This window comes from Alosa alosa, chromosome 9 (assembly GCF_017589495.1).
Source record: "Alosa alosa isolate M-15738 ecotype Scorff River chromosome 9, AALO_Geno_1.1, whole genome shotgun sequence".
Lineage (NCBI taxonomy): Eukaryota > Metazoa > Chordata > Actinopteri > Clupeiformes > Clupeidae > Alosa > Alosa alosa.
Window position 1 is genome coordinate 15,159,980 of NC_063197.1, and position 72,089 is coordinate 15,232,068.

At 42.0% G+C, this 72,089-nt stretch overlaps 3 protein-coding genes and 1 long non-coding RNA gene across 7 annotated transcripts; 2 read left to right on the forward strand and 2 right to left on the reverse strand.

Moving 5' to 3' along the window:
* The first annotated feature begins 9,947 nt into the window (after positions 1-9,947).
* Positions 9,948-11,365, forward strand: LOC125300936. The gene is made up of 3 exons (XR_007194639.1): positions 9,948-10,235; positions 10,366-10,452; positions 10,579-11,365. It is a non-coding gene; the product is annotated as an uncharacterized LOC125300936 (long non-coding RNA).
* Positions 11,366-12,267: 902 nt separating this feature from the next.
* tut4 (terminal uridylyl transferase 4) lies at positions 12,268-32,701 on the reverse strand. The gene is given in 31 exon segments (XM_048252066.1): positions 12,268-12,838; positions 13,539-13,709; positions 14,359-15,016; positions 16,501-16,604; positions 17,249-17,397; positions 17,617-17,732; positions 17,965-18,047; positions 18,400-18,447; positions 18,724-18,901; positions 20,309-20,386; positions 21,095-21,208; positions 21,589-21,678; positions 21,902-22,005; positions 22,123-22,180; positions 22,432-22,535; positions 22,682-22,768; positions 23,048-23,198; positions 24,010-24,539; positions 24,542-24,610; positions 25,095-25,269; positions 26,160-26,336; positions 27,074-27,193; positions 27,569-27,695; positions 28,025-28,094; positions 28,385-28,436; positions 28,711-28,799; positions 29,140-29,317; positions 29,555-29,671; positions 30,019-30,155; positions 30,790-31,354; positions 32,562-32,701. Coding segments are annotated over 30 exon segments (4,701 nt in total). The 5' UTR covers positions 31,274-31,354; positions 32,562-32,701; the 3' UTR covers positions 12,268-12,755.
* A 69-nt stretch (positions 32,702-32,770) lies between these two features.
* gpx7 (glutathione peroxidase 7) lies at positions 32,771-37,466 on the forward strand. Of its 2 annotated transcripts, none has more exons than XM_048252305.1 (3): positions 32,771-33,400; positions 35,637-35,898; positions 36,907-37,466. In XM_048252305.1, exons 1-3 carry the CDS (start codon positions 33,269-33,271, stop codon positions 37,068-37,070), a joined length of 558 nt encoding a protein of 185 aa, XP_048108262.1. In that variant the 5' UTR covers positions 32,771-33,268; the 3' UTR covers positions 37,071-37,466. The 2 variants fall into 2 exon arrangements, with proteins under 2 accessions (XP_048108262.1, XP_048108263.1); XM_048252306.1 differs by lacking the exon at positions 32,771-33,400 and adding an exon at positions 34,449-34,690.
* An 18,701-nt stretch (positions 37,467-56,167) lies between these two features.
* Positions 56,168-69,981, reverse strand: LOC125300050 (protein shisa-like-2A). Of its 3 annotated transcripts, none has more exons than XM_048251541.1 (5): positions 69,938-69,981; positions 68,987-69,149; positions 68,173-68,717; positions 66,694-66,830; positions 56,168-57,520 (listed from the first exon to the last, which is right to left on the reverse strand). In XM_048251541.1, the coding sequence occupies exons 3-5, from the start codon at positions 68,352-68,354 to the stop codon at positions 57,333-57,335; spliced, it is 507 nt and encodes a 168-aa protein (XP_048107498.1). In that variant the 5' UTR covers positions 68,355-68,717; positions 68,987-69,149; positions 69,938-69,981; the 3' UTR covers positions 56,168-57,332. The 3 variants fall into 3 exon arrangements, with proteins under 3 accessions (XP_048107498.1, XP_048107497.1, XP_048107499.1); XM_048251540.1 differs by having other exon boundaries at positions 68,983-69,149; XM_048251542.1 differs by lacking the exon at positions 68,987-69,149 and having other exon boundaries at positions 69,938-69,949.
* Positions 69,982-72,089: the final 2,108 nt, after the last annotated feature.

Consider the following 72,089-nt stretch of genomic DNA (forward strand, 5'->3'; position numbering starts at 1 on the left):
CGAGAGAGGGGGGGGGCATTGCACGGGGAGAGTTCAGGGCAGGTGCTTCCGAAAAGGGTTCCCTTGGTTTTTCACTTTTACTCGGACGGCAGGCAGTCAATTCAGTCAGTGTGCTCACTGACAAGACTTTGGGCAGAGCAGCAAGCAGAGAGAGACCCCTGCTGGTGCCGAGGTTCTACTGCAGCTTCTGTTGTTTGAGGAACCTTTTCGCAACTTTTGTTGCCTGCTCAGAAAGGGGCATTTAAAGGATGCATATTAGAGACATTAACACATTATTCCCCAAACAAAGATTCTAAAACTTTGTTAAGATATTCAAATAGTTTTGAACAAATACAGTGCACCATTGATATGCATTAGAGCTAAAATCCAAGAGATTACCAGCACAATAGCTTTACTGAGTCTAGTGGTGGTTAGGCTTTAAGCCTGTGAATGGGAAACAGGTCCTGGGGTGATGAGACAGCCCATTAGGAAAGAATAAGCCTCAAACCACCTTCAGCCTCCTTGTAATCTGAAAACTGACATGGTTCCTTGTAAATTGTTGTTTCAATGCCAGCCCATTCTTTAGCGAGCAGTTCCCCCCCCCACCCAAAACCACCTTTGGATTGTCTTCCAAATATACCAGGAGGAGTTTCACTCACACACAATAGAAGTTGTGTGTGTGTGCTCTCCTTGAAGTGTGTCCATGTCTGTGTGTGTGTGTGCTCTTTATCATGTGTGGCAGGGTGAATTAAATGCATTGCTGTCGGGTGTGGATTCACAATGAAATGTGGCTCAATAGCACTGGGTGGGTACTTTCACAGAAACTGGGCCTTAGCCGGTGACGGAGCAGAGGAGAGCTCAGGGAAGAGAGTTCAGAAGCGTTGCCACCTCCTCAATATCTATAATATGCAATAGCTGGATCATTCACCGCCGACTGAGAGTCTTGGCCAACCTTGGCCTCGTTCCAAACCCGAGCCTCGCCCTGTTTGGCTCACGGCGCCTCTCTGAAGCGCAGCGGTGTCAGAGGTGGTGGCGGCAGTGGTGGCCTGTGGGTGAGAGGGGAATGCGTAGCAGCAGGACGGGACTGTATTTCCTCTTCCTGTCTCGTCAGTGCCAGCAATCCACTTATTGATTCAGCCCACGTATCAGCCTAGTGTACACCCACCTACGTTTACTGGAATACACATTCACACGCACACATTCACACGCACGCGCACGCACGCACACACACACACACACACAGACTCATGAATTCTTTATTTGAATCCACCAATCAAAGTTCTTACAGAAAGGATTCAAATATTTTCAGAGGGTACAGTACATAAAACATCGCCTACGCCACACAGCAAGACTGCCTATCACAGCTGATATGGAGCACAATTTTTTTAGGGGTGAATGTAAATGTATTAATAAAACATAGCTTTTATTTTCCCCCAAACAAACATTGTTTGGTTACACTTTACTTGACAGTATCGACATAAGAGTGACATGACACTGTCATGAATGAGTCATAAACAAGTCAGAAATGTTTATGACATAACACTTCTGTTATTAAGTGACATTCTGTTTTTGTCATAACAAGTTAGGGATTAGGTTTAGGTTTAGGGTTAGAGTTAGGGTTCATGTGTCATGACAGTGTCATATGTTCATGACAGTGTCATGTCACTTATGTCGATACTGTCAAGTAAAGTGTTACCCATTGTTTTTTAGCCTTCTGCTCATGCAAAACCATGAGCTAATACATATGCTATTCTGTTTTCCTTTACATCTGATAATGACACAGTATAACTGTGCTTTCTGCAAAAACTGAACAAAATCTGAACGATTCTGATAAAAAAATCTGGCCTTAGCCGCTGTACTATGGCATCATAGGGAAGAATGACAGGTGGAAATAATGTGAATCATCCTGTGGCTTTAGAACAAAGGCAACAGCTGTGGCACTGGGTGCAGGAGCAGTTTTATCAACAGAGCCAAGGCAGATCAGAACCAGTTCAGGACCAGATCAGATGTAAACCAGATTTAACTATGCTTGCCTATGAATGGTGCATACAGATATGTTGTTTTTTCAAGCAGTTTATCTCACATTTCAAACTTTGCAGTAAGTAACATTTCCAGGAGGTATTCGTGAGTATAGAAATCTCAGCAATTTTGAGGAAAGCACTTTGAAGTCTGAAGTTTGCACCTTGAGCAATTACAGTTTTTCACAATTGCTAAAACACATTTTTTGAAACCATCCACCCTTTTCTCAAAACTGTAAAAACAACTCCCAAATCTCAAACTACATTCACAAAACCTCTGACAACCTCTGCAAAACTGAACAATCGCCTCAAAATAGTTGTACCTGCTCAAAACTAAACACTGTCTTCAGATCACCTCACAAAGCAGTCAAAATGCACTGTTGAACAGTCATTGAACAGATAAGCAATGCAAAATAGTGTTCATACAGTAAAATGCATTTTGCATCTAAAAAACAAAACAAAACAAAACAAAGCAAAAATATATCATAACTCAGTGGATTCAACATCCCAGATAGCAAGAGGCTGGCGGAGCCTTTTGCTCATCGGTTCTCTGGCGGTCCGCTGGTGGGTTGCCGACAAATGCCCCAATATTTTACCAATATTGGTCTAAAATCTTTTTAATTTATTCAGTTATTACTTCATCCATCATTTTCATAATGTCACGTCTTTTCGTAATATTCATGACGAGTTAAATTTAAAGAGATAATGGCCCGACGACGGACCAAAGTGGCATGCCACCAGTGGCCTGCTATCTGCCAATCTGATATCTGGGATTTACTGTAAATCCAGTGAAAATATGGCCTGGCTAACGCCAAACCGCATGTCATTGAGATGGGGTCTGTGAACTACATGTACATTTTCTCGTATTTGAAACGTGGTTTATGAATGCCCAAAGCCGTTTATTGGGCTATTGGAATGTCTATCAAATGTGTTTGTACGTAGCTCATCATTCGGTATGTCGTCATCGTCTTGCTGCCCCCCCTCCGTTCTGTGATTGGTTCCTTTATTGGAATCCAGGCTGCCTAGCAGCGTGAATAAAATTGTGCGCATAAGGCAGCATGGGAAAACCCAGGCTAGTGAAAATAAAGTATTGAGAAAATAAAGTATTGAGAAAGGGGGTTTGTGTTTACTGTTTTGAAAGGGTGAAAGGTTTCAAACCATTTGTTTAGCAAATACATTTCAGTACTGTAGAAGTATTGCAGTCTAGCCTACGATGTACTCTGAATGCCTCACTGATAGTTTCTGTCCATTGTTTATATGAACCTGCACTGTTCAACCATTTGTTTACACCCTGAACTAGCTTATATTGGTTGTCACATCATGTAATAAATGTTGAGTGGTTGTGTTTAACATGACATTTGTGCTTTCTTTATGTTTACCTTTTGCCACTTGTTGTTACCATTATGCATCACAAGTGCATTACAATGCAAAATGTGTTTTCTTGCATAAGAATAGAGTTTTATATGTGAAAACTGTTTATGGTCTTGCCAAAAGGGTGATCGATTCAGGAAATGTGTTCAGGCAACTGAGAATTGCTTAGTGTTGTAGCATTAGATTTGGCAGCACCCAACAACAGTTATGAAGGGCCTAGAGAGAGAGAGACTCAGTTCAGAGCCACTGTGATGCAAAGTAATTGCGCTTCTATGGAAACGAGAGTAGGTGCAATACAGTCTACAGCAACTGGTTGCTTTCGGTGGTCACAGAAACAGAGCACCCGCACCTTAGATTGAAGATATTAATGACATGTGCTGAACTGCAGGGTCAGCAAAACTCCAACTGCAACACCATGCATGCAAGTATAAGAGAAGAAGGGCCAGAAATGGCATTCAGACCCTGTTTACAAATGTAATACTAAATATTTGCAGCTTTTGAATTTAATGTTACAACTGTTCTGTTTTTAACTCATACTTCCTACACATTTGATATCACATTAAACACTGCAGCCAAATGTGTGAAAATGCCTCAAAATAATCTGTTAGATTTAGACACCTAGAAACACAACCAGCTATATTTACTGCCTACATCTGAAGACGCATAATAATGTTTTCATTATTAGGGCAGGAAGTCCATTATTGCCTGAGACTGTAATTAAATAAAATCCTGCTAAAAACGTTTCTAGAAAGTCATAACATTGAAGCATTTACATACCCACAAGCCTCAGTCTAATTGCCTTGTTTAAATCGAATGGGTCGGACAAGTTGCAAGGAAACAAAGAAACATGCAAACACAATTATCACATCAAATGTATGGGCTGTCAGCAGAGAGATGAAGTCTTTGTTCTCTCTGTCTGTCTCTCCCTGTGTTTGGAATGCCTGGCAGAGTCTTTACTCAGCGTTCAAGCCCCTGCTATGTAAGCCAAATGCACACACTGATAGGTTCTACCGGTATTAGAAACACTACACATATCATACCAATAAATATAGTAAGATAAATCTTCGGCCTACACATTATCAGTCTCTTTTTCGGCATTTCATCTTTTTCCCTGTTATTTTATTGCTATCTATATTTATGTATACTGGAAAACGGTGTAAAATTACTGAAAATAAACTATTACTACTACACCTACTAAATGCAATTGCTGCTGAGATGCAATATTGACTCAATATAAGAATAGATGTGAGAGAATAAGAAAAGATGAAGAGAGAGAGAGAGAGAGAGAGAGAGCTGGATCAGGAGGTTAAACAGAGTGACACAGGAGGTGTGGAGGCAGCAGAATGGCTTCATTATTGTGCGTGTAGGCACATGTCGGTGTGCATGCTGGTTGCCATGGCAGCGCTCTGTCATGTCAGCTCTGGCTCACCTTGCATGAATGGAGGCCTGTGGGATATGCATATCAGCCCTGGCTCCGAGGAGGGGTGTGTGCTTGCGTGTGTGTATGTGTGTGTTTGCGGATGGGGGGTGGAGTGTGTGCAAGTGCGTCAGTAGCTAAACAGCCGGTACACACCCACGACAACCGCGGCTGTTTGTGTCTCCTGTGCCAGGATACAGACGATTTGGCTCTCCGAAACGCATCGCACATGCCCTCGGGGACAACAAACAACAACAAACGCGACAACTCCCCTCCTTCTTCCCGCACGTTGACTTCTCACAGGGGATCATGCAAATTCCGCAGCCGTACAAATTTTCTGCCGGGTGCTCATCCTATAGGCCTGATCCTCCCGAGGATGGCTCTTATACACAAGCCAGAACCAACACCGCTTAAACACCCCATCTTCTCCCTCACCCTACACCAACCCCACCTCCAATGGTCCCTTAATAGAGACAGGGATTTTGGGTGGAGGATGGTACAGCAGGTTTCCATGGCAACATTTTTTTACACTTCTTTGATGGAGGGAGCAGTGAGCAGGGGAGGGGAGACTCACCACTCAGCTCTCCATGAGACGGCACATACTGTCTGCTATCGTCTCTCAAGCGCCATTGTTTTAGGACCCACAAGCGTGCGTGGACACAGACACACACACACCTGCTGACAGGTTGATTGAGGGTCAGTTGTTATAAGCAGTTGTTATAAGCAAAACATGCACTTTGACAAATGTACCAAGCTGTCAATTCTTGGTTGTTGTCCAATGACACAAACAACATTGTACTTCTCTGAATAAACACAACCTCTCTGCCAACATATTCGTACATGCAGTGACTAGTACAATACATACACACACTGTAAAGATATTCCTAGGTAGCAGGTGGAACCTCTTTGAGAGTGAGGACACTTTGAGCCCTCGAGGGACATATGTCTCTGCATGCTGTGAAGTGATTGCGTCAGACACAGGATCCGGTTGCTACTGGTGGCGGCTGCGCTTGGCTGTCGTGTTGTGCCTGTACACATTTCCATGGCCCTGCACCTTGGCCAATCCCCCTCTTTCGCTCTCCCACTCAGCCTCATCACACCTTTGCACGTGCTTGGCCTGAAGAGACACATTTTGCAACTCCCACTCACTCTGCTGCTACACCACCCGCCACCCCCCAAGACACACACACACACCTCCCACCACAACCAGCAACAGTAGCAGTACCTGCTAGCTGGCTGTCCTCCTCCACATGCATGTGGACCAACTCAGAATAAGAATATGGTCGTGTTTGATCTCTTAAAGGCACATGCACGAGACCAGCACGGGAAACAGCCAACTGCAGCAAACATCAGCCCTTTGCGATGTTACCTAAATGCGGCAAGCACACTGCATAAACATTGCATGTTTATGAAGAACAGTTATGCATCTTCATGTCCATGAAGGTGTAGAACGCAAGCAGGCAACCCTTCTTAAAAGGATGGTGGATGCTGGAATGGCCTGACAATCAGTGCAACGGGTGACATTATAGCTAGTTTGAATAAATTCTACTGCGTTATCATAGAGAGCTACAATCTTATTTTAGCTCAGAGACTACTGAAAATGGTTTGCAGAGAGAAAATATGACAATCAACAATATATGACTGTGAATATTCAGTGAATCCCTAATATAGATACCTAGCACATATAAACTAATAGTGAACTAATGCCTATCTCATGCTGAAGAGGTCTGTAAAGTATGATTGCTTTTAGGGTGACAGGTAGAGCATTATCTGCATTAAACATCCAACCCGTTCAAGGTCTAACATTTTGGCTAAGTGTGACAGCTTGACAGGTGACCCACATGAGCCTGCCGTGCATCGAGCGAGTGCAGCCACAGAGAGAGAGAGAGAGAGAGAGAGAGAGAGAGAGAGAGAGAGAGAGAGATAGACTGCCGGCTAAGCAAACAGCTGAGTGGAAAAGTGTGGCGGCAAACAGGAAGCCATGGAGTGCATGTGGGGGAGGCTCAGGCCGAGGGCGCACTCAAACTGGCCCACAGGCGTGTGTATTTTTAGCCTGGCTGTGGTCCCCCAATATGCTCTCCTCTCACCCGTCATGCGAAAAAGTGGGTCTATTTGTGGGGATTGTGCATGCTGGGTGGCTGCAGACTTACCTCACACTGAGGAGCTGCTGTGATGTTCTGATAACACCCTCCTTGTACATGCTCACAATGCAGGCTGGAGGAGGGAGCTAGAATGTGCGCTGGCATTTGTAAATTGCAAACAAGTGCTCAGACAAACAGCTGGTATGGCGCTGTCTTTGAGAAAGCTATGTGAGACTGACAATGCTGACAAGATGTACAAATGTGATGTTCAGGAAGATTTGCAATCCTTCTATCTTACTTTACCTTATCTTACTTGTATGATCATACATGTCCATCATTCCGGCAAATTCCAATACACACATTATCTTGCAAACATTTTTCAGTTTCAGATTTGCTGGAAGATTCCTATCTCCAGTTAGGGGTATGCTGTTCATTCTTCCATATAATGTTGTGGCAAAAGGTACCATTTCTGTCATCAAATAAATAAAAAGTTTGGGCTAAATTTCACATGACAACTCACCATAAAAACAGATTTTTCCACCAACAAAAATAAAGCTCTTCATCTTTATAATGGCAATGTGCATATTTCTGTGCAGCAAGTGCATGAACAAAAAAAACTGCCCACAGTGTGCACCAATTAAGAATGTTCAGTGGAAACAAAAGAAACCACAGTAGTCGTTTCAATACGTTAGATCTGCATGTGCGTGTAGCTATAGGCCTGCTGCATGGTGAATTATATGGACCAAGGGACACAGACACTTGAATAGCCACATATTTAGTGGCTCACAGTCTATAAATCACAGAAAAATTAATGAACGTCTGGCTCCACCACCCGTACACTCAGGGCAATCCAAACTTCTCCTTTTTTGTTCTGCGTTGGTGGGATGCACTACAAGTTCCTACCTGAGCCCCTGAGTCCCTCTGAGCCCCCCAGAGCTCTTAAGAGAGTAGCCTACCTCCTCTCCTAGCACTACCAACAACTGGATGTTAAATCTAGCACTTATCACTAGACTATCCCCCTTCTAGAACTGTCACTTGATGCGAGTAGTAGCCTACTTATTGCTGCACTAACATATCCTTGTTGCACTGTACCTTGATTTTTTCCCCTTTTTTTGTAAGTCACTTTGGATATAACAAAACATTAGCTAAATGACTAAATGTTAGTGTAAATAGTCACATCCCATGAAACATCACCAATTGTGGGCAACTGCAGGCTTCAATTTAAATGGTCCACTGGATGGTGCTATTAAGGTTTTGCACCTACATCATAATGTCATGTGACCGTTTGTTTACAACTAGAGTGGTAGGCAAGAATGGTAGACAAGGCACTGCAGAGTGGTAGGCAAGCCTACAACAGTCGGGTTGCATAGGCTACACATGGCTACAAAAAGCTTCAAAATTGAAATTTGAATATCAAATATTGACCGGGATGCCGACCACTTGTGTAGGACAGTTGGTTTTACAATAAGAAGCAAAAAGGCAACGAACGACCGTTTAGCCTACCTATCTCGTGGTTGTGGAGGATGATCGTTAGCAGCTGTGAAGTATTTTACTCTCAAGATGGCCTAATGGTGTAGCCTACTGTCTACGAAGACGAGGCTAAAAATACAACTATCTACAGTCATCCAAAATGAATTGCCAGAGAGAGGCTATGAAGGGAAAAAAGTGCAGCATTTTAAACACATTTTTTTACGGAACAGTTTGTTCTAATTTGTCTCGCGGAAATTCGTGCTTGTGGACATCAATCACCTATCTTCTGTCCTTCTATTTCAAGTTATCATGAGTGTCATTTGATTATCACAAAATAAATCAAAACAGAATAGGCTTATGTGATAGCCTACAGCTCAGTTAGGCTAACTCCCGTATGTCAAAATAAACTGATTTTTGAGCTGAACTTAACACAGCAACCTCAAACACCGCTTGAACCTAGGCTACTGCTTCAGTCATGTAAGAAATAAGCATAAGTTCATGAATTCATAAGTTTATGAATTATCTTTACCCGTTTAATCAAGTCCACATTACTAAAATAACAGCATATTTAAAGGCTGAGCTAGCATAACAGCCTAATATAGCCGATACTGCAATGAACTAGTAAAAAAGTTTCATACAATTAATGAACTTTATCACTTACATTCTGAGTTTTTCTGGGTGGTTATATATCCATGCAGATCGTCTTCGAATGAGTCATCGCTGTTATATGTTATAATATGTTACAGGATTCATGACTTTAACGACATTAATGTTACATGATGCTGACTGACACTGTAGGCTACCGTTTTAACGTCTGCTGAGTCTACATGCCTACCAAAAGCTGGCGCTGTTCAGTTCAAGTTAAATGATTAAATATTGTTTGATTTTGTGTCAACTTTCAGAGGGAAGACATGTTCCTTTCTGGCCAAATTTCACAGCTTCTAAGAAAGTCTATCGTCTTCGTGTAAACCGAGTTTTGAACAGAGAAAAAAAGTTAGGCTACCATAGGCTACATGCAGGTTCTCCCATAACGTTATCGATACAGATCAATGCACCAAATCAGGGCGATTTTAGCGAAATAACGTTCCTGTGACAGGCTATCAAATATTGAACAATGGGATAACGTTTCATCATCACCTTTATTGATGCCTGAAATGTTAACATTGCTGAAATACAGAGATGTAGCCTACTGAGAGGCAGCTGCAGACAACGATGTTCAATGGGTTCAACTTGTCCCTTGCCTACCAGGTGGATGTAAACAAAGCTATAGAACCTAGAATACGTCACATGAAAAACGTTAATTACCAAGTCAACATTTCAGTGAAATGTTTTATGACAGATGCCATAGTAAACTTCAGCCTTACCCTTTGGCCACAGTATATATGCTCAGTAACCTATTGAATTAGCCTATATTTGGATGCTGCCATTTTGAATGTGTCTTTCAAGATATTTATTCCTGAATGTATTTGTCCTATAACTGTGTAGGCCTGTATTAGATGATGATCACATGGTGAACAGTGGGCACTCAGAATGAGCAGTTGTATTATGACTAGTTGCAGTACTTCTGCGCCATCTGCTGGTTAAACTACAGACCTGTAGTTTGACGAAGAGTGACGTGTTTGCTACCAGTGGTTAGTTACTACAGCCGCGCCCCTACAAACACATAACAAGGAAGTTTATAACACTCTTTTCTGAAAAAATGAAACAGAAAGCAACAGATCTGATGTGTATTAACATCACTTTGTTGACCACTTTATTGCTAACCAGTAACGTCAACTACCAAGTCTCCTGGCAACTGAATTAAAAAAATTGGAAGCAATAGGCCTTCAATTGTATTTGGAAAACGTTTGCAACTGCGTACTTTTTATTTACGTTAGTCTACAGGCGTCAAATCTACAGGTTGGTATAGAGCCACTTAATTATACAATCTATTAGATATATTGTTAAACTGAAAATATAATGTAGCCTGATTGACAGATGGTGATAGGACATGTTTGTAGCCTGACTGGGTCTTCTGTTCTTTGAGTAGACATGACGGAGAAAATTAATGGTGCGCCAGACTGCAAGTCCTACCGGGATGCAGTAGTGGCTCACATGCCACCTCAGCCCGCAAGAGGTAGGTAGGCCTACGTGCACGTACTTGACAACTTTTAGGCCAGGGATAGCCCTCATATTTTGGTTACATCATTAGCTAGGCCTAAGCTAAAACTCATTAAGGGTCATTTCTTGCCTTTGATCTCAGCACCACCTGAAAATGTACCACAGTCTAACCTCAAAGTTCGCCTGAGGAATGTGTTGAGGAGACACCCGGATGGCATGCTTCTGGCCCAGCTGAGACGGTCCTGCCCGATTCTGTTCCAACCAGAGGTCCTGGGTTCCTATATCTCCACCACGGAGCTCTTGAACTCGATGGGGGATGTGCTACGGATAGAAGGTTTTGGGGTACAGCGGCGCGTCTATCCTGTTGGCATGTAGGCTGCTCAACCACTAAAAGTGGACGAGAAAGAATAAATGATCGGAGTAGGCCACTTAAGACTACTTGCACCAGCACTTTGTAAATCATTCTGACAAGGAAGAAAAAGACCTGGATGACCTAGACCAAACAACTGGCACAGATGTGTTCGAATAGATGTAAGTTTTGGCAAGGCCTACAATACCTCAGATATCCTGTTAATGATATTATTTTACCAAAGCATTAAAATAAGCCATTGTAAGAATTCAACATTTGGGCTCACTAGCATGTTATGAAGAGTGAGTGTGAAAACATTCCAATTTTTAAGAAATCAATATATATATATATTTTGTCATGATGATTCTAGCTCTTAATGTATACAAAAATGCACTTTCTATGGTGTTTTTCTACCAGCAGTTATCCTTAATTTTGAAAAACAAAATGTATCAGTAATGCACTTAAATATTGAAGGCTATTTGCATTTTGTGTTATCATATATGTAAAATTTTAAATAAGACATTTGATATTGTGTTCTACCAATTGGCAAGGAATAATAAATGAAAAAAAAAAAATGTTGTTTCGGCTGCTGATTTCCTGACGGTACAAAATTTTTGCTCTCCAGACATGAATATAGCGATGGTAAATGTCATTGTGCTATAGGTCATGAACTGAGCATCTTCTTGGTTTTTCAGTACAGCTAAGGGTAAATCTTCTTCCACTGACTAAAGGTCACAAAAACAAGCAAAACTAGATGTAGTGCATGGTGTTGCCACCAAAAATCCCATTTCCCATGTTCTCTATGGCCTACTCCTGCAGCTCCTTTATCCCTTATAGTCATGTAACTCTTTGTGAGCATTAAATTGTTCACCTCCTCTTGGTTACTCTCAGTGTTTCAAACAATTCAAGACAACAATAGTCTGAACTGTTTGAACATCGATTTTGTGTGTGAGAGAGAGAGAGAGAGCAAGTATGCGTGCCCCTGTGTGTGTGTGTAACTGTGAAACACAGTTCAATCTTCATCCTCTTGCAGGTTTAAACATCAACCAAATTCTACAACACATATTTGCTCTCCTTGTCCTTGTCCCCCCATGTCCTTAGGGCAGAACTTGATTTTAGCACCACCACCACCAAGTGTGCACATGATATAGTGTCTGAGACAATGACTTGGTGCGGTATGTTTTCACAATCGATCTCTGTACTCACTCAACAAGTCTAAACTACATAGTTTGGCTTTTATGCATGTTTTTATATAAACAAACCTGAGGCTTTAAAATGCCTAATATCTGATTGGTACTGAATACAAACAAGATGGTTTGCTTGGTGCAGTACGTTTTCACAATCATTATTAAAGGACCTCTGTACTTGCTCAACAAGTCTAAAATACATAGTTTGGTTTTTCTGCATGTTCTTATACAAACAAACCTTGAGGCTATAAAATGCCTAATATCTGACTGGTACTGAATACGAAACACAACAACATGGTTTGCTTTTTCTTTAATTTTTTTGGGGTGTTTTCTCAGTTTATCCTTTTTTTCCTTCTTTTTCTTTACTATTAGGGTTTTATGGCACTACATAATTCTCATCAGGTGGTATGCTTGTTTTTAAAACAAATTTCTATTCAAAGCCATTTTGTCCATATGCAAGCAAAATATGAATACAGCTACCAAAAATAAAGAGAATACATTTGTAGTCCTTACTTTACACATAAAATAAAAACACTTTTAGACCCCCTGCAAAAACGAGGGTGTTAAAATATTTGACATTTGTATCACAAATCAATGTGATGAGACAGAGAAAGAAATAAAATGTAAAAACTGTACAAAAAATGATAAAATCCGTTATTTAAAAAGTCCTGTGACCAAATAATGCAAATTCATACTTGATTTTTTTTTTTTTTTTTTTTTTCTCTCTCTCTTTCTTGGGGCAGTACTTCTCTAATTAAAAAATAAATCAAAATTCAGTCAGCTTCATTTCTTCTGCTGGATGAAATTGAGATTGTGATGCCTCCCATGTTGAAGCAGGTGAACATGTTGATTGGCCACAACAGGACCTGGAAACAAACAGAACAGAACATCAGCTTTAACATTCTAATGGCAAGACAATGCAAACAAGCTATTACAGTATACAACAGTTAGGTCCGGTCAAACTATTTATTCATTTCTGATTGGATCAGAGGCAAAAATGTAATGGTTTCCATCAATGTAAAGGGGCCTTATTTAAACAACTGGCAAAAATATTTTGTGAGCAATCAGTGAGCAAACTAAAGGCTCTCCCACACATACACCACACTATAGCTTTAGTACATACACAAGACCCTTGACTCCATACCTGACTTAGCATTTTGCACACTATTTAAATTAGGCCCCAAGTCTACTCAAGTACCGCACAACAAGGAATAACTGTAAATACCGAACATCTGCTTGAAAATGTGACAATTTGTGTGCTTAACAACTCTCAACTCTATACCTCTAGTTTCAACTAGAAGAGCATGGTGCTAAACTTACTATGCCAAGATTGTGGATTTAGATCACTAGGACGTATATACGGACAAAATATGTAAACAATCTTTACTAATAGTCACATTAAATAAAATGTTCTCCTAAATTAATAAATGTAAGTATAACTTGTTACTCTCTAGCACTTTGTATACAAATGTATAGCACTTTGGTCAACTGCTGTTGCAAATGTGCTCTATAAATAAACTGACATTGACAATGTGACTGTGTGAATAAAAATAGGATGGGACTCACCCTGGGAGAGGAAGGCCTTGCCGGGTGGAAAGCCCCCATTGCCCTGCGACAGGAAGTTCTGGGGCATGCGGTATGGCCAGGAGGGCGAGTGTGTGTAGTGAGGCACATTGCCATGCTCCCACGTGCGCGAGCCTTGGCTCACGTTACCAAACTGACCCGGATAGCCTGCATCTGCAGAGGTGGAGAGACAGCACGTGGGTTACTACAACTCAAAGACGACTAAAACAACCAAACCAAAAAACAAACAAACAAACAAACAATATATAATAAAACTCATGCAGAAGTGTTGTATTGTCTTATTGCTCAAGGTGAAATACTTTTTTAAAATGAGTTAGGGCGTGATCAGACAGGACGCTGTTGTTGCAGTGAGAGGTATCTTTTCCTAATGTTTTGTATTGGCAGGAAACATTTTGAACACTGCTTACGCGCACTTGGCGCCTCACTTTTTGTTTCGCCTGCTGCGCCTTGCACACACAATGTCCCAATTTGAAAAAACCCTCTAATCGCACCCTAGATGTACTAGCACCAAGTTCAAAGTGTCACCATATCCCATGTGACACTTACCTGAACACAAACACACACACACACACACACACACACACACACACACACACACACTCCTTATGATGCAGAGCCTAACATAAGTAGCAGGATACTCAAAGATGCTGAATAGAGAAGAACATGTATTAGCACAAAATGTGTTAGCCCACTTATTTTAAAACTGATAAAAAATAAATTAAAAAATAAACAAATAAATCATTAAAACTAAATCCAACTACACATATACACACACAAACACACGTGCACCCCCAGTGTGTACCTGACTTTCCCAATGTGCCGTTTCCCACCAGTGCCCCCGGGTTGAGATGGTTGTGCCAGGGAAGCCCGTCCCGGCCCGAGCCGCTCATGCCCAGCGGCCTGCCAGCCGGTTGAGCGAAGATGATGCTAGGGTCATTCAGGTTCATCGGGGAGGGATTGCCCGAGGAGCCGCCACTACCACCACCACCAATAACACCAACACCAACACAACCTCCTCCTCCAGCTACCCCACTAGCAGCACCAGGGTTGCCGGGCCGCAGGGGGAACTTGAGACCCGGCGGGGAGGGGCTGGACCCGCTGGAGGAGCCCTGGATCACAGGCCCGTGGATGGGCCAGGAGGTGGAGGTCATGGACACAGCTGGGTGGTGGCCCGCCTGGGCCTGGGCCGCCTGGGCCTGCTGCACCTGCTGAGAGTGCTGCTGCTGCAGGAGCCCCAGGGCCTGCAGGCCCACGTGATAGGACCCTGGGTGGGAATGAGGGAAGCCGGGGGGGAAGAGGGGGAGCTGCACCTGGGGGCCGTGGGGGGACTGTTTAGCTGCGGTGGGGCCCAAAGGGCCTTTGCTCTGTGCGGACTGCGGGGAGCCGGCAGCCTGCGAGGAGGCCTGGCTGAACTGGGGGGTGGGCTGGGGGGAGTATGGAGGTGTCTGGCGTGGGTCAGACTAGGCGGGGAGGAGAAGGGAGGGGAGGAGAGAGAGAGAGACAGTGACAGGGTTAGAGAGTGGAGAGTGAGCAGGTACATAAGCAGGTATAAAAACATTGTTATGAATATAACCTATGAATATAATGGTTGACTGAAGAGCACGAGGCGTTAACCAATAGGAAGTCATCCCTGCATGACATCATCGATCTCTGAGCTATGGTCTGAGCTGTGGTCATGACAGACACAGTCGCTGGCGTCTGCAAGGCAGGAAAGCTCTGCAGGGGAGCAGTGACTGTGGAGCCGCAGTGCCCTTCTGTGTAGCCTTGTATCTCTCCAAGAGCCCTGAGATCCCTGGGCCAAAGAGACATCCTGGAAGTGGAGGATCTCACCACCACAGTGTGCGTGGCCTGGCAAGATTGCCCCAAATGTATGACTTCTCTGCCAGGAGAGCCCTGACATGGTTTGGTTTCTTTGGTAGTCTGGTCCTTCCAGTGGTTCATGGGCCCTGTGGGGTGAGGTAGGCAGCTACGTCCTTCTCAACACAGGGCAGGGAGGAATAAACGCAGCAGCATCGCAGAGCGACGGGAATTCTGAGTAACCCTGCACTGTGCACTGTGGAGTAGGCCACAGAACGCATAGCCAGAGGCGGTTGATAAAGCGAGAGGATTCACAGATGGGTTCTTACTGTTCCCTTTTGACGTAGGGTTTGCCAGCACCACACCTTTTTAGGAGACAGGAACTGTGTACAATTCCATCCCCTTGTAGAAGTCTGATCTGCTTTATCTTGTGTTCTAAAGGATCTTTGGCATAGCATTGCAGTGGCACGGTGCAGCATGCCATGAAACTCCCGGAGGTAGTGCAAGCCCTGGAGCTGTCCTGTGAGGGAGCGGCTTCCTCCCCCTGTCCCCTTCCTGTTCGTTATCTGAGGACGAAGTGTGACATCACTTCGTCGCAAAGGTTGAACAGATTCTCTGGTAGCTCCTCTCCCGAGACCAGACGAGCACACGGGTGAAGAGGGAGAGGATGCCCTGCCTCGAGCAGCAGTACACACGGGAGAGAGATGGTTAGATGCTCAAGGTCGATAAAGAATGAAAAGAGGACTAGCTTATCAAAGTGCGCCATTATATTGTGTAAGGTTAGAGAAAAAATACCTAAAACAAGTGATTGGAGATTGGTTCAGATAGATGACGTCATACAAGGATGACTTCCCATTGGTTAAGGTCGACTGAAAGAGAACTAATCTTAAAAGGGGCTAGGTTTTACATGTCAGAAGATGTTTCTATATCTAGATCTACAGTATCAACTAAACAACTGCAGTACTTAAAAGAACAGCTTCTCTACATACCTAGAGAATTCTAGCAAGGAATCTATTATATAAACAACATAAGGTAACAACTGCTGTTCTCGGTGTGCCTTGTGGTTATAGCTACATGTCACCAAATCAGTATTAAGCCCTGTTGAGTCCCTGATAACAGACATGGCAAGTGAGAAATAAAAGCTTACACATTCTGAAGGCTGCCTTGTACGGCCCACTCTCTCCTGGGCCATGCCACTCTGAGGGATGGGGATAGACTGGGAGCTCACCATAGAGCGAACCATATGAGGGACTAGGGAAAGAAGAGACAAGCGTCAACATGACAAAAATAAACAATAAGATTACACTGCCCTCTGCTGGTTTCATGGCTCTACAACAACAATGAAAAGGCATTACCAGACACTTTCTAATGAGCACTCAAAGAATCCTCCATAGAAATGTATGGGGTTAGTTTGTAACATCAACATTGCAGTTGTCTGCAATATCCCGCCCCTTCCTGTACTGTAAGTAATTAACCGCATATTTATCCTCTTTAGCCTTATTTTAGCGATTGGGGGTTATTTATATCGTTCAATTCAGATTCAAACACAGATTTGCCTGATGTACTTTTTATGTCCTATGACCTGCCTTATGTATGTCTCCCCATTCACTTGAATAGTCCTCTATGCTTAACACAATGGAGATTTGTTTTCTTCTGAGGGACTAACATTTGTTGACTTCCACATTTTAGAGCTTAACCTGCCACCTCTATTTTCTGAAGCTTGTAAAACACACTTCAACCAGGAACCTAACTAGTAAGTAACTTTAGGGGTCAATTCAAGGTTATCATTTCCAGCAGTGTTAAGTAGGTTAGCAAAGTTAACACCATGATTGGTGAGCGTGATTGGTGGGTTCACAGTATGTCTGAGAGAGCCGTGTGATTGGTCGAGCGGTCACCTGGTCCAGCCGAGGCCCTTTGGCGGAGGTGTCGGTTCTCGGGGCAGTCGCGCCGCACGTGGCCCATGTCGCCGCACAGGAAGCAGCGCCGCTCACGAGGCTCTTCCTCCTTCACATCCTCGTCCTTCTCGTTCTCCTTCTTCTTCATTCTGACGAGAGGAAGAGGAACAAGCACACAGGCACACACACACATACACACACACACACACAAAAACATTAATAGAATTAATTAAGGGATCCTCATCTGCAAACTAGCTAAATCAGCAATTAAAAACAAAACTCAAAACACTCAACGGAACAAGGGTAACTGAAACCCAAATGTTTCGATGCTGGGTTAAGACAGGTTACAGTCGGCAGCGATGACTGACCTGCGTCTTTTCGGACAGTCCTTCATGTAGTGTCCAATCTTGCCACAGATGCGGCAGCAGCGGTCATTGGGAGCCAGCTCTCCATCCGTTAGCACCTTAGAGTCAAAGAAGTAATCCTGAGGAGAGAGGGAGGGATGGTTAGATTCTAGCCTCACATGTTCATGACTTATTATGGTCTGGTTCATGCATACAGCTCAGACAGTCAATGGATGAAATACAACTTCAAGCATACGAGGGAACACAAACTCTTTTGAAAGTTGGGATTTTGTGTAAACATGCATAAAACAATGTCTGTGAGTATATCTGATTGAGAGTTTGCGTGCGTGTGTGTGTGTGACAAGTGCCTACCGGTTCAAGGCCAGGCTGGGGGTAGAAGGGGGTGCCAAAAAGCTTTCTGCCATTTATGAAGGCCTTCATGATGAAGTTGGTCACTGAGGAAGAAGATGGTGACGGAAAAAGCAATTAAAAATTAGGCAAGCCACAAATGGATGGATCACGTTACAGATCCATAAGGACTGACACCACACGTTTCAAAAACAGCTTCTACCCTTCAGCAATAAGACTATTGAACACAACTAAACTGAAAAGATTTTTTTTAAACATCATTATTTATTTATTTAATTATTTATTTATAATTTTTGTTTTATTATTTCTTCACTGGATTGAGCTAAATCCTGTAACAACAATACCACCAACATTGTTGTGTGTCAATTAAGATATCTATCTATCACATTTCAGACAAAATGTAGTATTAGATGCCAGTGTTTTCCATTTGATACTTACTTTTGCGAGAGACCCCTGCACCAAGGTTATGATTCAAGTCAAAGGGATCTGTGGGGATTAGAGATTTCACATTGTCACTACTTGACCATTTCCAAAAGGTAGGTCTCTCTCATACTCAGTCTAAAATACTAAGCAACATAGGGGTCAGTTAAAGGCAATCACTTTTACTGTGCTTAGTTTACTTACGCATCTCCTACTGATAATTACTGCTGGCTGAATGTGCAAAACAAAAACCACATCCATCCTCTCCTTCCCCTTTAATTTCTTATCTGTCTATGATGCAAACACTAGTGAAAGTGTGAAATCTCGGGTTAGGTCACCCACCTTCGATGGCGATGCATTTGGAGGTCCACTGCTTCTCGAAGGTGGTGAGGCGGCTGTGCTGGCGGATGCTAATGACGTGCTCCTTGAAGTCAAACTCCTCGGTGTAGAAGCGCAGCAGGCCGAGCCACAGCTCACCCACCGACTCACGGTTCTGCTGCAGCTCTGGCATGCGCCGCCGCTGCACGGGGCCGCAGGAAAGTAAACAACAACATCAATTAACGACGCAATGAGAATGCCCGATAGTTACCATTACTTCTATCACAACTCAAGATCTTCGGTTGATTTTATTTCTTGGTGCCATTCATAACATTCAAATCTCTCAAATATAATAATTTTCAGAGGTGTTCAGCGGGATAGCATGTGGAAGAGTGGGTATGTGGGGGTGGGGGAGGGATTTTTCACATCATCGTACTAGTGTAGTCACGATACCAAAATTAATGTTTCGATACCGATACCAAGTCAAGAATTGCGATCTTCTTCGATACTTATCAAAAAATGTATTTGATTTGGGGGCCCCACCACCTTGACATCATCATCAGTAATATTGAATATACTGCAGTGTGATCATTCACACCAGTGGCCATCCCAGATTCTGCTTGACTCTCTCCACACAAACACACATGGAAAATGATGGCTTATGTCATATTTCATATATTCTGTATATAGAATTCATATATTCTGTATTACTAGTAAATATATTTAGCAATTTGAAAACTATTCTAAAAATATAACTATTTTTAAACTATTACACTTAGGCATATCTTTAATATGGTGTGTAAGTCTAATTGAGTGCACATTGGTGATGTGTAGGTGTAATTGAGTGCCTGTCACTTTAAGAGATACGTGAGAGTAATTGACCTTGTCTCACGGTTTTAGTCTAGTGAATAAAAGTTGCACATAGCGCATAAGGATATGTGGATGTAATTAATTATGTTTTGTATGTCATTAGATAAAATTAGATTTCTGGGATCATAGAAGAGATAAGTGTCTTGCAATGTTCATTAATGATTTTAAGCGAGCACTATTGTCAAACGTTATCTGAGCGGGATAGTTAGCAAGGATCTCTCTTCAGATGTAAAAGTTTGCCATGGTTGCTTAGCCTATTTCTAAATTACATTGAACCCAAATAGTAGACCTAAATGACCAAAATCCCACAGCTTAGGTAGGTTAGCAACACAAACTTGAGAGATGGAAGTGAGCAAATCAACTTGATATTAGCCTATTATTATGTGTTACCATAGCATCACTTGAACTAGCAGCCATCTCTCGCTGTTTATAGCACGACAGCTGCGCTTAAGTGTGTGTGAGGAGAAAAGACGCACAGCCACAGGTTAGGGGAGGAGGCGCTAGAAGCATGCCTTGTGCACACGCATGTTACTTCAAAAGAACACGGTCATTCTCAAAAGTATCGATACAAATAAAATTAGGCATCGTGACATTTTTAATTTCAGGGAATTGCGATACTTTTGTAGTATCGGTGCACCGTGCAACACTACATCGTACAGGAGCTTTGTATGAGTAATAAGCCTGTACTGTATGAAAGGTCTAAATAAAAAAAAATGTGTGGGCAGGAAATAGATCATACCAATTCATCAAGGTCATCAAAGAAGTATGCATTCCAACCATCGACCATCCTCTGAGGAATCTCTCTCCCGTCATATATCTGAAAAGGAGTTGAGAGACATGAGGGTTTAAGCTCTTTCTTATGAATGAGGGGACAACAGAAGTGTGCTGTGTTATAACAGAGGTGTGCTGGGTTGGGTTCTGCTGGGTTATAACAGAGGTGTGCTGGGTTGGGTTGGGCTGGGCTGGGTTATGGGCTGTGCTGTGTTATTACAGAGGTGTGCTGTGTTGGGCTGTGCTGTGTTATTACAGAGGTGCGGTGTGTTGGGTTGGGCTGGGCTGGGTTATAACAGGGGTGTGCTGGGTTGGGCTGTGCTGTGTTATTACAGAGGTGTGCTGGGTTGGGCTGGGCTGGGTTATAACAGGGGTGTGCTGGGTTGGGCTGTACTGTGCTGTGTTATTACAGAGGTGTGCTGGGCTGGGCTGTGTTATTACAGAAGTGTGCTGGGCTGGGCTGTGCTGTGTTATTACAGAGGTGTGCTGAGCTGGGCTGTGCTGTGTTATTACAGAGGTGTGCTGGGCTGGGCTGTGCTGTGTTATTACAGAGGTGTGCTGAGCTGGGCTGTGCTGTGTTATTACAGAGGTGTGCTGGGCTGGGCTGTGCTGTGTTATTACAGAGGTGTGCTGGGCTGTGTTATTACAGAAGTGTGCTGCTGGGCTGTGTTATTACAGAAGTGTGCTGAGCTGGGCTGTGCTGTGTTATTACAGAGGTGTGCTGGGCTGGGCTGGGCGGGGTTTAGGATCTTACCTCCTGGAGGACGGGGATGACGGGTGGCTGCCTCTGCTGCAGGAAGTACAGCACCATCAGGATGTACGCGTAGGACGAGAGACTGCCGCGTGACGCGTCACCAATGTCACAACGCTGAAGAACACACAAGACGGACTTGTCATTATTAGGGTCATCCAGGACGTCAAGAAAACTCAAATAACTCAAATACAGGGTATTCTACACATTCATTAGATTTACATTTATTAATGTAGCAGATGCTTTTTAACCAAGGCAACTTACATATGTCAATTATATTACAAGGGCCATTGTCCTTGTAAGTGGCTTGCTCAAGGGCACAACGGTGGATGCCAGGAATTGAACCCACAACTTTTCTAGCTACTGCATGCTAGCCCAGCTCCTTAACAACTACGCTACCACCGCCCATTCATATTTGCTGGAACTACACAAGCTAAGAACAAACAAGGCTAGGCCAGTCCAGGAGTAGTATTCTGAGAATTAATAGAGATGCAAACCTTGGCAAACACTTTCATTGTGTATCCCAGATATTGCACACGAGGGTCAATGGCAGCATAAGTGGCCAACATTCTGGTGTTATGCTGGGCCTGTGGAACAGATGGCAAAGAATGTAACCAAATTCTTTATAGATTTCACTGTACATGAAACTTTTTATCAGTTCACGTTTTCCTAAAAATGTATAAATGACTATTTACTTTTTTAGAAGTGTATATAACGAGGTGTGTATATTTTTAACATTGTTTATATCTGAAACCCATACAACAGAAAGAAAGAATATCATAACACACCCACAACGGTATTATATCTTACCAGGGTATTATAAAGGCTGATGTCTCCTTCCAGGAGACTCTGACGATGTTCAAATTTCACAATAGGCACTTTAGCGGTCGTTATAGGCAGGATGTTCCTCAGACCTAAAAAGGGCACATTCAGAGGGGGAGGGGGCTCTTGTAAAAACAGCTCACTTCCAGATTGTACAGGAGTAAATTATGTATCGCTGAGGAAAGACAGAGGGGCGTCAAGATACTTACCTGTGTGTTTTTTGAGTACCTTTGCAAGCCCCTCAATGATCTCCTTACAGTTCAGTTTCTGGACAGTGAGCAGATATATAAATCTCATAGTTAGATGCACCGATCAGGCATACATGTACATGCATACAGAACAAAACACTGTAGTATAGGAATCAATGTAAAACGTTTTTTGTACAAACTAAATTAGACATAGTGTGTTGTGAGTGTGAGTGTGAGAGTGTGTGTGTGTGTGTGTGTGAGAGAGAGTGAGTGTGAAAGAGAGTGTAAGATAAGAAGCAATAGGCATGAAGACAGATGGCAGCCACATACCTCTGCTGTGTCATGACCTTCCAGTGTCATGCAGATGTCCAGGTCACTGTCACGGAAGCCAAAGCCATTCTTGGAAGAGCCAAAAAGGCAGAGCTGGGCCTTATCTGGAAATGGACACACCTGCTTGTTATACTGATCTAGGACAGTGCTTTATGCACGTTAAAACAACAGGGTGGCAAGGCAGGTTAACAGCACAGTTACTCTAACACTTCAGGTCAGTGCAGTGATAAAGAGTTTCCTTAGCGCCTACCGTTATACTCCTTTCGTATGAACCTCTCCAGACTACCCAAAATCTGCTCTCTCTTCTGCTGTTCCAGTGGAGTAGGGGATAATTCATCTGTGCGTGCACACACACACACACACACACACACACACACACACACACACACACACACACACACACACACACACACACACACACACACACACACACTATGCTGATTAACTCAGTATTACACAGACAACTAAGCCACAATTTGATGAATAACAAAAGTATTTTCAGGAGAAAAAAACATTCTATTAAGGGATATAAGTCCAGTTATAAGATTAATGTATCTAGGATATGGTGCATAGTGTGTGTGTGTGTGTGTGTGTGTGTGTGTGTGTTGTCTCTTACGGTAGCAGAGCCTGCAGAGGCCATCAAGGATCTCGCGGAAGCGCTCGCTCATGGGGGGCAGTGGCATCAGCTCGATTTTCTTAAAGTCCTCAGGACACTCATCCTTCAGATGGCCGTCCCTCTTGCAGATGCTGCAGACCACGGTGGGGGGCTGTACAGAGGAGAGGAAAGGGATAGGAGAAGACCCATCTTTATGAATGATCAAACACATACAAACTACATTTACAAGTTTCCCTAGCCTGAATTCACCTTGGAGGGTCGATTGCGGTAACGTCGTGAATGTGCCATGTTGACAATGAAGAGAGGGATAGTGATTAATCCAGCTCTGTATCTTAACTACAAAGAGGTTTTGTTGCCAACTGAAGAGAGACTGATTTTGTAATGCCCGTTGCCAATGACACTACACTTGAAATTCTATGGGAGTGCGATTCTATAGAATGCTCACTATTATTTGACACAATGGGCAAGTTTACATTTGGTTTGAAAATGTGTCTTGTGCAATCTGATCATAAGTGGACGGCCCAGAGCCTTAAAGATAGATCTCTCTCTAGGGTTCTGGGACGGCCAAGCCACATTGGTTCTGACCGAATGCTGCCCATCTTGCTGTTTTCAACTGTCTAATGAGTCACTTGCTGTAGCAGGCATCAAGGTACCATCCAACCTTTTTCGGATGGTCTACCGAGATAGCAACACTGAAAGCAGACTTCCTTTTATTTATTGCTGACTTCTGTTGTAAACTGACATCATAATTCCATAGAATGTTGGCCGTTGAAGGCAGCATGAAGGATATAGTTTAATGCCTTCAAAATTCTGCAAAATGAAGGCATCTTAGAAGGCAGAAATGTATACAAATATGTGATTTGGACATGATTCAATGCCTTGCTACCACATCATGCTACCACCCCATGCTTTCTTAGAAGGAGCACTTTTCTGATGAAAACAGAACATTAAAACAACATTACCTTTCCTCCAGTGAAAATCATCTTGTCGAACACATACTGCAGGTCCTCTGGGGCAATTTCCTCCTGCTCTTCCTCCTCCTCTTCCTCCTCCACGTCCTCCTCCTCCTCCTCGTCGCTGTCCAGCAGGCCGTTTAGAGGGGAGGGAGAGCCGTGGTCCGAGGGGGGCTCCCGGCCCTCCCGCCTCCTGTTCGCCGCCTTTTTCTCCCTCTTGTGCAAAAGCAAGTCCGCAAGTCCGGCACTCAGGCCTTCCTCATCCTCATCCTCCTCATCAACATCGTCGTCATCTTCATCCCTTCTGCACTTTCTCTCTGTGCTGTCATGCTCCTCCTCTTCGCCTCCAACCTTGTGACCCTCCTGACCAGTGGTCCGATGGCGCCTGGCTTCGGCGCTCTTTCCCCGCTTGCCCTCCCTCTCGCTCTCCTCGGAGGCCTCCCTCTCGGGGTCGGGGCGGCGCCTGGCTCTCTTATGGGTCGCCTCTGGCCCCTTCATGGTTGCGACTCTGGGGCAGGCGAAGAAGGTAGGGGCAGAAGCTCCTGGATGTACTCAAACACCATCTGGCTGTTGAGGCTGCGTGCCACATTCCTCTTCAGGGCAAAAGGGTCTGGGGGAGAGGATAGGGTTAAACATTAAACATCCATATGAATCAAGAGTGAAAAATTTACAAAAGGTATCTCTGCAAAAATTCTGAATGATCTTTTTGATTATGAATAAGTATGTATGTGGCAATGGAGAGGAGTCGACCAGCAACCGGAAAGCCCAAATCCTCCTGAACCTGTCAAAGTGTCCTTGATCAAGACACTTCACCTCAAAACTGCTCCCTACTGCTCCTCAAAACTGCTCCCTTGCATGGCAACCTCCACTATCAGTGTGTGAGTGTGTGTGTGACTGGGTGAATGTGAAGCATTACACTGTAAAGCGCTCTGAGCGCTCGGAGGGGTGGAAAAGTGCTATAAATGCAGTCCATTTACCATCTCGTCTATGAAACTATCATTATTTGACTTTTACACCATTGAACAGTCGAAAATGGACAAATGGAGTATTCAATGGACAGTGTGTGTGTGTGGGCACATGGTGAGGGCTCTCACCCTCAATGGCGAGGCGTCGGCGGGGCCAGTTCTTGACATCGCGGGGCAGCAGCTCGCGCAGGCGTATGCTGATGATGTGTTCCTCCAGGGCGAACTCCAGCGTGTAGAAGCGCAGCAGCTCCAGCCACAGCTGACCCAAGGACACGCCCTTCCCAAGGTCAAGGGTCAGACGTGTCTATGAGGAGAGACAGCAGCACACAGTCAAACACTGTACGTACACATACACACATTCACATTTATTTGTGTAGCTGACATGTAGCCGACATGAAATGTCTAACTGTAGGCTCTCTCTAGACTCTAGACCAGGGGTGGGCAAACTTTTTGGCTCAAGGGCCACATTGGGTTTTGAAAATTGGTCGGCGGGCCGCACAACACCCCAACGACACACACATAAAAAAATACATTATTTATACCCTATAATTTAGTATGAAAAGTACTAGTATTCTTTTAAAATATTAATTGCTTAAAAATACTGCTAATTTTATGCTGTTTAACAAATGTATAAATTGTGCACTGTCGCTTTAAGACAGTCGCTTTAATTCACGTTTATTTCTCAATGATCTTCTGCCTGCTCCGCTATGGCTAGTGCTGTACCCCACGGCTGGGCCCTCTCACAGTTTTAAATGGTCAGTAGTGGGAACTACTGTTGCCTTCATGATTTCCTTTTAAAAGTTTCTTATAAGGAGATTTCAATTATCAACAATGACAAGCCAGCTGGAACCTGCGGCTCTCTCCCTCTCGTGAGTGCAGAAGCGTTCCCAATTAAATGGATCGCATAATGCTCACGTTAGATCTGCTGCAAAGGAGATAACTAAGAGTTAACTTAGTTTAACATAATGTTATCTCTATTTAACATGATGTTTTGACATTGATATTGTAAACGTTCTCTAAGGAGAGTGAAAAGCAGTTTGCAGTAAAGCTAACCAACGTCGTCTCTATCGCAGGAAAAAAATAGCGAGCAGTCTGATAACCAAATGAAATGCTCAGCGGGCCGGATCCGGCCCGCGGGCCGCAGTTTGCCCACCCCTGCTCTAGACTCTTAACATGTGTGTGACGCCAACTCACCAGGCCTTCTGTGGCGTCACTCTTCCTGCGCGGCGGGGCCTTCGGCTCGGGTTTGCCCTTGTTCTCGCCGCGGCCCTCCCCACTGCTGGGGGGCCGGAGCTCCCAGCCCACAAAGATGTCCAGCTTCACCCCGGTCAGGTGGTACTCATCCACGCGCTTCACATCAAAGCCCTCGATCTGAACACAAGGCAACAGTAGACACAAGAGAAGACATCAGTGTCACTAAGAACACACGTCCACAGAGAAAAGAAACTGAAGGCTCTATAAACACATGCAAGAAAACATGCATTGACTGTGCTTTACCAGCCCAATGTGAATTCATCTTGCAGTGAGTCTTGTTCAGAAAGAACATGAGAAAACAAGCTACTAAAAGGTTTACTTGGAGTCAAAACTGCAACAAAAGGTATAACAACAAGAAACTTGTTGGCTGACTAAAGAAATTAGATAATGAGATAGGCTAATTTTATCAAAAAGCAGAAGTATAAAGCCATGGCAACAATCAGTGAGGCTATACATACATTCTGAGAGACAAGGATTTTGTAGAGGATTATGTGGTTTAAAAAAAATGTTTAATCTGTGTCTTTCTACATCTAGAAGAGATTTGACTTCTAATAATAATTCATCCTCAAAAGACACACTGTAATTTCAAGTTTGTTTTTATTATTTAATAGAACTTTTAATTAGAGTTGTACACTTCAATATTTATTTCAATTAGACTGCTCTGAATTGCTTTGATTAATTTTTCTTACATAGTGTTTTTAATTATCACATTCCAATCACACTTTTCTCAACCATTCAACATAATTTCATTTTCATCGTTTTTAATTGCTTTTCAGCAGAAGCCTCTCTAAAGCTCTTTCTGAGGCACACTTTAATATGAAAGAGCGTCATGTGTCACCAGCATATGTACCCACCCAGTTGCCAAGATAGACAGGCAGGATGGGCTCCTTGCGCTGCTGCAGGAAGAAGATGACCATGAGGGAGAGAGAGTAGGACGGGATGCCACCCTCCGCCTGGCAGTCAATGTGGCACAGCTGGAGACAAAACACACACATGCACACACGCGCACACACACACACAAACACACACGCACGCACGCACGCACGCACGCACGCACGCACACACGCGCACACACACACACCAAATGTCAGGAACCGAAAACAACAATGTGCCTTGTAGATTACTTCACTACTTGAGGCCAGCTGGGAAGGAAAAGAATGAGGTAAACAGACAAAACCAAACACACAGCTTGTGTTTCACTGGCTCTGACAGGGTGGGTGTAAAAGACATGAGGGCCCACACAGACTCAGAGTTGTGGAGAACTCTCTGTTCTGGTGCACTGCTGAGGTACAACTGAGGATCAGAATAAACAGCCAACGCTGCCTGGACGGCTGAGGGGAGGTGCTTACTTTGGCCCAGTAGCGGAATGCCAGGACCAGGGGCACCAGCCTGGGCTCCAGTCTCGCCAACGCCGCCAGGTGGTTGGTGGTGAGGCACGCAACATCATTACCTGCACTGACTTTACACATAAGCCCACTGCACAGAGAAAGAAAGAAAGCAAAAAAGAAAGAAAGAAAGAGAGAGAAAGAAAGAAAGAAAATGAGGGAGAATTAGAGAGAATTAGATACAACTGTGCCAGCGTTCAGTTCTAAAAAGCATTCTAAAGAGGCTTTCACAGAGTAGTTTGCAGTGAGGAACACAAACACGGCAAGAACGTCACTGAGGAATAATGAGGGATATGGCAACACTTTCACGTTAAATCATGCAAGACTTTCCTGGAATCACTACACACAGGAAATTATGCTGTGCTTTGGCAACGGGTCAGGCGCTCGTCATGAGACAGCAAGCAAGGAAGTTCCACTAACCTGCTGGCGTCCTTGCAGTACACCACGGGAACTTTGGCGTGAAAGTCAGACTCCACTTCAACATACTGGGCTGCAAGCAAACACAGGGAGTTTAAAGTGGCTTAAGCCAGCCAAGTGAAACAAAGGTTAATTAAAAAAATTAAACGAAAACCCCACAAAACCCCTCTCTCATAAGCAGTCCTAACCTCAGTGATACAAGAAACTAATGAAATTTCCAAAGAAAGCTCGTTCATTAGTGTCTCGTCAGCAAAGGAATAATGCTACATAATATCTATTCTATTGCAACAAAAAGGCATGTCCTGACATACCCTCGTTTACTATACAACAAGACAGGACAAAGTAACATGGAGCTTTACTTACAGCTGTTCTTAAGGATCTCCAGCACTTTTATGAGCACTTCTGGTTGAGTCATCTGTGGACCATAGAGGACATTAGTGAGCACTTATTCAACAGGATAGAGCGGGCTGCCATCAGCCGATTATTACACTGATGTCACTGATGTATAATTCTGAGAAGTAGACAGGCTTGTGGAAACCTGGATATGACAACGCAAGTGGCTTGCTGAATGAAAGCTGAAAATCTGTGTGTGTGTGTGTGTGTGTGTGTGTGTGTGTGTGTGTGTGTGTGTGTGTGTGTGTGTGTGTGTGTGGGGGGGTGGGAGTGGGGTGTGGGGGTTAATGACTTACACTGGATGGATAGGTGACATCAATGTTGACATCACTGGTTTTAAAGGCGAAACGTGTCAGACATGAACCATACAGGCGGAGATTGCATTCTACAGGAGGGGGAAAGGGGGAAATAAATAAATAAATCTCACTTCAGCCAGCAGCAAAAATGTATCTGAAACATTTATCTTTCCATACTTTTAAGACTTAAAAACTGCCATATCACAATTACTAAATGACTTAGTGTTAGCCTTTTATGATCCATTTATGATTAATGAAACATACATAAGGTAGTGAATAAATACAATAAATAAAATCTACACACCATCAAATATTCCTCTAAATGATAATGTAATATAATGCAGATGCAGGTTGTATTCTGAGCCCTTCCTTTTCAGGGCAACCAATAAATGACTGGTTGTTAGTTGGAGACCCAAACTATTATTTAACCTGGGAGGTGCTCCTTGATGACCGCCTCCATCCTGGTGACCATGGTCTGTCGTTCCTGAAGGTCCTCCTCGGAGATGCCATACAGCCGGGCGGCCTCCTGCACAGCCGTGTCCACAGCCTTAAGCTGGGCGGGGGAGGGGGGCGGCAAAGCCCGCAGCTCATTCTCCTCCTGTTTCTCCTGCACAACACACACACACACACACACAGGATGTCAGGCCCAAAGTTAGAGCTCACACTGAAGTCAAATCAGAGAATTTAATTAACAATGGAATCCAATAGGCAAAAAACAAACAATTAAATATTTTCAAAACAGCAGGCTACCATAACTTCTGTAACAATGTGCAGGACATCTGTGTAGAACAAAGGGACTCAAACCCTTGAATGTAAATATGGCTATAGCTACAATTGGACTCACCATGATGTTTTTCTTGTGGCGCTTCTCTTTGATGTGTTTGTGGGCGCCCTGGATGTTCTCCACATGAACTGAGCAGAGCTTGCATAGGTACTGGAAGTTGGGGTACTCCGGGGACTGCTGCAGAAGAACACAGGAACATCAGAGAAACCAATGGGACGTGAGGAACCGAGCACACACCCACTAACATGCAAACGGCGATCGTTCACAGCTCCACCCAAGCAGAAACCTGCAGTGGCACCTACAAACAAGTGACTTGTTGAATTAGCCAGAAACTTGGGTCACTCACATTACACTACTGAGAATTACATAATGCCCCCATCCCCCCTTAGAATATCAATGAGAGACAGTGAGCAAACATGACTAGTGATCAGAGATGTTATACTTAGAAAATAAAACATTGATAGTAGTCATGCCATATTTGAAGAACGTCTAGGCTCCATCTTGGTGGCGTGTCCATGCCTAACCTTGACCAGGCGATGGATGTAGTCTCGGCGCAGCCTCTCCTCTGCCTGCTTCAGCCCCAGTTGCTGCTCAGAGGTCAGGCTGCCCTCGCCCACCTCAGCCCGGCTTCCCAGTGCACACAGAGCCAAGATACGATCATCTGCAGGTCACAAAACAGCAGAGCTGCTTAGACGCACATCATCAGACAGACACTAATGGCTCCATTAATCAGAACATACGAAGGCTGATTAAAGGTTTAGCATAACTTTCAACAATGGAAAAGGGTACAGGGTCATTAATGCAGAGTTCATATTTTTAAAAACTACATCACAGATCCATATATTGTGAGCATGTTATGCCAATGCCTTTCTAGTTCACAATGTGGCGTTACGTGCCATAAAAGAAGTAAACATGAACCAGAACACAGTAAACAAAGCGAGATCTGATACAGCCGCAGGTTTACTCTTGCAATAATGTCCATGAGAGAAAAGAATGTAGCAAATGTACCAGATGTAGAAAAATCATGCTACTACAGAGTTTTAACCATTTACTCAGTGGCAAGCTGTGGCAAATTTAAGTTAATCAGCCTCTGTTGTCTACCACAATACATGCAAATAAATCAATTTACACATTCTTATTTGGCAAATACAGCAATGCAATACAATTTGAGTGTGCAAAAGCTGCATGAAACGATGCAGACTGCAAAACTTACTTTAAGTGATGGCTAACAGAAAAAAACAAAATAAGCAAGTATTGGACAACAGAAACAAACAACCAACCAGTTCCATACATACCTGGCAGATCTAATATTATAGAATGTTTGGCCTGCAGTGCCTTTTCCTCGTGTGGGGCAGGATTGGCTGCTCCAGGTCCCTCAGCACCTTTGAGATTTCGGTTCCAGCCCGGGGCCCTGCGGTCATGGGCAGGCTGCCTCGCATCTGTCTGCTGCTGCTGCTGCTGCTGCTGCTGCTGCTGACACCCTCCCTTCCCTTTCCCCCTCTCCCCTGAGCTGGTCCTACCGGTCAGCCTGCGAGGCTTGCCTCTCCCCTGGTCCTGTGGACTACCAGCTGCCATCCTGCCAGTGCTGTGAGTGCCCTGGCTGTCTCTGTGATCATCTCGTGCCCTGGAGATACTGTCCTTAGTGCGGCCGGGGCCTTTGGTGGGATCCCTCAGCAACTGTGTGTCTTTAAGAGTCTTGGATGCTGGAGCTTTCGCCCCTCTGGCCTCCCCACGTGAAGGCTTGACAGACTTTAATGGGCTTTTGGATTCCTCCATCATGCAAGTATCTGTCTGTGTCTGAAGAAATTAACTGTTCTGTATTGTGGAACGCCAGCAGGCTGAGGACAGGAGAGATTGAACCTGGAAAGAGAGAGACTTGGAGCATACAATTTCTTTCTCACCTTCGACAAGGAACAAGGTAGCAATATTTATGGCTTAACTTTGTCTTTAGTGGGGTGAATATTTCATTATATTGAGGGAGCTCAATAACTAGATGCAGAAACACGTGTACATTTTATATTATACTTGGAATAGCTGCTTTGCTAATGCTATCGAAACGCGTCAACGTGACTTGCAATGCATTATTGTACAGTATGGGTTGTTGATCAATATACTATGCAATACACAAGTGCTTTGCATATGGAACAAAATATGTCAATGGAAACTGTAGCATCTGTACACCCTAATCCATGTGTTATCTGTAAAGTAACAGCACACGTGCCCGCAACACCGCCTAATATCGAATGCCATCAGTTATGTTGATGTAACTCCATGCAAGGTAGGCCATTCAGGAATCGCCCTATAGTTATTCGTATTAGCTTATACCATCTGTGAGAGGCAAAACACAATGTGATCTCATCATCTTAAACAAATAGCAGTTATGTACAGGTCCCAAGTTAATGTGATTGTTTTGCAGAGAAATGCTGTTATGGCTAGCTCATAACTTAGGAACGGATTTATCATTGGACATGTAACGTTAGCCATAACGCTAACGTTAGCTAGTTAGCTGTTTACGAAGCTTTAGCTGCCAGGCATGACCTCAGTCACGTATAAAGCACACAAACAAAAGATGCAAATATTGTACGCAAATATTATCATAACTTGTTGAGATGGTTGGTAACACGAAACAATATCTTCAGCAAATTAAAAATCGTTCTTACTATTTTAGTTCAAGCTATGGTGGCAGAATATCGTGCTAATTTTGCTAACGTTAATATCCAGAGAGATCATTTAATGCTGCAAAGAAAATGTATGATGCGACTCATCAAATTATATGCATGGTCTATGTTCCCTATCATGTGGTGTAATTTTCGAGGATTTTTCAACCCGCACACAGCCTGACACAAGCTTGCATAACCAATTGCTCCATTGCTTCACGGGTTTGCTTACAGTTAGTGGACGTAGCACTTAGCTTAGCCTGTCTTGTTTGTTAGTTAGCCTCAATAGCCTGCTATCTGCTTAGCCTAAGATGGCTAGGCACCCAACTTGTTCATTTCCTTATTACCAAACTAAACGTAAAGCAAATTCTAGTTAGTTATACGGGAAGTTAATATAGATTATGTCTTACGTTCATGTAAGCTGTATTTCTGTTCAAACAACAGCTACATGCTGTCCATCTTCCCAGAATGTTTTTTTGTTTTTCATGTCCACGGCCCAGATCAAAACAGCAACTATAGCCGCCATGTTAATTCTCGACGAAAGGCATTGTGGGTATAGACTACTGCTTGTTTATAGCAAGTCTTGTCTGTATTGAGTTATAACTCCAGTTTTAGAATGTGGGCCAATAATGGAGTATATTAAAATGAGACAATTTACTCATGTGTTGTGTAGGCTAACAATTGCACGTGTCCCGTTTGTCTTTTTTCAATGACCCCGTGTTTCAGAAGTTAGTTACAGATTGGCTTGAGCTCTTCATTCTGAGCAATCTGTGATATCTACTGTTTTTTCCGTGGCAGGTCACTGAAAGCAAAACACAGCATAGTCTTCCCTAGTGATACGAAGTTAACATTGGCGTCTTAGAACACTATGGAACACAACTGTCTTGGTGGTGGCTGGCTGCTCAGTAAAGTTTAGACAAGAAAGACAAATAGTAGGTCTCCTCCTGGCCAGAGGCCTGCTATTTTTTTTCTTCTGCTCACTGCAACGCATTTCATTGGTTCTTTGAACGTCCCGTTCGAACGTAATGAAGTCCCACGTCCGACTCCCACAACGTCGTACTGCTGTGCTCAAAAACGAGAAATAGTCGTTTTTGACTTGCCTGCCTAGCATTCCAAAATGTTTCTAGCGGCCCTTGTATTTTTACCTATATTGTCTCAACTTATCGATGCCAAGCAGAAAGATTTTTACACATTCAAAGTCGTTAATATTAGAGGACGATTAGTGTCTTTGGAAAAGTACAGAGGTTCGGTAAGTTTTCAAACTTTGGAGCGGCTGTCAGTGAGTGAGATTGTTGAGGACGTGTTTTGCATGATTGCATCCTTATTTCCATTGAGCATGTCTGACGTTGTGTGCTTCTGCTACACTTCTCTTTCTATGTTTGAATAAAGCACTAACACAATACAAAATTCCGCGGAGTTTTGCATTCTTTCCTTCCACTTAGTGTCTACGTGGCACCACATTTAACTAGCTTAGCATGACATACAGCAATAAACGGCATGCTAGCTCTATGAGGGATACTAGCTCTATGGGGGATATAGCTTAAACTGTCTCTTTAGTTTGATAACAAAAGTAAATAGACCATCGCTTTGCCATCACTAACTTGAGTCTCTTAAGCTATTTCTATGAGTCGTTATAGGCCACCATCTGTCTCTTTGCAAAAACTATGCATAGGAAATAACTGCAAGCTAGTATTATTCATAAATGTCTGATGGTTAATTAAGAATTAATTCAAGAGCCAACGTCTTCCGTCTGCATTTGTTCTAGAATGAAGGCTAGATTTTTCTAATCAGCCCATCTGTAATGTAGCCAGAAGTTCATCCAAATAACACTAGAGGTCCTCACGAGACTCTTATAAATAGCCAATTGACAGATTGGTGTTTCTGATTGTCTGAAACATTTTCAATGTAGGCTTTGTTGCATGTTTCAGATACAAAATCGTGCACGATCCACTAATATTGGCCCTACAATAATATATAGCCTACCATTTTTTTTTTAGACTTTCTTAGACAGCAGTGCTGCAGTTGGGATCTACTCTTTGTGACTTTAAGACTATTTAAATATAAAAAAGGCGGTGGCGATAGTAGGCTGCTGTATAGAATAAATAACACAAAACGGCCTGTCAGTAATTTTTTTTAGTTTTTATAACTTCAGAAATGTTATATACCTAAAAAACCTTGACTGGTAAAGTCTTCACCCATACCCTGTCCACATCCTGACTACCCACTGGCCTACAATAACCCTATAGTCTATGCTACTACATTTATTTCATTTGTCTAACCTTGCTTGCACCACTTAAAGTAAGTGATGTAGGAAAAAATTATTGAGGAAAAGGTAAGTAAATAAATACGCTGGCATTTTTTTCTAAAGTAGCCTAGAGTGAGAGAGAGATAGTAGATAAGAAAGCACCTCTATAATCATTCTCTGAAGTATAGGCCTACATTGTTCACTACAATCACTCATGACTGAATCACTTACCTGAAGGACATAAAATGAAGAGTGATGTTGTCCTCTGATGGAATGGAAGTAAACAACATTATGGTATGGGTAATAATGTCTACTACATTATGGCTACATTATACAAGGTTATAAAAAATCATATTCATGTGTAAATCGCTGGATATCATGACTTGTAGCCCCATACTAGAGTATAATGACCTTTAAAAGCACACCATGTATGCCCTATTAGTCTATAGTCTACAGACTGCTGATTTTCATAAAAGCAACAGCAAAAAGGTTGACACTGAGCTAACAGCCAAATCAGGAAACCTGGAAAAATACTGTAGATTCATGTCTCTGACTTAAACATGACAACACTTTTTTATTATCTAGTCAGAACATAATCTTCAGGACAAATGTAATATTGCATCGTAAGATTTTGCTCATTCTTATAAACAATGGCATTTGCTCATTCTTCCCATAAACATTGGAATTATGTTAGACTAACATTTAGAAAACCATGTGAACATTGTTTTTCTGTATCTGAACTCTTAAACTGACGTCTATGTCTTTTTGAAATGACAATTGATACAAAACAATAGGTTCTAATACTTGTAGGTGCCCTGTGACCACATCCCTGGTGTTTAAACGTTTAAATTAGAACAACTGGGGGTTATGTTGTGGCTGCTTTGTTGTCATGTAAATAAATACTTAAAAATTAAAGGGTCACCGAACTAAATATGTTCAGAATGAATTGAAATGACATTAGATAAAATTCCAGGGTTAAGTAAAATGTCATTAAATAAAATGTTTCATACCGCTCTAACTGAAGGAGGAGGTTAAACTGGTTAAACTGAGAGTGTTCAGCCACTTGTGTGAAAGCTTTGATGTGAACAGTCTGTTTTTTCAGAATGCTTTGTTTGCCTGTTGTTAAGCTGTTTGATCTTCTTGTATATGCTGACCAGTTTTCACTCACATTTGTCCATGATAACCTTCTAGTCACCTTTGTGTGTGTGTATGATGCCTGAGCTTCCCTCATCCCCTGCAGGTGTCTCTGGTGGTGAATGTGGCCAGTGACTGTGGCTTCACTGAGGCGCACTACACAGACCTGCAGCAGCTGCAGCGTGACTTCGGGCCGTACCACTTCAATGTGCTTGCATTCCCCTGCAATCAGTTTGGACAGCAGGAACCGGGCAGCGACAAGGAGATTGACAGCTTTGTGAGGCGGGTCTACGGTGTGTCTTTTCCACTCTTCAGCAAGATTGGTGTGGTGGGGGCAGGGGCCAACAACGCCTTCAAGTACCTCGCTGGTGAGCTGGAATGCTGAATGAATCATGTTTTGATTATATGGTGTGTGTGTGTGCATGTGCGCATATGTGTATGTGTCTGTGTGTGTGTGTGTGTGTGTGTGTGTGTGTGTGTGTGTGTAGCGATAGACAGGATAGAGAAGAACTACATGGTAAGTGCAAGGTAAGCATGTTGGGTTGTTAGTGGTGTTAGGAGAGAAGGTAATCTTAGAAGGGCTGTGTCTTCAAGAGATTTTTGATGATAGAGGAATGCCCCTGGTAGCACATTCTATCATTGGGGCATCACAAATGAGAATAGTTTGGATTGCAATAAGGTGCGCATGGCAGTCCGTGGCAGCATTCTTTGGAGGAGTGTGGCGGTCAGTTATCTTTATGTCTTTATGAGAGCATTCAAGTAAGTAGGTGGGAACCGGAGATCACTTTGTAGGTCAGCATTGGTGATTTGAATTTGATGTGGGCGACTATAGGTAGCCAATGGAGCTTGATGAGCAGCGGGGTAATATGTGCCCTTTTGAGTTGATTGAAGACCAGACACATGGCCGCGTTCTGGATCATCTGTAAAGGTTGCACTGTACAGGCCGGGTGGCCAGTTAGAAGGGGGTTACTGTAGTCAAGGCATGAGAAAGCCATGGCCTGTAAGGAGATGGGTTGCATATTTAGTTAAGAGCTGTCTGATTTTTCTTATATTGAAAAGTGCAAAGCGGCAAGACTGGGCAACGTGGTAAGAGAAGGTCTTCTGGGCATCAGTCATGACATGTACATTTCTCACAGCATTTGGAGCAAGAGATAAGGAGTCCATTTTGATGTTGGATGGGATAGGAATAACTCGTAGTTTGTAATTATAATAATAGTAATAATAGATACCAATATTAGTAATAGAATTAGTAAATAAAATGTAACACAGTCAAAACAATAACCATAAATGAATAGTAAATAAATTAAATGAATTAGTTAGATATCTAGACTAAAAAAAGAAGGCAGTTGATTTGTTTTCTTTTTCTCCTTTTGTAGAAGTGTCTGGGAAGGAACCTAACTGGAACTTCTGGAAGTATCTCATTGATGTTGATGGAAAAGTTGTTGATGGTTGGGGTCCCAAGACGCCTGTTCAAGAAATCCGACCAAAAGTAGCCGAGATGGTCCGTAAACTTATCCTAAAGAAGAAAACTGAACTTTAGTGAGCGTGTCCACTGTAGTCTTTTTTCAATGAGCCACTGTTACAAATGCCAAGACATCAAGCACTGAACAGAAAGAGGAGCCATGCTTTTTTGACATGACAATCTTTCATCATTAGACCCTGAGGCCAGAACATTTTTGATATTTTGAAAATGTGCCTTTTAAACCATTCCTCTTGCCCATCAGACCATTGATTATTTTTTTTTTAAAGTATATTATTCTCTGCAGGAAAAGTGTAATTTTTAAAGTTTTTGTTCAAGTGTACTGATTTGTCCAGACAGAGATAAACTAGTCAAACATCTCGCTTTGTTTCCTTGTCAGTAACATGCAGCTACTGAAGTTATAAAATATGATGACACAAGTGCGTGGACTAATAATAAAAAAAAACCCTGATATACTGCAGACGTCAGAGAGTGGGGTTTGTTTATCATATTTGCCTTTCATTGGAGAAGGGGGTTAGCTGAATGTGGACTGACTTGTCTTGACTTCAAAGCTGTTTGAAGCAGAAGCAGCAGCAGTATATTCACCACACAGCGCTTAAAAAAGCCCAGTCTCTGCATCTCCACAGACATTCCTCTAGAGACGGGCAATTTATTCCAGTCTAGGTGTGTTAATCATGCATACCTTGCATACACGCCGTTAGCAGCAGCGGAATTGGGTGGGAACTAAAGCTTTCTATCCCTCTTCATGGTCACATGAAATCACATTAATATTCCAGTGGACCACTCTTAACCAGTTCCATGATCTCTCTCTTGCATGTTAAACATGAGCCTTGCAGCCTTATTGTTTTGATTACAAATAGCCAGCTTTAGGCTATCTCATGGTTGAGAATAGGTTGTGCAAGCCTATTCAATGGAGAGGTTCTGTCTGACATGATGAGTGCCAAGTTCAACCCTAAGATTTAATTGTCTTTACAAAAATAATGTTAGAAGCTTAGAGGACCATTCTCTAATGTCTGTAGCAGAAGAAGAAAATAGCACATTTTATAAGTAATCTTCATTCATTGTGTAATTTTATTTCTTCATTGTTATATCCCTCACTGCAGAACCACAAGACAGGTGTGAAAGGTTAATCACTCATGATCATTATAGTGTGCACTCACAGTGTTCGCTCACATCCATGTTTCAAATTTACACATTTCAGCAATTACCAAGTGCAAAATGAGTTTTCTAATTATCCCCACTCGTGCCGTTTGCCCACCTCTAGGCCTTTCCCATAATGAGTAAAGGTTCTAATTAATCCACTGGTCTGAACCATCTGTCACAAGGGAATGAGAATATGTCAGTCAAAATGATGCAAAAGACAGAGCAATTGCAAATGACATAAAGTGTATTGAAAATCTATGGAAGATGCAAGCAAACAGACAAACATGATGACAGTCTGATGGACATAGTAATGCATGTAGGCATGGCTTTAAAGGTGACATAGAATGATTGAACGGGGTATTTATAATTGTTCTGTGATGTGACATATACACAACAAAGTTTTGGTTGGGTCTGTAATGCCTTAGAAGCTTCCTAAAAACCTCTGTCAGAAAGCTATGTTAGGGTGGGGGATTTTCAATGCATGGTTTTGTACCTATTTGGCGTCCTTTCGGGCTTAACTGGCAACCCTATTACGAAATGCAAGCACTTGAGGTGATTGACTGCCTTTGCTGCCACTCAAAAGAATGTAACTTTTCCGACTTCGGAAAACACGGACAAACCAATTTCTTACGGCCCTCACAGATTCAGCCTTATACTCTAGGCCAGGGGTATTTAATTAATCTTCAGCGAGGTCCAGTTACAGAAAATTTCCTCAAGCAAAGGTCCGGAGCATCATAATGTTTAGCGTGTTTAGGCTATGTATATGTATGTATAATATTAGGATGGATAGATTGGAGCCTAGTTGTACATAGATAGATAGATACTTTATTGATCCCCAAGGGGAAATTCAAGAAATAGAAGATGGTAGGCCTAGGCCTAATGTTTAATGTGAAATAAAATAAGTCGCCTAAAAGGCTACATTCGAAATAAGGAGAAATAAGGCAAGATAAGAGTAGCCTAATTGGGGAGAAAAACTGAGTAGCCTTGGCTATTTTTAAGATCTTAACGTGAACTTAAAATAAAATTTGAGCTGAGACAAGGATGGATATTCCACAGCTGGTTCCTTCAACCCATTAATCAGCAAGTTTAATTTAATTTTTTTAGGGTTTTTTTGCTGACCCGAAATCCTGGAAACCCAGGAATATCACGTTGTTGGGCAGTGAATGCATGATGTAGGCTTAAAAGGAATTATCCGGAGTAAAATGCACTAGATCGATTTACGGATGATTGGGGGTACATACGTTGAGTTGACATCAAAATCATGTCATTCGGATGTGTTTTGAGAAAGTTCGATTGTACCGTTTTCAGTCAAAACTCGTAGCCTGGAAGTGAGCAGGGCATATCAATTTCGCCGCTACAAAACGCTATTTTTATACCTCTTCTACAGTTCCAAACATGACACTTATGTGGTAGTGAGTAGAAGGTCCCTAAAGCCAAACCGAAGTATCCCGAGGTCTTTATGTGGTCGGATAGAGTCCAGAATGAATTTCATCAAGCCATCAAGCCAATTTTATTCAAGATTCACACGCTGAGACATACGGTCACACTCACACCCTCTCACTAATACATCCAACACAGACTCATTCTTACTCCCAGACACACCACTGGAGACATTCTTACACACACACGCACTCTGGGTCACCGACTGAGCTAGCAGTTGGGACACACACAATTACATCCTCCTGACCATAATCATAAGCAGGAACACAAGCACCCTCACCTGGAGACATGGACACACCCACACCAGACAAACCATCGAGCACACACTCAACCAAACATACAGATGCACAAACACTTTCCGCAGTCACACAGTCGGACTCACACACTTCAGTTTCATACACACATTCAACAGACGAAGACTGGCAATCTGATTCACAGGCAAGACCAGACTGGGCAGAAGTCTCAGAAAAAAGAATAGACTTGGCTCTGGGAATCACAGTAGCCACAGAGGCAGAAGCACGGTCGGGAACTGACGGTGCACTGGGTGATGTGACTGCAGGCTGGGCGTCGGGCGACGCGGCTGCAGGCTGGGCGTCTGGCTGGACATCAGGTGACGCGGCTGCAGGCTGGGCGTCGGGCAACTGGCATGTCCAACGCTTTCTCGGTCCTCGCTTTCTTCAGGAGGGCGAATTAACAGGCAGCAGAGTACCCCAGTAAGGTGACTCCTCCAAACAAGGGGAAAGGGGTCCACTGGAGTCAGTGTGGCATGATGGTTGTTCCACGGTCTGGCTGGGTGGCTGAGTCTCAGCCAACTGTGTACTCACACTGTTAGGAACTGAGTGAAAGCTTAGGAAATCTACCCCAACTGCCTGAACTTCTGGCTGGGGTTTGGGGAGTTCCATACTAAGCTCAGCATAAGGAACAGAGGAGTCAAGGAGGGCCTCCAAGCTCCTCCTCAGGCCTCCAATCTGTGAGGCTAACTTCTGCATAACTGGGAGGTCCATCAGTCAAGGCTTGGCAACAAAAGTTTGTTCCATCAAAATAACTGCTGCTAGCCTGTGATTGGGATCCTGGTCAATACAGACGACATTGAATAGCTTCTGAAAGGCATAGTTTACCTGTTCTAACTCAGAGAGTTCAGTGGAAGCAGGCACTGGGTCAGGGTCCACATGGAAGACAGGGGAAGACTGACGAAACAGGCAGACCAGGGGCCGACGAATCAGAAGACAGTGGGAGGTCTTGGGCGGACAAACAAGGCCTTCTTGATACCTCCCCAGGGCAACCAGGGGAGTCTTGGGGAGTTTGAAGGACCTGCAGAGTGTCCATTAGGCTGGTTACCTGAGAGGTAATCTCAGACGTCACAGGGAGCTCTCTTAGCCAAGGCTTGGTGGCAATGAATCTTCCTGCAACAGTGCATACAGCTAACCAGCGGCCATCGTCAGAGGCTGATAGCAGTTCGGAAAACAGCCTACCAAGAAATTCCTTGGTCCTTGCAAAGTCCTTGTCAATAGCGACTGCTGGGTCCATAATGGTCGGATCGTTAGGTCACGTTTCTTATTGGAGGACCCAAATGCAGGACGTCAAAAACGTGGATCTCTCAGAGAAGAACTTTATTGAAACAAAAACTATAAACTGAGTCGTATGTCAGCAAAACACAGGATTCCGGGGTCAAACAAACATCACAAAACAAACCAATAACCTCAGCAAAACTTACTGGTTACCAGGCGCTAACAACAAACAGAAAAGACAACGATCCAACAGAGAACAAAGGCAGGCACAAGACTTAAATACAAGACAAGTTACAGACAATGAGGACATAACAGGGCACAGGTGACAACCATCAAACAGGAGGGCAGGAAGTCCAAATATGGCAAGGGGTGGGGACAGGCAGACAAGACAGGAAAATGGAAACACTAAGCACATGGCAAACTGACAAAGAACAGGAAGTGAATCTCATGACTAACATAGCACAGGCATCACATGACAAACGAGAAAATATACTGTACAAGGGGCAAGAATAGAACACATGACCAGGTAAACATGAACACATGGCACAAGGGAAACAAGACAAACACAAGGTAATACCGGGCGACTGAGGCAAGATCATGTTGCCTCAGTCGCCCGGTCATGCCGTTTCGCACTCTACAACATACGGAAAATCAGGACTTACTTGACTCAAGATGCTACCCAACTTCTGGTTCAGGCAATAGTCATCTCACGACTCGACTACTGCAATGCCCTCCTGACAGGTCTCCCAGCCTGCGCCCAGTGAAACCACTTCAGATGATCCAGAAGCGGGGCGGCGCCTGGTCTACAACCAACCCAAAGGGCACATGTTACCCCGCTGCTCATCCAGCTACACTGGCTACCTATGGCAGCCCGCATCAAATTCAAGTCTCTAACGCTTGCCTACAAAGTAGTCTCTGGTTCTGCTCCCACCTACTTGAATGCCCTCATACAGACTTACACTACCTCCAGACGCTCGCTCATCTGCCGAACGGCGTCTAGCTCTACCACCCGATGCGCTCAAGCTAATCCAAACTTTTCTCATCTGTTGTTCCTCGTTGGTGGAACACACTGCCAGTTCCTACAAGGGCAGGGACATCCTTTTCCACTTTCAAAAAACTCCTGAAGACCCAGCTCTTTAGAGAACATCTACTCTCATAGCAACACTTAAAACAAGTCTTACTGATCCTAGCACTCAACAGCCGTTAAACTGACAAGTAACTGTTAAAATACAGCACTCACCCGGCACTTATTCTTACTGTACTCTAATGTGTTTTTTTTTAAACTGTCCTAAAATTGTGAGAATTGTTCTAAAACTTACTGTTTACCATGTTGTTAGTCGCTTTGGTTAAAAAAGCGTCAGCCAAATGTAATGTAATGTAATGTAATGTAATGTAATAATATACAGAATGACCACCAGGATGGCCAAAGTCTAGGCAGGTTCCTGACACAAAACATTATCCAGGAAGGGGAGAGCAGTCTTAAGAAGGTGAGTAGGAATAAGGTTTGTGGGAAAATTGTGGAGGTGAGATGTAATATGTTGTGTATATGTAAATGAATTAAATGTTGTTTGAGGTCTCATCTGTGATTCTGCTATCTTTCAGCAATGGAGTATGTGTATTTGGTGAAACTGATTGGTTATTGATCTTATCTCTAATTGTTTGATATACAATCATAATACTGACATACAATCATACTGTTAAAAAATAAGAAAATAACTGTTTTGTGAACTTTATTCAACATAGCCAGTGATTTAGGCGAAATGTATGGTGTTAATTATAGTGAAATATACAAATTCACAAAAATAGGGTTAAAACAGGTAAAATGGAGACATCATTTTTCTCCATGTTCAATGACCTCTAAAGACAGTCCAACCACTCTCCAAAAATTAACATTTCAATCCCACAGAAACCACATAGGCCTCCTGACTATTAGATTGCTTTCTTGCAACATTGACATGATTAGGCTATGCATTTGATTTAAATGGCCAGGCTTCCAGTCGAGGCAAAAGCCAAATATCCAACAACAATGGCAGACTCTTGAAATGCCTGCTCGAACCACATACCCGAGGGATGTGCGCTTCTTTTTGGCTTTATTTCGTCTGCCTGCAAATGTAGCCTAGTTGATTATAGTTAATTATAGTCCTTTTTGTTGGATAGCCTATTATTTTTAACAGTATAGGCCTACAACCTGTCCAAATATAGCATTTAGGAATCATTATTTGTGTAGCCTAAAGTGACTCAATATTGATTCACATTGTTTATTATCACATATGAACATCACATTAGGACTTCAGAGATGGGGCAAACTTCTACCACCATTCCCAAAATGTTATCCCAACCAATTAAATAAATTTGCGCTTATAACGAGGTGAAGCGCGTTCCCGAACAACTTCTTTGCCTCTGAGGGAATGTCCAATTTTTATCAACGACATACGGTTGTACCTTACGTTGTCTCTGTCTGTATTCTGTAAAGTGGAATCTAATAGGCTAATTCTAGCTGGTGCCGGAAAGAACACCCATGAAACGCCATTTTCGTAAAGATGGCTGCGGTCAATTTCAAACTTTTTTGTATATCCAGATACATGTATACACAGTTTTAACCCAGCTTTGCAGTTACTGCTGATAACATCAAACAAATCAGCAGGAGCAACAGGACTTGAATCGAGGGTGGGCGAGTTCCTCTCTTTTCTTCATACCTGTCTTCTTACTCCATCCAAACGCAGTGATATCCACAGCCGGTGGATCAGGGTGGTCTGCTGCTTTCCAAACAGCACCTGTAGATGGGCACGTTTTCCATGGAGGAGTAAGTTGCGTTCTGTAGGAGACAGTGTCTTCAGTGCTGGATGAGCCGGGAGTGGGAGGCCTCACCGCCAGGGATGGATTACTGCACGGGCCTACCGGGCCCAGGGTCAGGGGGCCCTGAAGCCCAAGCCATTGCATTAAATCATTGCCTCAATATCAACACATCAGGATGTATGGTATATACACAGCTAAAAGAGCAGAAGGACAGGGATGAAGAGTCTGGAGAAGATGGCGACAGGACAACACATAAGGACAGGAGGAGTAGTAGAGCCTAGTTCTTCCCTTTGTTACTCAATTGTGAGTCACAGCAGAGGGCCAGTGAATAGCTCACAGCATCTCCAGTAACCCCTAAAAACATACTAACATTGTCCATTTTGGCCAAGCAGCTCCTATAATATGATCAATATAGGTAATTATGCTAATTTATGCTAATTAACTTAATTACTAATTTAGCTTAACATATGCAAATTAGCATCCGGCAGTTTCTGCATGCTGGGGACCCATACTATATTTCTATCATAAAACTTTGGTGTACTCAACATTTCTGGGTTCACCTTTCTGTCAACTAGACTATAGTGTGTTGACAGTCTCAGTGTTTGACAGCACTCAAAATGTTCTACCATATTTGTAGCTCAGTATCTCTAAGAGAGAGGTGAAAATGATTTTTAGACAGGCCGGCTGATAAAAACTTCATAGAAGACTAGATTAACTTAGGTGCAAATATATTGGGCAATAGGCCAATGAGTTGTTCAGTGTGCCACTTAAGCTTTAATATACACTAAGCTTTTTCTGCTCTTGGGCTTAAGGAAAATATCAACCCTGACCTTTCTGTTTCAGCGTAGCATGAACATCATCTCAAACTCACATGTGAGGACTTGCGCAAACGGGTTGAATTTGAGCTGTGTAATTTGAGAGATGACGCGTGGGATAATTCTCTCTTCATTTCTTTATTTTAGTTGTCAAACTTGAAGGCCATTTCTGATGTTAAAAGAATTGTCTAAAGTGAGTTAATTAAATTTACAGTTTTAATGTTTTTTTTCACTCTCATACATCTTCTGTTTAATGAACAATGATTGATTACTATTTCAATTTAAAAAAAGGAAAATTAATGAACAGTTACCACGACTTCACTGGTTTTACCCAAAGATAAGGCTCAAAGCTCTTTTGGCCATATTGAGTATATTCAATATGGCCAAAAGAGCTTTGAGCCTTAACTTTGGGTAAAACCAGTAAAGCCATGCAGAGTTTGGCAGGAACCTATGCGAATTTAGCGTTGCCTATTGATTCTTCAATATACTCCCTCAGAGTGAGATAATGAATGGTAGATTATGTGCCCCTGGTATTATCCTCAAAGCTTATTGCAGCCTCACTTTTTTTTTATTATCAAATTGAGTATCAACTCCCAGCTATTTTCAAACATGGGAGTAGTGAACCCTTTAAGGTTCACTCACTTATCTGTGTTGTGTCTAATAACACAGGCCCTCAGTCTTGTCTCCTGGATAAAGAGAAAGTCTCATATCTCCTGCCACCTCGACTGTGATGTATACTTCTCTGATCCTCACTCTCCTGCCTGTCTGTGGATCTCCCCCGTCGACAGTCAGCAGGTGATAAACCATCTTCGTTAAGAAAACCTCTTCCTCTGGAAAACTCCTCAGGTGTCCAGCTCATAAATGAGGAGCACCAAGTCGATAAGACACAATCATAATGTGGTCATTTGAGATAGCCAGGCGACTGACTGTGTTTGCAAACACTGGACCAGAGTCCTAAGGGACACACATTCACACTCGCACTGAGGCGGTAAGGTTTACATAGAGAGGATGAAAGTGACTCCTAACTTGCAATTGATACCAAATGTTCCTTTTTGTCACATTGTTTATACACACACACACACATTGATAGTAAAATACTTTGAATACCATACTTTGAATTCTCCAGTGGAGAACTTGTAGGCAAGTCAACACTTACACTGATACCTCTCTCTCTCCCTCTGCTTTCACATGAAATTAAAGATCACAGCAACCCTGAGTGAAGTCCCTGGTCTGGTAAATGACTCATCATTTTGCGGAGAGGATGTTATACATGTTTTCATTCTCCTCTCTAACAATGTTCTGCTGCACTTCTTTTTTTTACTTTCTAATCCAAGGACAAAAACCTATCCCACATATAAAATAAAATATCAAACACAGCACGGCTTGTCAACACGGTTCTGACACAAATTGTAGTCTGACATGTTTGGAACTCTAAAAAATGAAGACTAGACAGGAAGTATTCGGCACTCCAGTCTTCCAATCTCAATGTGCACTGTCTGTTCTTCTGATCGAATGTTTTGCTTTCTCTTCCTTCGGTTGGGGGAGGTATGAGTTAGTTCAGTACCACAAGCCTCTACATTTCAGGAACAGATATCTGTGGCAATGGCGGAATAGCTTATCTGCTCGATATCTGCTCAATATATTAAGACTGCCTGAGAAGTCCGCTGACAAGCCTTGGACTTGGTCTGGTGAGCCAAGATCATGCTGAATGTGAAGTACATTGGATTCATGCTGAGGTATGAAATGAGTGACTATTTACAGATATTATTATGCACACAATCCACAGCACCCCCTGCCTTTGTTGTGCCAAGATTATTTGAAAACCTATGAAAAACAGGTTCATCCTCAGTAAAAAAAAAAAACTGAACAGAGAAAGAGAGAGAGAGAAAAAGATACATGAATGTGTTTAAAGATTGAAGTAGTTTGCTTGATGCTTTGTCACGAATTCCATCCCTCCTTTATTTTCCCTCCCTTTCATTTTGTTTTTCTAAATAGTTAATCAAATTGACAAAAGTCTGAACACCTAACTATTAAAAATGTTCAAATGAAGGCATTATGCTACCTGACAACTGAAGCAGCTAGACAGTGTTGACACTTTTTGTCTTATGTCAAAACAAAGCTGTCTTAACCACAACACACAAGTTATTTATTCCATTATAAAAGTCACCAACACCACCAGGCGCCTTGCTGTCCTTTAATAATTATGGTTGAGTGAAAACTCAATGCAATACAACTGATGTGATCCTCTTGAATACATTTCATTTGGTCTATGATATTTTATTCACTCTTATTTATCAAGAACACTTCAAAAAGGAAATTAGATGAATTATGAACAAAACAACATATACCAGATGCTGCTCCACCCACAGAACAATTGGTTTCTCTGCTTAGGTTTACCACTGGATGTCAGTTTTAATTCATGGCTGTAATGTTTGGCTTTGAATAATGTGATGGCACACACTGTGGGGGAAGACACACAAGACAGCTGCGTGGGTTAAAAAGTCACAAGACTTTTATAATGATACAAACCCTAGTGGAAGATCAATAGGTAAATGGCGTGGAGCAAAGATTCAGTGGTGGAGATTAGGACTGACTATTTGTGACTCACTTCGCTTTCTCAGCATTAGTAATTAATCTAAGCCATTAAAAGACTTATTTGTTTTAAATAAATCATCCATATGTGTTGACATGAGGGTATCATGCTCACTCAATATCAAGCTTGTCAAATCTGACTGGATATCCAATCATCACCACCAAAAATAGCAGGCTTTTTTTCCAGCCAGAGTGTTGTGATCTGACAGATGTGCGATCAGATAGTGTTGGTGTTCTATCTGGCATGCCCCTAACATGGAACTATGGGACCAAATCAATCCATGTTTAAGGGGAAATAGCTTTCCTAAAACATGCTGAGGATATTCATTTAATTCATTTTCTTAATCAATTCATTGTAAAATACATTATTGTTTTTTTGGCATACACAATATGTTACATTCAGATTTAGATTTATATTAAAATGCATTTACTATTGTTCTACCGTAACCAGTCACCCTGTTTTAGTGAGACACTGGATCCATAAGGGGAGGGGAGATTACGTACAGTGTAACACATAACACATAAAATGCGACAAGGTGACAGACAAACAACAGAGGGAAGTGAGACAGGAGATAACAGAACTGACAAAACATGACTGGACAAGACAGTTGACAAACACAAGGACGTATTATTAATGATTGGGTAGAATGATCTGTGATTCACATTAGGTGATCACGGTTAGGGTGTAGAAAGGGGGTGTCAATCATGTTATGCATGTGTGTGCCTATGTGTATGTGTAAAGTGGTAGCTGCAGGGGCAAAATCAAAAAGGAAAAGATAAAGTAAATAAATAAATAAATAATAAATGCATGAGTGATTGAGAAATATATACTCTGATATTTCCCTCACTCCATCCCTGCACGACCACTTTGATGCTTGTTCTGCCCTTCAAGAGGGTAGCTTCAATCGCATTCATCTCAATCCAGTAGAAAGTGGTGATCACACATTATCCTCTACCAAGGACACATAACAGGATCTTAACCAGACACCGTTCAACTGAGTCCGATCAATGGCGTAGCTAATCAATGCTGGGCCCAGGTGCGAGAGCGCTGCGCGAGCCCCAGTTTTTGGCTCAGGATGAATTAGCTCTGATACATGCAATACACATTAAGGGTGACTTCCATTGTTTATGCAAAGGGCCTGAGGCACCGAAGTAGTTTAGTAGTTACAGATTACAATTTCAAATAAAAAACACACGACTACATAGTATCCATTACTCGTGAAAACATAATGAAAACATGAAAAATAATTTTATGAACAGCCTGCAGGCCAGGGTAATCTAATATTACTGCATTAACATCAACTCGCATGGAATTATGGGAACACTCAATGCGCTTCTTCAACCCTCTGCTGAAACTGCAAGCGTAAATTGCTTGCTTATAAACTCGCACTGCGCAGAAACAAAACTTAATGTAGCCTAACTTATTTAACCGTGCGGAAACCAAATAAAATCATTCATATGCATACAATCCCCAATATGCGTGAATTAGGCCATTAGAAGGCCATACGAGCCTTTCGTTGTGCAAAATTGTCAACGATGTTCCCAATATTTAATGCTCTGGCTCTCGTATTTTCAATGGACAGGATAGCTAACCCACTGAGCCTCTCCTGCCCCATGCTGCTCCTTAGGTAGGTCTTAATAAGTTTGAGTTTGGAAAAAGATCGCTCAGCTGTTGCCACAGTCACAGGCAATGTCAGAAACAACATGAGAGCAGTACACACTTCCCCGAATGTGGATGTTACACTGTCATAATCTACCACCAGCATTTTGGCAAGTTGAAAAATAGATGACTTCTGTGAAATCTCTGCTTTAAAGCAAGCACCTGAATGAGAGGAGTTGTGTTGGGAATGTCGGTGCAATGTCCCTGCTATAATGGTCTGACAAACGTCTTGCCTTTTCAAGCAGTTCATCATCACCTGCGAGTTGAAGGGTTGTAAAGACTTAAACACATGACAAGTTTCCCGCATACTTGCAAATTTTGGGAGAGCTGACTGATTATGATAGTTGCATTAAATATGTGCACTTTGAAGTATCTCTCTGCATCGGTTAAGCGCTCATCTTCCGATAGTTCGTCAAAGTGACGCGTCACTCTCCGTGCTCTAACATTTTCAAAAAAGGGAGGAAGGGCGGGGGTAGCGACGGGCCCCGGGAGGTTACGGGCCCTGGTGCGACTGCACTTGCTGCACCTATAGTTACGCCACTGAGCCTGACTCAACATACACGTATTGTATGTAATAATGTGATGTATTAGTGTTCAATATAGTCTGTATGAAGCACCATTACACATTTATATGTTTTGTATTCAAAGAGTAGCATCTTTTTTTAGATAACTTTTCCCTTTGAAGATGTAGTGGAGGAAGCCTTTGAAAGGAAGACGTTAAAGTATGCAGAACAGGTAGCAGAAGTAAAGGAACGTGGCTGACAAAGACTAGTGCAGATAAGGCTTTGTAGCAAAGTCAGACACAACACTCATGTTAGATTTTTGTTTTCAAGGATGATTACTGAAAGGAGTTTAATCTCGTCATGGCAAAAACATATATTTTTAATACTTCGTCATAGAAAAGGCAAGTCAATGGCTATGGCTGATGCACTCACAAACTACTTGGGGTCAAGTTGTAACCTGGATTTACTCTGAGATGTGTGAAATCTTGAAATCTTTCTAGAGTGGCAGTTGTTGGTGTCTAGCGTGTTGGCTGGCTGTGTTGCTGATCGGATCATTAACGGCACACCAACAAAGTGGAATGACTGAAGAATTTGTTATTTTTCATTTGTTGTTACTTGCTGGTATAAGATAAGATAAGATAAGATAAAAACTTTATTGTCCACTGAATGTACATACACTGGAATTTTATCTTTGGCACTCTGGCGACATAAAAACACACAGCAACAGACAATATAAGTTAAATTGTAGTTACATAAATAGTTAAAAAATATAAATGAATAAATACTAGTGCAGTTCTCGTTACTGATCCTTCTCATCTCTCATATCTATGGGTGCTCACATCAAGGGCGTGCATTTTGTGAGTTTAGGCTGCATAAATGGCCACAGCAATGAATTTCTTGGTATGTGTGGATGCCTGCATCAAGGGTTTGCAGTTTGTCAGTTATGTTCCAACGAAGAGGAATGGCCAAAGAATTTGACAGTAGGCTATGTTTTAGAGAACCCGTCAGTGTGTGGAGAGGGGTGGGTCTGGAAATGCTCTCAATTCTGTTCTGTTGATGATATTTTTTGCCTAAAAAGGTTGCTTAGTTGGTGATTCATTTTTTTATGGTAAATGTCTTGTGTTGATTGGCCTCAGTAGCGGTTTTTGGCATGGGCGAAGCGGGCAGCCGCCCAGGGCGGCATTTTTTCACGACACGGGCACTTAAATAAAAAAAAAAAAAATCTGAGTACAGCTTTCATTTGCACTAATTAATTTTGTATTGCTCATTTGCATGTCAATCGTATGTCACCAACCATGTGGGGAGTGGGCACCCTATATAGGCTACTTTGCAGGCGCCCGTGCTTGCTGCTGAGAAGGTCTCACGCACACAGAAGTTGAGAAGGGAAAGGAGGAGGGGCGGCTGGGGGATTCACCTCTTGAGCACATCTCACTGGAGCGGGGAATATCGCACATCTAACGCTAAAGTCTTTCATACTACAAATTGCTTCCAAAACAGCACATTTCATCCATAACATTGGCTACCTGTTATTTTTCTGGATTGTGAAATAGTTAAAAAAAGATAATAGGCCTACTTACAAAACGAATCTGCACACCAAAATGAATTGGCTTCCTTTTGACAATGGTTGACTGTGTTGAGGGATAGGTGATTTGATCCTGGAGTGCCAAATAAACAAAGGACAAGAATGGATCAAGCCATCAGGTAGGGAAAAGAGCAAAGGAGAGCAGAAACCAGCAAAAGATGCAGCTATTGCGTCTGTTTATGAGTAGGCCAAGTCTAAGTCTATAGGCCTTCATGAAATAGCCCAAGGCGTCATCCAAGGTAGGACCGCCACTGATTGGCATCTGTGAGAAATGTCCTATACACTAGGAATTGAACACCTCTCCTGTGTATTTCTGAAATATTAGGTCTTTTGAATATGTGATTCATTCTTGGTAAATCCTTAATAAGCAACTAGTTGCTTGATTTTAGGTTATTGATAACTCTATGGTTCAAAGCCTTGACACATGTTTTTGTTAATATGTTACTATTCTTTCACATGTTCCGACAGTGTATGAGTGTTAGGAGTCTACAAAGTCTCTTTTTTGATCCATACAATGTAATATGGATCAAGACCAATTTCTGAGATATTGTGTTCTGTATCCGAATATTCTCAGATATTGTATTCTGTAACAGAATATAATTGGCAATGCAATTGTTTTGACTTTTATCACCACCAACCCAGTCAGTGCTAACTTGGGGATATGATGGTTTTTAAATCAAAAAAGTCTTGCAAACATTTTACTCTTTTGCAAGGCTACAGTACACCTAAATCATCAATTTGGACAATTCCTTCCTTCCTTTCATGTAATTGTTATCACAGCTTTTTAATTACCATGCTGGAGAGAAGAGAGAGCCGCCCACCGCCACTGCCACCGTCCCCTAATCTGCTGGCTGATCTGCTCACCGGGGCCGAAAGGGGACTTGTGGACTAAACTGCTGGTGAAGCACTATCACCTGCCTGTGGACTTATTGAGTGTTTTTTGTTTGTCTTTGTCTGCGTGAGCGCTAAGTCCGTTTGTTTTATGTCTGGTCTTGTTCTGTAAGCCTACTGTCATTGTAAAGACAGGCTTGCTTTACTGTCACTGTCTATTTGTCTGTCTGTTTATTTGTGTATGTCTTGGTGTGATGTCACAGGTACGCTGGCGATTACGCCGCTCTGTCCAGCACATGTCTTTTGTTATTTTGTAAATTGTTTGTTTATGTCTTGATGTCACGGGTACGCTGGCGACTACACCGCTCCGTCCAGCATTGTTTGTTATGTGTCAATGTCTTGTGTGTGGCGCGCTTTGGATTGTACTAAGTACATGTTAAATGCGCTTTATAAATAAAAATTACTTGACTTGACAGCAACTAGCCGCTAATATGGTTATGGTTATGGATTTAGCAGACGCCTTTGTCCAAAGCGACACATAAATACAAAACAACAATAATATTTAAAATTGAACAGGGAACAGATTCAAATGTAGGTCAAATATAGTAAGGACAATAGTTGTAGTACACAATAATATCAATTCAAGCAATAGCCTAATAAAAAGCAATGTAAAAAAGGGGAAAGGCAATAATAAAACAATAATGTCAATTCAATCAATAATATAAGAACAATGACATGCTAAGACTATATTAAGGAGAATATCAATAATAAACAATAATGTCAAATTAATTAACAGCCCAATTAAAATAAAACAACATTATATAAACCATAACACATAAGCTTTAAACAACTAAGTATATGTTGAATAGGAATGTCTTTAGACCCCTCTTAAAGCGACCAAAACTACCACAGGAGCGGAGAGCACTGGGCAGTTCATTCCACCAACATGGAACCACTGAAGAAAAGAGTCTGGAATTAGACCCAGTTTTCATGACTGGTCGACACAACATCGCTCACCAGAAGACCGCAGTGGGCGGTTGGGGATGTAAGGCTTGATTATTGAATTAAAATAACTAGGAGCAGATCTAGTTAGTGTCCTATAGGCCAAAGTGAGAGATTTAAATTTAATTCTGGCTACTATAGGGAGCCAATGGAGAGTAACTAGGAGAGGAGTTACATGTGTCCTCTTTGGCTGATTGAAGACCAGGCGTGCTCCAGCATTTTGAATCAGCTGTAATGATCTTGTTCCACAAGCGGGTAAGCCATCTAATAGTGAATTACAATAGTCCAGCTTAGAGATGACCATGGTCTGAACAAGAAGTTGTGTGGAATCTTGTGTCAGATAAGGTCTGATCTTCCTAATGTTGTAAAGCATAAACCGACCTGATTTTGCAATAGAAGCTATATGCTCAGAGAAGTTAAGTCGGTCATCAATTACAACGCCCAAGTTTCGTGCCGATCTAGTTGGGGTCAGTGAAGTTGAGTCAAGCTGGATGTTAATCTGTTGGGGAATAGCTGTTTTAGCTGGAAACACCAAAAACTCTGTTTTTGAGAGATTAAGCTGAAGGTGCCGATCTTTCATCCAGGCTGAAATATCCTTAAGGCATGCAGAAATCCGGTGGGAAACACTAGAGTTAATATCATTGAAAAGACTGAAAGGCTGAGGAAGTAATTTGTCCCCAGGGCCATTGAACTGTTCAATGCTTCACTTAAGGGAAGAGGAGAGATAGACTTTTCTGCATAGTCTCTGCCTCTCCACCCTCTCCATGTTTGAGTACTGAACTGTCCTATTCTTGCACTGCATAGTTTTTAATGTCTACATTATACATTACTCTTATTTGTCCATATTATTTTTACTGGTTTTACTGTTGCTGTTGGACACTGTTTTTTCATGCTATATTAGCAGCACCATGAAATACAGGCCAGTCACTGCTTCATGCTTGATCATCCTCAAGCACACTGTGGATTTTTTAATTTCATGTAATGGTATATTTAGTATTTAACCTTATCTTCTATTGTACAGTGGAGGTTTGTTATATGTATATACTTATATTTACCCTTTCTGCTGTAAGTGCATGTTGTGTGTGTATGTCTGTATGCTACTGAGACCTTGAATTTCCACTTGGGGATCAATAAAGTATCTATCTATCTAGATTTTGCACTTCCACATGATATGTGTGTGATATCTGTGTGACGTGAGCAATTCAACAGAGAAAAAGGTTTTTTTTTTTTTCAATTTGAGGCCTAGGCTATTTCCAGTGTAATTGTACTTTACTTTTAAGCTCTTATCTGGGTCATTGGAAGGGCCATCTATACATGCTATATCTTTGGTGTACGGTCTAGGCTACCCATATCTGGGAAAGTGTGAATACTTGCATATTTCTAATATCAGCCTTTATATCAAGGAAAAACTAATTTCTCAGCAGGTTTTCATTATTCAACATCAGCCTGTATTTGAGTAGATAGGGTTGTCTGGAATCTGGCAATATAAGAATAGAAGTCAATTTCTCCATCTGTCAACATCTCAATGGATTACAGACCATCTGTGATTACATTAACATTACACTGCCTGAAAGTGCTAGAAAGATTGGTGCTGGCACACCTCAGACCTCAGGTGACCACCTCAATGGACCCACTGCAATTTGTCTATACCGACCTGAGGTTGGTGTTGAGGATGCCATCATCTACCTGCTTCAGCGAGCTGGATGAAGCTGGCTGTGCAGTGAGAATAATGTTCTTTGACTTCTCTGTGCCTTCAACACCAGCCTGTATTGTTATGAGAGGATAATTTATCTGTGAAACTTCATGCAGTAGGCTAGAATTACATACAACTAGGCATGCAGTGCACGCACGCAGCAGTTATAGGGCCATGGCCTATGCAAAGATGGCTGTGAGTAGTCTGTGTACCATAACATGTATTCCTGCAGGCACCCTTTACCCATGACATCCCTTATCAAAATGCTAACAAACACTGGCTGTAGGCTAAGTTTAACATGGGCTACATGGCCTGTGTGGGATCATAAAATACTGGTTGGCTAGGTGGTAATGTATCAGCATTATTTTACTGAGCGACTTGTCATTAGGTCTTGTGCCTAGCCTAAAAAATCTGTTCCAGGTCAGTGCGTATAAAGCAATATATTGCCTGTTTGAGGTCTAGGAATTGCACTTGAAGATTCTCGGTTAGGCTGGGAGGGCTTAGCGTGCCGCATTTGTGACGAGCCATGCTTGTCGTGCCTGTTTTGTGGCTGTCATACTTTTAAAAGGCTTCGCAAGAAGTGCATAGAACATAAGCACTACCGTCATCTTCTTTAAGAACCTCTCTAAACACTTCCCATAAGCCTTATATTCTTTCATCTCTCCAGCTTATCTACCGTCTCCATCTTCATTCTTCTATCACAGGTAACCTATGTGGCAAGTTCATGCTGCATCGATTTGTCTGTTAGTCAATGACATCTTTGAAAAGCAATTATAAATTGGTGGCAGTGGTAGTGTAGTGGTTAAGGAGCTGGGATAGTTGTGGGTTCAATTTCCAGCTTCCACTGCTGTGCCCTTGAGCAAGGCACTGAACACCAAGTTGCTCCGGGGACAATGTAATTCACTTTGAACAGTGTCTGCTAAATGAATAAATGTAAATATATATATATTTGTGTGTGTGTGTATGTGTGTATACATATATATAATTGATGTTAGCCGTCTTGTGATATTTTATTTATTTAAAAAAATACTTTATGCATTTTAACTGACCCGCCGGCAAATAACCCGAAAATATCATTAAAAAATGTTTTTGATGACGCGGTTGTCTGTGACCACTCAATTTCGGGCAGCCCGTGCACCACTGATGTACACGTGTGTGCATGTGTGCGTTTACATATATCTGTGTGAATATCTGTGAGTGTTTGAATGTGTGTATGGGTGTCTGTGTGCATATGTGTGCGTGAGTGTGTGTGTGGGTTCTCTTTCAGTTCAGTTAACCAATAGGAGTCATTTTCTTTTGTAAAAAAATGCCTGAGACAGGTGACTGGAGATTGGTTTAGATCGGTGACGCCATCGAGTATTACTCCAATTGGTTAACATCTTGTGTTGGTAGTGTAAATAACCAAATAATATCTGAATAACACCGTCTGTTTGAATATTTTAAATGATTTGTATGGCACACCTCTAGCTAGCATTGGTCAAAACCTCTGTATGAGAAGAGTAATAGAGCATGAATAGAACCCTTCCCATTTTGTAGAAAACGTGAGAGGCTACCACATTCAGAAAGAAAAAGCTTTAAAGCATTAGTCATAATTCCTCGTTTAGCAATATCTTTAATTACAAGTGAATGGAATGGCATTCCTTGCTTTTGGCTTTGAACTGTAAACTGATAGAAGGCCTAAATCTGTTTTGTTTTACAAGAGACCACAAAGGAAATCCTCTGACAATCCGTCACAGTGCTGCATTCGGAGACAACTCCGGCTACCCGAGAGAGGAGTCACATAAGCAATGAGATTATGTGTGACTAGCCTGCTGGCACAGAACACAGGAGCATGTCAGCATTGCTTTGGCACTTGCAGGTAACCATGGACATACATATACACATACACATACACTCCCACACACATACATAGAACACAATAAACAACAGGGACAGAAGAACTCTTCATAAGCCAACAACAATGATTTAAAAAGTTTGACTAGCATTGAAAGACAACAAAGACTGCTGCTTTGCTAAGGCAAAGACATACTGTAGTAAAAAGATACAGATACAGAAACGAGAGATAGGAGTCCGCAGTGTCTTTGCTGACACATCGAGTAGTGCATCCGATGGAGGAAGGGCTAATCTTAGACATGCACATATACTCACAGCGGTATCCCAGAGCCCCAGAGCACCACACCAAAGGGACAGCCTTCATTACACCATCAGATGCTCATCAGCGTAAACAATACAGAACAATAGCAATTGGCAGCAACCACTTGATGCTTTGCTGCTCTAAACTATCAGTGCATACAAGTTCAGAATGTAATCAATTGGCATTTTGCACCAAAAATTTGAAAGTCACTGGTCAAAAACTTTTCATGGCATAATTGACTAAACACATAACTGAGAATGTAGATTTATGTTGTTCTTAATGAAAGGCACTGTCTGGGTGCTAATTAACCGGCAACCACTTCTTCATGTTGCAATAGGCAGGATTGTTCACAGATGTTTTGATTAGACTTTTTCTTTCCCAGATGTTTTTCACTGAAGTGAAACAACAGAATATGCTGCGACTGAGCAGTACACTTCTGTTCTTGGGTGGCTTACAAACAGTGCATGTGAGTGCAACCCTGTTGCATGTGGGGTTTGAGGGAGACATGACAGAGAGAATCCTGATTTTGGACAGATGTTGCCAAGCTTCTGGTTGGCTCAGGAGGCTGGTGGCGGATTCTAGCAGGCTGGGGAGATGAGCAATGTCTTTGCCCCAGCATCTCTCTATGCGGGTCCCTCAACGTTGATGGTGGTCACGGTGGCCATGAAGCAGCGCTGAAAGAGGCGGTCCGGGTCCGGCGGCTGGTTGTCACAGTCCAATTTGCTGCGGAAAAAATGCTTGCGGAACCCCTGGGGACCCGCCGGGGGAGCAGCCTGGCTCGAACCCTCCTGCGGGCCTGGCTCAGAACCTACTGCAAGAGACAAAGACCAAAACTAACAATCTCTCACAAACTATACTGACAGATAGTACATTGAAGGAGGGGAATAATTGCAAATAGGGGAAAGATTGGTTTCGATTGAGGCACTAATAGCATGCACCTGCATCAGGGCAGAAAATAATCTTCAACCCTCACCACCTCAATCTTGGGAAGAGTCAAGGAGAGGTGTATTGCTATCTGCTAAAGTAATGCTTTTGGGCTTCCTTCTCATGCACCAGCAAACCCATTCTTACTGAACTTTCACCCTGCAGACAAAACTGCCCAGTGTTGCAAACAGGGTTTTCAATTTGAGGTCTTGGCAGCAGTGGTAATGCAATATCAATTTCTATAACAATAATCAACTCTATTTACATCTGACTGCTAGCTAATTGAACTGCACGTCCCTAATTTATAGCTTCTGACAAGGGAATATTTTGTCTGATCACCTGGCCTGTTTACAATGACACAATAATGAGTTGTCTCATTATAGTGAGAGAGCATTATAATTGCAAAGTTTCTCCTTTAATCTCATGCACAGATAGCTGTTTCATATTCATCCCTCATTTGTGTATGTAGGCCTATTTGTATGTGTGTGTGTGTGCGTGTGTGGGGGGTTGTGTGGGTGGGTAGCTCTGTGTGTGTGTGAGCTGGGGGTGGGGGGGGGGGGTTATAGTCATGTAAGTAAGTAAGTATTTTTAGAGCACATTTGACCACAGCTCACACTGACCAAAGTGCTGTACATATTTTATTATTCTTTAGCTAATGAGCTAAGATAAAATAAAATAGATAAGTAAATAAATACACAAATGTGTACACAATGTGTCTGTCTGTGGGCCACAACACCGAATCATCCATTATTTCCACCTCAGACAAAACAAGATCATGGTGAGGGTGCCTAGCCTCCACGAATCCATATAGAAAGGTGCTATACAAAGCTTATCATTATTATCATTTTTATAATTGTTATTATTATTTAGTCGCTAGATTATGGGCACGCACTTTGTTTTTGTTTGATTTTTTTAATAATTGAATGTGTTTTTTATTATTTGTTTAGTACTCTAAGTTAGATGTTTTGCAAGGGTGTCAACTGTAGTGCATTCTCTCCTGGTGTTGATAGTATATGCCTATCGTAGTATTGGTCTGGATCATTTTAACGTTAACCTCCATTGGAGTGTGAACCCTTATATTTGCAGCAGATTTGCAGCAAACCTGTGGGTTGATTGTTGGGAAACAAATAGTTCACTAAAAAATATTACCAGAAGTTTGCCAATGTTGGCCGCTAGAGGCAAACTTCCAGCAAAGTTCTGGCAGCAATGAGAAGTTTGCCACTAGTGGCAAATGTGTTCGCCAGTGATTTGCCACCACACTTCCAGTGAACTTCTGATGACAAACCTAATCCGTTAGAGCTGAGCTGCGCCAATCACATCAGTGTATCTGATATAGGCAGGCCAGAGGCAAGCTAAACAGATGACGACATCGCTGTGACGTCTAAATCCTGAATCAGTCAGTGAACATTGCAAGATGGCTACGGATGAACCAGTTGTTTGAAATGGCTTTTTCCACTACAATGAACGAGTTAGACTTGGCTTTTTCTCTAAAAGAGGAACAGGAGACGGCGCTTAAATCCTTCCTTTGCAAGAATCTAATCTACCAGTTAGCTCCGCTGGTCAGTCAAACTATTCACCAAAACAAATTTGTTTCCATCACTCTGGCTACGTCACCCTATGTATAATTCTGATTGGTCGTAGTGTTATCCAATTACATGCAGTGATATTTTCAAATGGATGCTTGGTGCCGCCCCTCGAGTTGGCCCATTTCCATTACTCATAGCCAGACCCTAATTTGTTCTAGATTTGGGTCTGGATTTCCAGCCTATGACCGGAAAATTTGCGGCAACTATTCGCCAGAAACCTTAAATTTCTGTAAGGGAAGTCTTGGCTGCACTGCGTTGGTCTGTGTGAACAATCTCTGCCTTCCTGAAGTCTGACTGCTGCTGATTCAGAGCTGCCCATCCAATGTCTGTTCAGAGAGAGATCACTCAGGACTTGAAGACACGGGTGTCTTGCCTCTGTGGGAACTTGTTCCTAATGTCAACCAAGCCGTTGCTGAGCTGTCATGCTAGCTGGTCTGGAGGTCTGAAAGATTTTCACACTAGCGAAGGAGGATCTCTCGCTTTTGAAGGTTCGCCGAACTCATGATCTGCTAACTGGCTTTCATGTCTACTCTGCCCAGAGAACCAGGGGCAGATTATGAACTTTCGGGCCCCTGGGCCCAGATGTATTAAGGGCCCCCCACTTACAGTATTGTCGTCCAGCATTTAATTTGTTTGATGTGATTTCCTGTATTCTGGTGCATTTTGGGGCTGGCCAATACTAAATTCAATCAGATTCATAGCCTACATCCTGATTTGTTGATACTGAGGCAATGATTCCATGCAAAGGCTTGGGCTTCAGGGGCCCCTGACCCCTTGGGCCCGGTAGGCCCGTGCAGTAATCCATCCCTGCAGAGAACAACAGCTTTATTAACATAAGACAGTGAAGAGTGATAGGGAGCAAGTGGGAGAGTGAGACAGGGTGGGAAATAACTATGGGTCGGATTTGAACCCGGGCCCCCATGGGCACTTCAACCCTAATATGGTAGAGACGCTGCAACAAAAAAAATGTCCCGTTTTTTTGGTGCAAAGGCACTTGTATTTTTTTAAGTATTCCCTAGTTTCACTTTCAATAAAACTTAACCTACGTTCCGCTCCTGCAATCATACTATTTTTCTTAAGTTATCTTGATTGTATCCTGCTGTCGGAGGCAGGCATGCACTTATTTGATTGGTTGTAATGCAGACCTGCGAAACGAAATTTTACCTTAACCATCAGCACCACCTAACAACTACCGGCCGCGCAGCAAGCATGTCCAAGAGAGTGAGTGTGTGCGGGTAGGCAACAGATTGGAGAGGGTAGCCTAGTAAAAAAAAATAAAAAATTCGGTTCGATTTGGTTTGATAAAATGGGGCACGAGACGGAAGAGGATATAGGCCTACAATCAATGTCAGGGCCAGCGGCGAAGAAAAAGAGATACACAGTAGGCCTACACAACACCGACAGGGTGAAAATGGGTAACTTTTCGGAGTCGGTAGGCTAACAACTTAATATTATGCATAGTATTGTTAATGTTTTATGGATTAGCCTTATATCTTAAAAGAGCTGGTGAAAGGGCATGAGAACCGTTTAGACTCAGCAATGAATGCACCATTTATAGTTAAACAGTATAACATTTGCCGCATTTGTTAATAAATTATTATTTAAAACCAGTAATAGGCCTAGTATAATTATTTTATTATTTTATAAAGGCGTTTAACATTAATCAAAATCAATGAATGTCCCAGATTTTCACAAATCAAATGTGGCAAACCTTAGCTGCATGACAGTATGCTTGAACACTTGCCGCTTCTTTCCATGTCCATCGCTCATACTCATTTCAGAGCATACAGAAGCATAGCTGAGCTAACAGACAGACTTTAGACAGACAGACTTCTAAGAGTTAAGTAAATATTAATCTAACCCCTTGAGGAGGCTATTTATAGATGTGTGGACTAATTAGCAACAAATAGCATACTACTATACTACTACATGCAGTTATACTATGTAGTCAGCCACACAAAAAAACAGTAACTGTGTCAGAGTCTGGAAATTATACATCCTATGGCACTTCTGCACCATAAACAAACAACTGATTTGGAGTGAATTATTTTATCAAGCTTCTTCACAAACATTGTTAATGAACATTTGGCTATGGAAGTCATATAAACATCAATGATTGTGGTGCTTTTGTCTGAGACTTCCCTTTTGTTTTCAAGAAGAAAAAAAACGGTGAAATGGTGGTGTTTTGCAAATGATGTCTGCTATTGGGGAAGCTAGACTCAGAGTACCATCCAACTTCTAAGTGTAGACTTGGCTATATCTCACAGCACAGCAACTTCAAAGGCATAGAGTGAGACATAATCATCTGTGCTTTCAAGATAAGCCAAGTGTAGCCAGTGCTGACATCCCGAAAAGCTAGAGTTACTCACTGATACATGCAGGATACTGAAAGCTATATACCAAAATAGAAGAGAACATTTGAATTTCAAGATCAGCTGAGATTGATTTAAAATTACATGATCATAGACCACAGTATTATGTACAAAATGTAATGATTTTGCTATTCAGAAGACATTGATGCATTTTATTCTTTCATTTTCCACTGTCTTCAGTCAACCCTCTACTGCACAGATTTTGATGATCCATGATACAAATAACCCATCGTTTATTGGTTCATTTGGGATATTTTATTGATATTTATTGTTTGGACCACCCCACTTGAAATATTACTTTGATGCCTAAGGACAACATTGTGTGACAATGGTACAGAATCAAAAAGCAAATTGTGGATTCACAGATCATAAGACTTCAAGAGTTCAAGAGTGTAATACACAATCAAAAATCCTTTACAAATGTTTATAAATCAATCAAATAAACAGTTAAAATCACTTGAAACATATTTACATGTTAGATTTGATCTCGACCTACATAATGTATTGTGTCGTGTCACACACTGCATGTTCGTGTTAAATTTCAAAAAGCAGTTCTTTGTTGTGTACTACTTTTTACACACCCCTTTGGGTGATGCTGTGTTCACTTCCCTTCTTGTCACACATTATTGGCCAATATGAGGCATTGTTGAAGTGTATATCCTGGTTTGGGATTAACATTTAGTCATTTAGCTGACACTTTTTATCAAAGGCAACTTGCAACTATTAAGGTACAATAAAAGGTACAGTGCCACTAGGATATTGTTAGTGCAGCAATAAGTAGGCTACTACTCACATAGAATAGAATAACAGTTCAAGCGAAGCGAGAGGGAGAAGATGGATAGTCAGAATAGGGAAGAAGGTAGTGGTAAGTGCTAGATTAAGCATGCCCAGCTGTTAGTAGTGCTAATAGAGGAGGTACTCTCAGAAGAGTTGGGTCTTCAGGAGGTTTTTGAAGATAGAGGGATATCCCTGCTCTGGGAGGAACTGGTAGCACATTCCACCAATGGGAAAAAAACGATGAGAAAAGTTTTGATTGCCATGAGTGTACGAATGGCAGAGCCAGGCGGCGTTCATTAGAGGAGCGCAACGGTCGAGAGGTTGAATTTGAATTTAATGCGACCAAGGGGTCATCAGGAAGGAATGACAGATATCTGTATAGCGGTGGTATGAGAAGTCGTGTGATAATTGAACCCAGTGAGATGGTATAAACACCAAAGAGAAGTGGCCCCAGGGGCACCCCTGTGGTGATTGGACCATAAATAATTTTACCAGCTGATGGGTGACATGTTTTACACCAAAGAGGGGAGAACTACTGTCATCTTCAGGCAGAACTTCACCTTCATCTTCATCCTCTGTGATGACATCTTGAGTGTCTATAAAACAATAAATATAGAGAAAGTAAGTTGGAAATGGAAACGAAAACACAGCAAGAATAACAGTATGACATTTGACCCTATTTTGTATGCTTTCCACTGCATAAACCCATCACAATTTGTCTAACATATCGATCCTCCGTTTGTCTTCAATATAACAATCTTATATCCATTTATCTGTTAAAATGGGTTTTAAAAAAGTGATATTTAATAAAAATTCATTCAAATGTACTGTACCAAGGGTTTATATTGTGCATAAATAAATGGGATAATGTGTGACATCAAATCACATTGACAACAAAAACATCCTGTAAAAACGACCCCTTTATCGCACAATATTGTGCTGAGGCAACGAAAAGAAAAACCTAATTTTATAACATGAAAAATCAAAACAAAAACATTAAACCATGACAATAAAGCTTTTCTACACCTTCATACATGCATGTATACATTTACTTTACTTTTTACCGTTAATGTAATTTTAAATAAGATTACTAAAGGTAAATAAGCTTACCTTCTTCTCACACCATGTGCTCCTGGGACCATGTTGCAGAAAAGTCCCACCTTCGAATGATGCTGGATAGTGACTCCCACACCTTATTGGACTGTTCTTTGATACTTTTTGACTATTCTGATTGATTGCAATTATTTAAAGAAACATACATTGGATTTAGGGCTTAAGAAAAACTTTCCGATGCCTGAGGGCAACTCTGTGCAGTAGAGGGTTGATGACAGACAGACAGACAGAAAGGGAATGAGCCACACATGGCACAACGTGTATCAATATTGATCTTAAGAAATGTAAAGATATAAAGTTGCCTGGCATAGCCAGGCTCGATTTCTTATAAAAATTTGAGCCTGGTAACACACCATTTGGATTTGATTGTGGAGTGTGTTTCAACCTAGCCCAGAAGTCAGCCTGAATGTGCCCTGCCCACAGAGTTTGAGGTATTGCGCATGTTGCACATAAGGTTAGCCTGTGTCATTTGCAAGTTAGCATCATAGTTAAAGGAAGAATCGTTTAAATATCAATGAGTGGGCATCTTATCATTTTTGTCAACTGACCGGGACAAATAGGTTAATTCTTTTGCATAGGTCCTCATTCAGCAGTAACCTTATAAACTAACATTAGCTTCTTGAGCTATCGCAGCTTTACCCTACCCGTCTACGGAGAACCAGCCTTGCAACTTCACTCTCCCCTGACTGGGAAAATCACAAATTGATTTACAGCAATTGTGCAATAGCCTACTATTTGTATGAAATTGTTTAATATTACCTTGTCAGTCCACATGGCTTTTCCGAGATTATTTTTGCCAGTTCCTGGCCTTCGGCTTAAAGAAATCCTGTGTCGTTTGTCCAGGGGGAAGGGTGCATTTATTATTATTATTTTTAAAAATCTCATAGCCACTGTATTAACCTCAGGGCTGCAGAAAGTTTCCAAAATGTATGTATAAATTGTGATGGGGAAATTAAGGTATATTTAATTATTTCAACGTTTTAAAAGCATTGTGGGAGTCAACTCCTCAGAATGGCTTATAATCTAAAGTATGTGAACTTAAATCTTTTGTTTAGGTTGACTGTGAGTTTCAATAGTGTAGCAGTGATGGGAATAAAGCATATATTTCAAAGTGGAATTTAAAAGATACATTTCCCAAATTAGATTGGTACTTTTAGTGCAACTAGCATTAGCAAATAAACAACTACTGAAAACACTCATAGTTAAGTTTGATTATTTTAATGTTGTTGGATCTAGGAGTCTAGGTAACACTTAAAACAGTTGAGTTGCTATGAATGAGTTAGAAAAAAAGAATACTTATAAGTAACTTTAATTTTTGAAGGATTAAGTTGTGTTAAAGGGAAACTTGGCAGGATTTCCCCCTCTGCTGGAGAAATTGTGCATTATGCTATTTCAAACTGTGGAAAAAGGTAACAATAAAGCACATGGATTTGTTTACAAGCTAGCGAACGGTTAGCATAAGTTTGGTTACGATGTTACAAGGTAAGAAACACGATTTAAAACGAGTTTCTTGTTTCTCACTTCTCTTTCCGGGACGGTAAAGTCTCAATGTTGCAAGGTTGGTTTTCCGCCTGGGGACGCTAAGCGCAGCGGGGAAAGTCACCATTTTTACCGGAACAGGTCATTTAACCATCCAAATGATTTCTAAACGGGTTTATTACGTTGAAATAGTTGCCAAGTTCCCCTTTAATTATTTCATTGTTTCCAATTACTTGGGTTGCAGGGTCGTTTCACGCTTAACAACATAAGAAAAATCAGGCCTCAACTCCTGATACACAGATACAGGCTATGGTCATCTCGCAACTGAACTACTGTAACGCCCTCCTGACTGGTCTCTCATCCTGCATGGTGAAACCCTTTCAAATGATCCAGAACGCAGCGGCGCATCTGGTCTTCAATCAACTCAAAAGGGCACATGTTACCCCGCTGCTCATCAAGCTCCACTGGCTACCTGTTGTTGCCTGCATTGAGTCCAAATCACTACAAAGTAGTCTCCGGTTCTACACACACTAACTTGAATGCCCTTACAGGCATATGTTACCTCTGGACTGTTGCGCTCCTCCAATGAACGATGCTGGCTCTACAGCCTGCACTCAAGGCAATCCAAACTTTTCTCATCTGTTGTTCCCCTACACGTACCTCTATGTCTTCAAAAACCTCCTGAAGACCCAACTCTTCTGAGAGTACCTTCTCTCCTAGCACTACTAACAAGTGAACATGCTGAATCTAGCACTTACCAATTGTCTTGGGTCCTTGGAAAGAACCGATTCAGGTACATTAGTAACCTTGGTGAACAAATGTGTGAACGGAGTGTGCTTTGTAAAGTGCTTTAAAAAAAAAAACTATACAGTGTGTCAATGTTGTTTATTTATCTCAGGGCCTTCCAAAGAGCAAACAAATATAAGAGTGCAAAACATTCAAAGGGTCCAAGATCACTGCCAAGCGAGCAATTCAGCACTTTTATATAAAAATGTCATTTTTTCTTTGGGCTTTGGTAGTAACAAGCTGTTGTGACAGTAAGATCCGGTTATGCTGTAAAAGTCTAATGACATTCAGGGCCTCCTCTCGTAGGAACAAATCTGCCTTGGCTATGTGATGGAGTCCAGCCCCACGCTGGCTTATACCAAAGACACTGCTAGCAGCTGTGGATCAGCACAAGGTTTCTTCCTAGGGAGTTCTTTGCCCCTGATTGCCTTATCTTAGTGCTTTATTTAGAGGAATCAAGGTCTATGTTCAAGCTAGGCTCTGTAATGCAGTGTGGATGTGGTGTATTCTTATATCATGACACTATATAAATGAAATTTAATTTAAATGAATCGCTCTCTGTTTCCCAGGGCCATTAAGCTCCCCTTACTCCAGTATCCTCCATTGCTTTCAACCTCAACCTTCAATCTTTAACAAATGCAGTTTCACTATGTACTATTTGTACACCATTTCAAAGTCAAAGTCAAAGTCTGCTTTATTGTCTTTATATTCTTCACATGTCAAGGCATACAAAGAGATCGAAATTATGATTTAATAATTTGAATTATTATTATTATTGATTTAATAATATGAATTATAATTTCACTCTGAATACCAGTCATGGGGCTAATTTAGCCTGCAAAGGTAATAAGTAATGTTACCGTCCTCTACTGATCTTGCCCTGCACCGCTGTGAGAAAGAAGCCCTGCAGGGTTCGTGTGAGATGCCTGACTGATGCAAGCATGTACCTGGAGCATGCAGCGGCAGCCCGTTGTCCAGTCCCCGAGGCTTAGTGGCGATGAAGAGATAACAGAGCACACACACAGTGATGACGAAGGCCAGAAGAACCACTGCTGCTATTGACAAGCCCACCAGTGCCCCAACACTGAGGAGCAGAAAGAAAAGAGAGAGAGAGAGAAAGAGAGAGAGAGAGAGAAAAAGAAAGAACAAATGGCAGATTTAAGTACCATGGACAGTTCTGTCACTTCTATATCAACATAAATGAGAGGCAAATTGCTGAAATTATCTCCTGTCTTTCTCTGACAGCAACTATTGTTTAGAAAAGGACAGGATGCTAATGGTGTAACGGTACACAAAAATCATAATTCTGTACTCAGTGTCATACAGAAGTCAAAGTTAGGTTCATTTTTGGTACAGTAAGCCTACAGTAAGTACTGCTAGCCTAACACTCACTGACGGTATTGCTGATGCTCAACCTTGCTCTGTGTTATTCCTTTTTCACAACAGCTCAAACATGGCTATTCCTGGAAGACATCTGTGTCATTTCTCTGTCCCGGACAAAATAAAATAGCACTTTTAGGATCAACTTTCTGCAGGTAATCTCTGAAAAGATGTAAGCCGTTTCAACTGCCCTCCTGCTGCCATTACCATACTTGCCTAAGCGTGCAAATTATAGCACACATAATGGAAAAGTTCCTTTGCATGTCTTTGTATCCATGCAATGCAACATGCACTCTACTACCCAGCTAATGCCCTTTGCCTACAATTACCCAGACTGTGCAGTGTGTGACGGTTTATTTCCCAGTTAGGGTATTTATCTTTCATTGCCTTGTATAGTAATGATGAATACCATCCATGCAGACCAAGTGACTAACTGTCCAATTATACCTCCCATACGGAAAAGGAGTTTGTGAACGCATCCACGTGCCCTAATCCCACAACAATTCATTAATTAAGCATTAAGCAGATATAATGATTTAAGACATTTCAAAATTAAACTGGTCACTGAGCTATTTAGAGGTACTATCTACCCTTACATTTCATTATTCTACCAAACAGCAACTTGTCTGTCAGAATATTTAACTGACAGGACTTAAAAATATACCTGTTGGAAGGTTGGGTGGTAAATCCACCCTTGCCATTTGAAACAGTGTTGCATTTATCAGCTAGTTTAGCTGATAAAGTCAAGTTGGTTTCCAAGGGATTGCCAGTGGAGTTGGAGTGGGGGTTAGACAATATTTAATCTAAACTCTCACAACCAGTACAGCTGACAGGCGACATGCTTTTCCAGACAACCATTTAGTGCAACATAGAAAAAGCTTGATTTTGGCTACATAGGGTTCCAATTTAGGTTAGTATGATTTTCTCCAACAGAGTAAAATAGCGGAGTGCCCAAGACGTCACTCTAAGGTAGCACAACATGTGTAAAGATGTTGCTCTTTACCTGCAAAACAATGGCACAGCAGCCATTCTTCGCACGTCCTTACCTTAGCCACCACATATATCCATACTCGTACGGGAAAAAGCTGTTAGGATCATCACAGCAATACTTGTAGTCGCTGAAGCCACAGCAGAACACAGCTCTTGCGTCGTTGCCCGGCTTAGGGCACGTGGATGCGTTCACAAACTCCTTTTCCGTATTGTAATAACCCGTGCAATCGGCGCTCATACTTGTTTGGATAAAGGCGTCAAAGTGAGACAAACTATTTTATTTTTTTTCAGATCAAGTCAAGTTGCAGTGAGTAAAGGTTTTCCATAATGCACCTTAGCGTCCACCCCTGATTGCCAGAGCAGTTCTTGTAACAAGAGCAATGCCTGATGCCCCAGTTCCTTCCCGTTAACTTCTGTATTCGTTGCTCTTTCTTCTCGTCGCTCTCTCTCTCTCTCTCTCGCTGGTTACATTGCATCCACAACACCCGTGTATGTGCCCATTCAGGAGAACCGCTGACTTGCTGATTTAAATAAAGTTCCAAATGCATGTGCATGGCGGTCATGGCGATTAACAACCTTTCACTCACATGGAATGAAGAAGCTATGATCAAGAAAAGGAATTATGACAGATTTAAGTACCATGGACAGTTTTGTCACTTCTATAGCAACATAAATGAGAGGCAAATTGCTGAAATTATCTCCTGTCTTTCTCTGACCGCAACTATTGTTTAGAAAAGGACAGGATGCTAATGGTGTAACGGTACACAAAAATCATGATTCTGTACTCAAGTGTCATACAGAAGTCAAAGTTAAGTTCATTTTTGGTGCAGTAAGCCTACAGTAAGTACTGCTAGCCTAACACTCACTGACAGTATTGCTGATGCTCAACCTTGCTCGGTGTTATTCCTTTTTCACAACAGCTCAAACATGGTTATTCCTGGAAGACATCTGTGTAATTTCTCTGCCCCGGACAGGGTCGGACTGGGAACAAAATTCGGTTCTGGCAATTTTCTCATGCCGGCCCACAACTGGACTGCAAATTTAAAAAAAGGGAAAATTTTCAGAAAACGTGTTAACTTTATTTAAAACTTAATTTTGATTACAACCCAATAGAGAATACATAGGTTACATGACAGAGCTGTAACACATTTTTCTCATTTCTCTCCTTGGTTCTGAAAATTCAATAGGAGTGCATGTACTGTAGGCCTACTGTAGCCAGGGCACAGATAGATAGGTCTTTTCAGTTTTCATTAGGCTATTGTCTACAAAGAGATCATAGGCTATAAGGCTGCATCTTATTGATTAAATTCAAAGCTAATTTTAATAGCCTAGAAATCTAGACGCACCCTAGCGGCAGCAAATATGTTATTGCCTAGTCTGGCTTGTCAGGCTATACCACCATTAGCAAGCTGGTGTCTTGCAGATTCACGTGCTGTGCGTGTGGCCACTGAGTGAAATTACGCGTAATGTAGCCTACTGTAAACAGAGAACGACGTGTGGAGTTAGGTTAGTCAAAACAACTACAGTAGCGTATGTCGTCGGCTTATGACGATTTAGAAAAGGTTTGCCTACTCTGTTTTATGAACTAGGTCTACTAACCTAAGCTACTATAACATAGTAAACTAAACAGAATATGTTATGAACGTTCAGCCTTAGATTTTCAAAGCTGCCAGGTTACTGAAATGGATGGACCATGACATGGTTAAAACGGGTTTGATAGCCTACTTCATTGAACAAGAAACAACTTTAAACATTTTATTCTTTATCTCTAAGCTGAATACTATTGCATGTTCAGATAGGCTAACTGCCAAGTGACCTTACCGTGCTCCCAAACGTCTCCTGCAGCCAGGGGGTCAGGATTTGAAGGGTTAGCATCAGCCAGTTAGCATGGCATTTGGCCGCTGACATTTTTGAAAACATGGCGTTACATGGTTGCAACTTCCGGCACCAGTTTGCACATGCTGATTGGTAGATGACAGCTCATGCACGAGTTTAGTGTTGGGCACGAGCGTCCTTGCACGTCCATGTTGGTTTGGATTTCTGGAAGACGACAAATAAAACAACTAACTACTTGGATTTAGCTACTGATATTTGACTTAATGCCTACATGGTTTAGTCTGTATTATACCGGACTTTGTCGTTAATAAAAGAAAAATGTAAATGTTGTCATATTAGGCTATTATTTGCCTTATGTGTGGGTTGACAAGGTAACTGACTATGACCATACATTTTAGCAGATGCAATGACCTATATCCAATTATTAGCCTACTCATTGCGTTGTGCATGAAAACTATTTTAAAATGCACAAGCTGTAGTTCCTACCTGTAGTCCATGACAAAGCAACATCTGGATGTAACCTAGCTATGTCTCCCCAAGTGTTTTAAAACGAAACAAATGTCAATGACTTATTTAGTTTGCTTTCTTGCAACATTGACATGATTAGGCTATGCATTTGATTTAAATGACCAGGCTGCCAGTTGAGGCAAAAGCCAAATATCCAACAACAGTTGCAGACTCTTTGCCTTCTCGAACCACAATACCCGAGGGATGTGCACTTATCGGTAAGTCCAACTTGCGTTGGCTTCATTTTGTCTGCCTGCAAATGTAGCCTAGGTTTAACCGGGTTTAACAAGCTGCAAATGCACACTGGGTGCAGCAAATATTTCAGCTATCCACAAGTTTCTTACATCCCATATGTCTACTTAATTTTAGTAATTTTCGTTGGCTAGCCTATTGCGTAATACAACCTGTCCAAATATAGCATTTAGGGTTCATTATTGGTGTAGCCTAAAGTGACTCAATATTGATTCGCATTGTTTATTATCACATATGAGCATCACATTAAATAACCTAGGACTTCAGAGACAGGGCAAACTTCTACCACCATTCCCAAAATGTTATCCCAACCAATTTAATAAATTTGCGCTTATAACAAGGTGAAACGCGTTCCCGAACAACTTCTTTTCCTCTGAGGGAATGTCCAATCTTCATCAATGACATACCGTTGTACCTTACGTTGTCTCCGTCTGTAACGTGGAATCTAATAGGCTAATTCTAGCTGGTGCCGGAAACGAACACCCATGAAACGCCATTTTTGTAAAGATGGCTGAGGGCAATTTCAAACTTTTTTGGCTGAAGTAGCTAGCCTAGCATGGTCCATTGAAATGAATGGGGGCGGGACTTAGTCACTCTCTCCAGTTATATATAATACCTCCATGCCTGCAGCACTAGCCTGCGTGCACCTTTTGAGAGTTCACTGAATGTATGACGTCACAGATTGGCCGCAAGGCATTTCAATTAACACAGAAAATTGTTATTTTTGTAAATTTCTAATTTCAAACTATTAATGATACATTTTAGCGAATATTCACGTTGGAACTAGCGGAAGTATTACAAATTTTAAAAAGTAAAAAAACGGGTCTTGTCAAAAGGGCACTTGGAGCAGGCCGATGGGGAATTCATCGAGTAAAGAGAGGAGTAGAAAAAGGACTCAGCGAAATCCAAAGAGGAGTGCGAAGGGGATTAAGTGAAATAGAAGGGGGAGTAAGAAAGAGCCCGGATGAAACAAAAAAAGAATTAAAGAAGGTGGAAAAGGCAGAAAAAGAACGACAAAAGATTAAGGCACAGAAGAAGAAGGACGAAGAAGATAATTCAGACACAGAAGAACAGAGCAGGATCATGGCTCCCCTGATAATAAAAAATCAACAGGCCTACTACCAACCATGGTCTCACTCAGATGTCAGTGGATTAATGGCAAGATTACCTGTGCTTCATGATGGCGCAGGCCTGTATATAGGAGAGCTCGAAAGAGAAATGACCAGAAAAACTCTAGCCTTAGGAGACATCAAATACATTTTGAGCATGTCCTTGGGAAAACACGAAACCACAACTGTGCTAGAAAGGGAGCACCTTGGATACATTATGGATGATAATGCTATGGATGGAGTACCATTTGATGGATACCGGACACGGA

Bases quoted from the DNA above. Each gene is read 5' to 3' on its own strand.
- gpx7 (XM_048252305.1), top strand. From the start codon at position 33,269: ATGTTTCTAGCGGCCCTTGTATTTTTACCTATATTGTCTCAACTTATC. The intron at 33,401-35,636 runs GTAAGTTTTCAA...CATCCCCTGCAG, and splicing joins TGGAAAAGTACAGAGGTTCG to GTGTCTCTGGTGGTGAATGT. The intron at 35,899-36,906 runs GTGAGCTGGAAT...CTCCTTTTGTAG, and splicing joins CGCCTTCAAGTACCTCGCTG to AAGTGTCTGGGAAGGAACCT.
- LOC125300050 (XM_048251541.1), bottom strand. From the start codon at position 68,354: ATGAGCGCCGATTGCACGGGTTATTACAATACGGAAAAGGAGTTTGTG. The intron at 66,831-68,172 runs GTAAGGACGTGC...TCTGCTCCTCAG, and splicing joins GGATATATGTGGTGGCTAAG to TGTTGGGGCACTGGTGGGCT. The intron at 57,521-66,693 runs GTACATGCTTGC...TGTCTCTTGCAG, and splicing joins GCTGCCGCTGCATGCTCCAG to TAGGTTCTGAGCCAGGCCCG.